Here is a 72089-nt window from a genome sequence, read left to right on the forward strand (position 1 = left end):
TTTAATGGTTAGATTGAACACAAGACTTTAAAAAATCAATAGATTCACTCTGTCTGCTTCTACAATCAAGATCAATAAAATTTATAGTGTTATTTTTCAAAATTCCAATCAATCTTACAAGCAAATATGGAAATTTTGAATTGTTATTTGAACAAAGTTATAAAAAGTGTAAAGTTAATAAAATACTCCCTCTCTTCTCTTTTACTTATTAATATATTAAATTTTGTACGCTCATTAAAAAACAATGTTTGATATACGTATTTTATCATAATATTCAAATTAATTGATGTTTAATATAAGTCTTAAAATAATTTTTGAAATACATAATTAATGTTAAAAGTAAAACATGATTTAATTTTTTTAATATATTAAAAGTAACAAATAAACGTAAAAATCTATTTTTGTAACACAAGATAAGTAAAAGTGCAAGATCATTTGGTTGGAAACAAGTTATCCCAGAATTAATTATCCTGAGATTAGTTATTCTGAAATAAAGTGAGATAACTTATTCCACCATATATATGAGATAACCTATTAATCCGTCACTATGATATAAATAATGGGATATGTTATTCAAACTTGCTAATCAAACAAAATATTAAAATTTTATCTCTAGACTATTTTTTTATTCCAGACTATTTATGTTTATTCATTACCCCAAATATCCAAATTAGGTAAAACTTATGTGCTTCAAATAGCACCTTACTCAACAACAAGACCAATTTTTCAAAGTCTGTTGAGCACTCTTTGATTTGATTGTTGGTCTTTTCTTTTTTCTAGTTAATTATAATCCATCATGATGGATTATAATTAACTATCTAAACTTAAACTTTTATATTATCAATGTACGTAATCCTCTTTGAATTCTCCTTTCCTTGCCCCAAATTAAAAAGAATAACACCAAAAACAAATACTATTGTGTATCTACCTAACCTTCCATCTTCTTTGGTTTGACAAGTGATGGCCCAACTATACTCTCCATAATCAAGATCTCACCAAACCCCTATGCATTTTTTCCTCTTTATTTATTAACCCAACAACCCGTCCTGCCATTTCACTCACCTCACTACAAATTTACAGACAATAATCAACACACTCCCTCTCTTTCCCTCGCTCTTCAAGCCTTTCTATATAGGATCTTGAAGAACCAACAATCAAACTCTGATTAATCTTTCTGTTTTCTTACAAAAAGAATTTGTCTATAAATGGGTAAGGTTTACAATTTAGCTGAGGTCTCCCAGCACAACAATCCCAAGGATTGTTGGCTCATTATTAGTGGCAAGGTATAAATATTATTATCTCATCATCTTTAATTTGTACTGATTAAAACTTTCTTTCTTTTTGATGTTATTTTAAGTGGGTAGCTGCATTTTATGCTTTTTATTGTTAGATCTGTTGAAAGATTCAATCTTTATCACTTATCCGTTGCATTTTTTTTAAAATAAATTATTTATGCTTACTTGTCCCCTGCACTTTTTTGATTTTGGGAAAGAGGGGTGTATGTTGGGTGTGGGGTGGGATAGTCTGTGGCTGATCTCCTCTTGTATGGTGTTATCTTCTTGTTTTGTTGATTGAATATTTGTGGATGAGAAATTGCATTTTTAGAATTTAGTGAGTCCAAAATTTAGCTTATGTTGCTCTGAATCTCTAAAAATGTTGTAGCACCCATGTCAAATCCGACTCTACAAAAATGCATTAACTTTTGGAGGATCCTACACGCACCTGGCGACATTTCTGGGGAGTGAAAACAACATATGTCGTAGGGTGTGTCTAGTATGATCCCAAATTTTGTTTAGCCGCTTGACTCCTTATTCTCTACCTCATTGTCCACTTCCTTCACACCAAACACCTTCTAGAAAATCAGTGATATTCTCACATATTTTCTTGCGTTTGGTAAGTGAATAGAAAATGTTGAAAATTATATTTATTTTAAAAGAACTTTGCTTGATGACAAAGTTTGGTAGATCCACGTGATGGTGGTTGGCCATGATGTGGCCTTCACTTTGACTCGTTTGATCTTTTCTTTTCCATTATTCAAGTTCTGAATGCTGGAAAATTGGTAGAGGGAGGTTGGGAAAACAGGGACAAATTCTTCTTGGAAGTGTATGCACTCACTTCCATCACCTCCTTGTAATTTAGAAAACTGTAGGGATTTCCCCCTGAAGCTCATGCTTATGCTTTAGTTTAGAATTTTATCCTAAAATGGGATAAGCTATGACCCCATTCTAATAAACGAGGTTGTCAGAAATTAATATAAATGATGAACACACCTTGTTAATCTCTTAATCATTAACAAAAAGTCTAATGAGTTTCACCATATATGAAAATTAATTTTTGACGATCTCATTTATTGTTAGGGTAATTCATTTCAGGAAAAAAAAAATCTTTAGTTTGTCTTTTTAGAAAAATGGTTCCTTTACTAGTTTAGAACCTTGGTTTCCAAGGAAAAGAAAATCTTATAATTCCTCTTAATTTAAAAAGCCTTGTATACTAATTAAGTAGCTGGCATCACCTGTTGACTTGGATCATCGCCTCCATTCCCTTTTTGGTTTAGTTTTGGAAGTGATGTCAGTAGCGCTTGCTTTTGGCAATGTACTTATTTCATTGTTAATGTATCAATGAGTACCAATGTGTTGGATTGTGTTGAATAGTTGGCCGCAAATGTATCAAATTCTACCTCCGTTTTCTTTTCCTATTTTTCCCTTTCCAAGTGTCTTTTAACTTTTTCATATGCTGCGTTTTATTTGAACAGGTGTATGATGTGACAAAATTCTTGGACGATCACCCAGGTGGTGATGATGTTTTGTTGTCCGCAACAGGTAAAATAGTAGGACATATTCTTCTAGCAAAGAACAACACACTGTATTTTGGTATTCAATTTTAGTTGTCTTAAATATGTCCCAACATGTGTTTGTGTAAAGTTCAGTCGAACATCACTGAAAATCCAGATGTGCCATCTCCGAAATGCTAGACATCTTTGATACAAATAACTATATAATTTTGTAGAAGACACTGGTGTATTGGACCCTGATACTTTTGTCACATTAAAGTACCTTAATTTTTCCCACTATTATAACAGGTAACGTAATTCTTGAAAAGTAACTCTGCGTTTTGGTATTCAACTTGTTCTGATCTTAAATATGCACAAATGTGTCTCTGTGTGTGTGTAAAGTTGAGTCAAACTTTGCTGACTGCCAGATTGTGCCATCTCTGAAATGCTAGACAAATTTGATTGGTTTATGGGCTCGCGATTGTTCTTTCTGCAGGAAAGGATGCAACCGATGATTTTGAGGATGTCGGACACAGCAGTAGTGCTCGAGCAATGTTGGACGAGTATTATGTTGGAGAAATTGATTCTTCAACCATCCCAACAAGTGTCAAGTACACTCCTCCAAAGCAACCTCATTACAACCAGGACAAAACAACAGAGTTCATCATCAAGATTCTCCAGTTCTTGGTTCCTTTGATTATTTTGGGCGTTGCTGTTGGCCTCCGCTTCTACACCAAACAGTCAGCTTGAAGATTGATTTATAGTGATCTCATAATAAGAGTCAAAATCAGCGAGATGTTAGAAGAGAGAAAAAACAGAAAAGAAAGAGTTTTTTCTTTGTTAGCTTGGCAAACCTTTGTTTAAATTCTGGGAACAGTTATGATATGTTGATTTCTGTGATTGTGAGGATGCATGCCTTTGCTTTTTCTTTATTCCCATTTTAACTATCCTTTTTCTTTTTGCTTTATTAGGATCTTGTCACTTCTTCGATGGGTTAATTTCACAGATGATCATATAACTATAGTTTTTTAGTGTCGTTATCAACAAATGTTTTATCATTTTAAATGTCACAACACCATTACGTTGAAGAATGAAAGTAGCTGGGATATATCGGACACCAAGCAAACACCAAAAAACAATTCTACAACAATTCCAAGGTAAATATATTTAGAGTCCTTTATAATGTTAGGACCTTCATGGAAACTCATATTACATAAAAAAAACGTCAGAACAACCAAAAATAATTGGAAATAGACAGCAAATACATAAAATAATTAACTTTTTTATTCTACTCCTTCCGTCACAATTTATGTGACACTTTTTGAATTTCGAGAGTCAAATTAACACGATTTTTTTCATATACCTTATGAAAATTTTGAATTATCTGGTGCTTTTTACGTAGTTTTCAAATATGTAAATTTAAAGATTTCATATCCAAGTTAATTAATCATTATCAAAATTAAAAGCTTTTGACTCTCGAAATCCGAACGGTGCCACATGAATCAGAATAGAAAGAATATTATTATAGCATAAATGAGTTAAAATAGGTAATTAATACTTGTACAATTCCATGACCCAACAATAATATGCTCGAGCCACAATTTTGAGAGCAGTAAATCCAGCTTGTTTAGCCAAATCTTCAAATTGTTGCTTTGTTCTTTCTTTGCCTCCATCAAGCATAGTCATCATTAACATATCAACACAAAATGAATTTTTAGAAATAAGATTAGTCTCTGGATATTCTGGCTGCATTTGTTCTATTACAACAACTTTACCATCTTTTGGCAAAGCTCTCCAACAATTCTTCAATATTTTCACGCAATATTCATCATCCCAATCATGAAGTATTGCCTAAATTTATTATTACCAAGTCAGAGATTGCTGGACGTACTTGCAGATAGTGGTGGATCCATGAGGCTCAAAATACAAAGAAGTAAATAAATAAGAAGTTAGGGATTCAACGTCTAATAAAGACGTCCATCGAATAAAATATATCATGTTTTTATAAATATACTAATAAAAAGAGATAAAAAATAACAATAAGTATTTGTACCAGTATATATATATATATATATATATATATATATAAATGACAAGAATACTGACCTTCAGAAGGATTAGCTCCCCTTGAGGAACACTCTTCAACATGTCTCCTCCAACATGCTCTATGCCTAATATAGCAAATAAGAGTAGTTGAAGCTTTATTTGATCTTTCTTTATCAATTAAATGCATAGCATTATTTTCTATTTTACAAAAATTGGTACTAGATGACGGCATATTCTCAATTTGATTAATTCTTTAACAAATTAGTATTCACAATTTGTGAGGATCACTTTAGCTGTATAAAAAATTCTTGATTAATAATAACATATTAAGATAAATAACTTACTTCAGAAATTCCTTATGAAATCGCTTATGAATTTCAAAAATGTGATATACAAATAGGAAAAATTACCTAATTACCCTATTTTATTTACCATATTTTCCATTACTCCCATCCATGTCAAAAAATTTCAAAAATCCCTTCTTTTCATCCAAATACATTAATTCAGTAATCCGAATACATAAATTCGAAATTCATGAATTATCTCTATGTTCAATATATCATGCTTTAAATGTTATTTGCTGATACATAAAATCCTAATTAATGTATCCGGATTACTGAATTAATGTATCCGGATTACCATGTTTTTAAGAGATTTCTATAAATTGAAAAAGAATAGAAAAAAATGATAATTAATCCTTTACACTATGTAATTTATGTAAGTTATACATAAAAATAATATGTGATATTATGTGATTTAGTTTATTAGTATTCTAAATCTTAGTTAGTATTCAATATATCCTATTCAAGTAGATAAAGAGATGGTTGAATCAATCTTTTGTTGAAAGTTCAATTTTTTCAGAGAGCAAGACAATATGAATGTTCTATCATATTCCATTAATAGTCCATCAATATACTAAAGGGGTTATACTATATATTTGGTGTGAAAATAGACCTATGTTTCTATTGGCAGCGGATTTCCAGTACATGACCAAGGCAATTGCTATCTTATTACCTCACACAACAATTAAGAATATATATGATGCCTATTCAATCAATATGCTTGGTACTAAAGGAAAAAAAATATGCACAATATATATGGTTTTGGTAGTTACCTTCATAAGTAGGTGCATCTTTGATGACATGGGGTAGGTCAAAATTAATACCCTTGATATTAGGATACTTGGAAATTATAGAAGCTAATGATATTCCAAGTCCACCTCCCACATCTATGACCTCTTTTACTCCTTGGAAGCCATTGTAACACTCAAGAATTCTCTTCATATCAATGCAAGTGACGTTTTGCATAGCTTTGTTGAATACTCCATTAAATCTACTATCTTTTCCATGGTATTCAAATGCATGCACCCCATGGACCTTGTTGAATGGTATCTCACCCTCTAGTATTGCATCTTTCAAATGAAACCTTAACAAAAAGTCAATTTTTTTTTATATCCAATTAATATTAATCTAAGATCACAAATGAAACAAGCTAGGGATTTAACTTATATAATACTCCATTAACATATAATTTTTTTTTACACTATCGGTGTATTTTAACCTGTTATAGTAGGTTGGTTTACGTAAATATCTAATTTTTAGGCTACCATTTAGATTCCGTCCATATTTTTAAAAGTTGGGACTGATAAAGTATTAAATTATCGTGTAACGTTTACAAAATTTTAGACCGTGGTCTAATTACGTTTTTCATATAAGATTTTCAATTTGCTGAAAATCAATCTTTAGATGGTAGTTGTGGACATTGAAATTTTGTGGGACTCTACAAGACGAGTCCAATTTAGTTGAGGTTCTTAGAGACTACTCTACCTAAACCCTAGTTCACGCCTATATATAACATATTTCCTTGAAGAGGCCTCTCAAATATCCCATAAACTCTTGAGATATTCATAAAAAGATCAAGATATGACCGAACTCTTCTTGACAATTAAATAATTCTCGAAGATCCACAAAATCTTCCTTACATGGAGATCAAATTAATTCCAAGGAGGTCCAAATCATCCTACGTTCGAGATACACGCTACTAACAGCCCTCAAATTACAAAGAAAATTCAGAGAGAAGAATCAAGGGAAGAATAAAATTATTTAACTCAATGAACGAAGTATGAAAAAACACGAAATCTTACCAAGAATTAACAGCAATTGGATCAGTAGCCAGTAGTAAAAAATGAGCTATTGATGATCCATCTTTATCTGAGATTAAACTTTGGCTCAATGGAGTCAAATTGTATGATGTGTGAATATTTCCATCATCATCTTTTGTAATGTTGCATGTGAGAAAAGATTGACTAGCAAGAAATCTTAGAATCCTTTCAAGAATAAGTGGGGCATTATTAGGATTTTTTGTGGAAATTTGAGATGCAATTTCATAAGAAGATAGTTTTTGAGTAGTAGATTTTGCTATAATCTCAAATAGGTCAAGTTCAATGGCAGCTCTTAATACCATGTTAAGGAATAAACCACAAGGAAGGTGCATAACTTTCATCATAGAAATTTCCTCTTCATTGGACATAACAACATTATCCATTGATAAAGCCATATTGTCCATTTTTTGAAATAACAATAACTCGAAGGTGTTCGATTTGTTTTTTGAGAGAGAATTTAAGTAATTAGCTTATGAATTTTAAGAAATTTGCTTCATATAATATACTATATAGCTAGAGAGTTTTGAAAGTAGTTACTTTTTTTTTTCATTTTTATTAATTCCATTTCTTTAATGATTATCTGCGGTCGAATATTTTGACAATTCAACTAATGAAGGTATTTAAGGGTTTGTTAGGCAGAATAGATTATAGGAAAATTTTACAAATAATCACTATAATAAATTTAATTAGGCTCTTTAGCAATAGTTTGTATATTTACGGGTTGTAATTATAGTTTAAGTTGTCTCGTTTGTATAATTCGCTAATAATTGAGTTATTTTTATATAAACTCAAAATAATGAATTTATACAAATACAAACATCAGAACTTTAAACAGTTAATATAAATTATATTATACAAAATTACATTATATAAAAGTTATACAAATTATATTATACAAATTTCTAATTATACAAAAGTGTGAATTATACAAATTAGGACCATAATTAATGTTAAATATTAGTGGTGAATTATAAATTAATTAAACTATAGCTATTTTAACTAATTAGCTAGTATATGTTTACTTATTCGTGAATCGTAAATTGCATATTATTAGGTTCGGTCGAACACGTACGCCTCCGTCCAGGAAAAACGTCAAAGAACTGGACCATAATGAAAATAAAAGTATGTGAATTTTCGACATGTTTAAACCTAAAATGGCGTTTTGATTTTAGTTTTATTTATACTTTGAAATATCATGTTTACATTTTTTCTGGAAACTTTTGAAAATTAGTTATAATTTGACTTTTAGCATTTGAACCACTGGTTTCGACTAAATAGTTTTGAAAATTGTTCTTTTATTTTTTGAAATATATCAAATTGTTAGTTGATTGTGAGGAGGAACGTTAACACAGAACACTACTTTGCTGATTAACCTGAGGAATAATAATTTTATTATTATTCAATTTTTTAAAATATTTATAGTGTTGGTATAATACAGTAGTAACCGTTTATTATATTTTTCACCAAAAAACACAAACGTTATTATTTTATTGTGTATAGATATCTTTTTTTAAAAAAAAATCACTTTTTTACTTTTTTTGATATATTTATTTGTTCTATAGGTAAGTTTATACTATAGATTAAAAATTTGAAGTTTTAAAAAGACCGAGTAATATATATATATCTTATACTTCCTTTGTTCACTTTTACTTATCCAATTCAATATTCAAAAAATAAAATTTTATTTTTACTTGTTATTTTTAACATATCAAAAAAAAATATTTTTGTTTTGTTTTACCCGATCAATTACTTATTCTCCAAAGTCCAAATCATTTTCAAGACCTAAATCTATACAACAATTAATATGGATATCAAGATAAAATACTCCTACTAATTATTATTTTTAAAAAAATATATAAATAATATAATGTCCAAAATGAACAAGTAAAACTGAACGGTGAGTATTTATTAGTCAAAGAAGAAGAGCTTTTGATTTAAGTAGGTGTGAGGATTGCCTTTACTTTTTGTTCCCATTTTAACAGTTTATTTTTATTTTTATTTTTAAATGTATCAATATATACCTCTCCTGGTCTTGCTTTATTAGGATCTTATCACTTTCTTGATGGATATAAATTTCCCAAATGGTCAAAGTTTATTTTTAAATATATCAATAATCTACGTCTTTTGATCTTGTTTTAATAGAATATTGTCCTTGATAGATATAAATTATAAATTTCACAAATGATCATGATATACTATAATTTTTAATTTTTTTTGCGCCAAAGTTGCTAAAATTTGTTTTATCACTTAAAAATCACAATACTATTGCATACATTGATGATCAAATAATCACTATAGTCTGAAAGTGTAACTTCACTCTTTTTTTTCATCATCTTTTTTACTTTTCTTAACAACACTGAAGAAAAATAAACAAATGTAAAATAAACAATAGGCTCTTAAAATAAATCAAAGTGAGGGTTAATTATATTCTCGTTATTTCTTTTTATCATAATAATTTATATTACGGGTTCTTTTGATTTATAGAATAGATAAAATTATCTTATAAAATATTTCGTGGAATTACCATCCCTTATTTCTAGTACCAAACAACTCGTAAAGGTTTGGCAAGATTACTGTAGGCTAGAGGATTTGGCAAAACTAGTATAGCAGAAACCTGCACTTTTTTAATTATTTAGTTTTCTTTTATTTCTTGGTAAGCGACTTTTGGAATAGATAAAAAAAGAGAAAATTGAATAAGTGACGTATTTAAATGTTGTTATTACTTATCTTAACAAGATTCTTAAGTTTTCGAGTCCTAACATTAAATTACTAACAACATTTAACATATTTTATTTTAAAAATGTGTAAATAATAAATAAGTTAGTGATGCATTAATGATAATGTATATTTTCCATAAATTTAGGAGTGCATCCATAAATTTCTCTCAGTGTTGAGATGTAAAGAAGGTAGTTAAAGGAGTTAGGAAATTAGTTAGAAGTAAGGGCAGTATAGTCATTTTACCTAATACATAGTTAGAACTAACTAACCAATTAATTAGTTAGTTAAGATAGGGTAATGCTCTATATATGTATAGAGCAACTATGTACAGAAGAGATAATTAGGGCATTTCACATTGAGCCCCAAAATAAAAAAAAATCTTCTCTCTTCTTCATCTCTCTTCTTCGTCTCTTCTTCATCTCTGTTGTTTCTCCATGTATGATTTGTGAATGAGAAGAGCTCAAATAAGCTCATGGTATCAGAGTGTGGTCTCTGTAACGAGTGCACCTAGCTGATTCAAAGACTCGAAGATCAGAGTCAAAGCTGTTAGCTCGTAGGTTGTAGATCTAAGCTCCGTCGAAGCTAAATCTGCAACAAACACTGACTTCCGCAACAAAGAGCTCAAAAACAGGTTGAAGAAATGACAGGTGAAGCCGTAGATTCAGCGCAACGAGTGGGTATACCAAGTTCAGCAAACTCAGCAGGTAACAATGGACAAGGTATTGACTATAATCATCCCCTATTCCTTAGTCCTATAGATGTGAGTGGTATAAGCATCATCTCGTTTCAGTTACAAGGTGTTGAAAACTACACCCTGTGGAATCGGTCGATCAAATTAGCACTGTTAGGTAGAAACAAGTTAGGGCTTATGGATGGAACGTGTAGAAAAGAAATGTATGTTGAAGAACTGTGGGGCCAATGGGAAAGAACAAATGCAATTGTGTTGTCATGGCTTATGAATTCAGTCTCGAAGAGTTTGTTGAGTGGAATCACATTTGCGTCAAATGCTTCAAATGTGTGGACTGATCTGCAAGAGAGGTTCGACAGAGTTGATGGATCAAGATCTTATAGCCTACACAAAGAAATAGCTACATTGCAACAAAGAACAACTTCTGTATCAGCATATTATACAAGGCTGAAAGCATTGTGGGATGAGTTTGAAGTGTTAGTGCCCTCGCCTTGCTGCAATTGTGAGAAATCCAGAGGCTTTGTAGCTCATATGAATAGACAAAAGCTGTATCAATTTCTAATGGGGCTGAATGACACATATCATCAAGCTAGGAGTCAAATTCTCATGATAGATCCCTTACCTACTGTCAATCAAGCGTATGCTATGATAGTAGGAGATGAGAGTCAAAAGGCTGTAGTTACAGGAATCAACAATTTGGGGCTGTATGCATCACCTTCTGATTCAGTAGCTATGTACTCCAGAGTTGGCAACAGTTCAGGTATTAACAATAGGTTCAAGAAAAATGCATCATTAATCTATGATTTTTGTAAGTGTAGGGGCCACACCAAAGAGACCTGCTATAAGGTGGTGGGGGTACCCCCCAGATTTCAAGTCCAAAAGGAAGGTTTAGAGTGCAAACATGGTTCATGTAGATACCAATTGCCATACGAATCACCAGTCAAGTCAGGCTAACTTCTCTTATGGCTTGAACACAAATGTGACTGATGAAGCATTGTGGGGCAGAAATAGCACAGTGCAGAACACTGCAGACAAATCACCAATTCCTACTTCAAACAAGGCAGCTGAGAGAGAGGTCAAACAACTACTCCAAGTTGTACATTCACTAAATATCAATATGAACAAATTCTTATGATGATGAATCAACAGTCTGGTTCAAGGGCCAATGCACCTGATTGCAATAAGGCAAATAATGCAGGTAAGGCCCTATTTGTAACTAAAAAAAGTGAAGTGTGGATTGTGGATACAGGTGCAACAAACCATATGGTGTCTAATCTGGAGATGTTACTAAAGGAGTCTGTACTTCAACTTAACACTCCTAAGGATGTGTGTCTACCAAATGGTGGTACCACTAAAGTAACTCATATTAGTTCTTGTAGTCTACCATCTAGAAGTATGATTACTAATGTGTTTCATATTCCAGAGTTCAAGTATAACTTGATGTCTGTCAGCAAAATAACCAAGGAATTAGGCTGCTCTGTCTCCTTCTTCCTTGATTTCTGTGTTTTCCAGGAACTCTACACTGGGAAGGTGAAGGAAGTTGGTAAAGAAGAAGGGGGCCTATATCTGCTATAGAGCCAATTAACTCAAGGTGTGCAAGTAATCTCAAGGAGTCTGCATATTCTGTTGATGCTGCATATCCAACAGACAAGGAAATAGATATGGAACTGTGGCATAAAAGGCTAGGACATGTGTCTTCAGCTGTACTAGCTAAGATGTTCACTATGAATAAAGTTAGTATGTGTAAGGTGTCTGAATACTTAGTGTGTCCATTTGCAAAACAAACTAGACCTGTATTTCCTTCTAGTATCATCAAAAGTAGTAGTTGCTTTGATTTGGTACATGTTGATGTTTGGGGACCTTATAATACTGCTACATTTGATGGCAACAAGTATTTCCTTACAATAGTTGATGATTTCTCAAGAATGACTTGGGTATTCTTACTTAAACACAAATCAGATGTATGTGTGTCTCTTAAACTTTTCCTGCAGTATACTCAAAATCAGTTTGGCAAGGTGATCAAGGTCTTAAGGTCGGATAATGGTACTGAGTTTGTGAACTCAGTATGTGATAATATGTTCAAATCACTGGGTATCATACATCAAAGGTCCTGTCCATACACTCCTCAACAAAATGGGGTGGCTGAGAGGAAACACAGACACCTACTAGAAGTAACCAGAGCCCTCAGATTTCAAGCAAAAATACCTATCAAATTTTGGGGTCATTGTGTACTAGCTGTTGTTTACCTGGTTAGTAGATTTCCTAGTAGTGTACTTGAGTTCCAATCTCCCTATGAAAGAGTGTATGGCAGAAAACCTGGTTTGTCTCATTTGAGAACCATTGGCTGTCTAGCCCTAGCCAAGAATCCATTGAACATGATAAACTCATGCCAAGATCAAAGTTAGCTGTGCACATGGGCTACTCTGAAGTACAGAAAGGCTATATTTTGTTTGACTTACACAATAACATATTCTTTGTCAGCAGGGATGTTCACTTTAGAGAAACCATATTTCCTTTTGCCAAGGATGATCACTCTGCAACACAACAGTTGTTTATAGATAATCTACAAGGTCTAGGTGAGACAGCTTCCCAGCTTCAACTATTCCCATCCATTAGCTCAGGTCCTGCTCCATCTGTAATACCAGTTGAGGCTGCATATGGCCATCCAGAGGCTGGTGAGCAAGACTGTTTGTCCACCCAACCTCACACTGATGCAAGTGGTCCTGGTATGTCTGGGCAACCTCTTACCAGAAGATCTGCCAGGTCTAAACATCCTCCCATATGGCTGAAGGATTTTGTCTCTCTGAATGCTATCCAGGATGTTCCATATCCACTATCCAACTATGTAAGCTACTCTCATCTGTCTCCTTCTCATTAGTGTTTTATTGCAGCTACATCCACTGTGATAGAACCTACCAGCTATGCTGAAGCAGTCAAAGACCCAAGATGGGTTGAAGCTATGCAGACAGAGATCCAAGCCTTAGAAAGCAAAAACACCTGGGAGGTCACTTCCTTACCTGTTGGGAAGAAGCCTATTGGTTGCATATGGATCTACAAGGTTAAATACAAATCCACAGGTGAAATAGAGAGGTTCAAAGCCAGGCTAGTAGCTAAAGGATACAACCAACAAGAAGGGATTGATTACACAGAAACCTTCTCTCCTGTTGTGAAGATGGTGACTGTTAGGGCTGTCCTTGCCATTGCAGCTTCAAAGCAGTGGCACATCCATCAAATGGATGTCTTCAATGCATTTCTACATGGAGACCTAGAGGATGAAATATATATGCAGCTACCTCAGGGCTTTGTCAGTCAAGGGGAGAAGGTATGTAGACTAACAAAGTCCCTTTATGGACTCAAACAAGCTCCAAGGCAGTGGAACCACAAACTTACTGAGGCCCTTATTTCTCTCAAGTTCAAACAAAGCCAACATGATTACTCCCTATTCATCAACAAGTCAGCAGAAGGTATTGTCATTGTGCTTGTATATGTAGATGACATGTTAGTCACTGGCAGCAGCCTAAAGTTGATAGAAGAGACAAAGAAAGCTCTACAAAGTGCATTCAAGATGAAGGACTTAGGGGAGCTCAAATACTTCTTGGGGATTGAATTTTCAAGGTCCACAACAGGAATACTCATGCATCAGAGGAAGTACACCCTTGATCTGATAGCAGAAGTAGGGATGACTGCAATTAAGCTAGTAGCAACACCAATAGATGCCAATATCAAGCTCACATCAAAACTCTATGATGACCATGTGAACCAAAAGCAAGAAGAGTCACATGATCCTCTAATAGATCAGGCAGCTTATCAAAAACTCATAGGTAAACTGCTGTACCTCAATATGACAAGGCCAGATATAGCCTTCAGTACTCAAACATTAAGCCAGTTCTTGAACCAGCCAAAGAAGTTCCACATGGAGGCAGCCCTAAGAGTAGTCAAGTATTTGAAGAGACAACCTGGACAAGGCATTCTGCTATCCAGTAAATCAGACAACCAAATTACAGCCTTTTGTGATGTAGATTGGGCAGCATGTGCACTCACCAGAAAATCAGTCACAGGTTACTTAATCAAAATGGGAAAATCACTAATATCTTGGAAAGCCAAGAAACAAACCACAGTGTCTAGAAGTTCAGCTGAGGCTGAATATAAAAGCATGGCTTCTACTGTTTCAGAACTTGTGTGGTTGCTGGGAATGTTGAAGGAAGTTGAGGCTGATATGAAAGTTCCAGTGCAGATTTATAGTGATAGCAAAGCTGTCATTTAAATTGCAGCCAATCCAGTTTATCACGAAAGAACAAAACACATAGAGATAGATTGTCATTTCATCAGAGAAAGATTACAACAAGGCATGATCAAGGTTGACTACTTATCAACCCAAGAACAACCAGCTGATATACTGACAAAGGGACTGCCTAGAGCTCAACATGAGCACCTTCTATCCAAGCTAGGAGTCTTGAATATTTTTACACCTCCTAGCTTGAAGGGGAGTATTGAGATGTAAAGAAGGTAGTTAAAGGAGTTAGGAAATTAGTTAGAAGTAAGGGCAGTATAGTCATTTTACCTAATACATAGTTAGAACTAACTAACCAATTAGTTAGTTAGTTAAGATAGGGTAATGCTCTATATATGTATAGAGCAACTATGTACAGAAGAGATAATTAGGGCATTTCACATTGAGCCCCAAAATAAAAAAAAATCTTCTCTCTTCTTCATCTCTCTTCTTCATCTCTTCTTCATCTCTGTTGTTTCTCCATGTCTGATCTGTGAATGAGAAGAGCTCAAATAAGCTCACTCAGTCAGTTTGTGGTTCTTCTATTTATCAGATATACTTTATTTTTCTTCCGTCTTCTCTATTCACCTTTTTTTCTAGTATCTAAATTGATTTTTTTGTGATTTATTGGTGGAAAATGTCAGTATGTTTTCAATAGTGATTCAACATGATAGATGAGAAAGTGCCAGTGTGTTTTCTTCTAGTATCTAGATTTATTTATTTAAAAAAATTAAAATAAAAAACTTTTTTAAAAAGTAAATATATAGAAAATTAAAATAAGGTAATGCTTATGACAGTATTGTATATAGTTGGTATAATGTGAATGAAAACTGCTTGTATGTAATGTTAATAGAAACTGCTTTACTAAATATATAGTATATAATGTAGAGTATGCAATTGGTATTAAGACATGTGTATGTATGCAATGTCAATGAAAACTGCTTCACTAACTTATTCATAAGTGTATGAATTTGACATATAAATTGATAACAAATGATGAACTAAATTTAATCAACTTGAGAAAGGGTTAGAAACCTATAATAATGTAGATTTCACACATTTCATTAAAATCACAAGTAAAGTAATAAGAATGTACTTTTAATACCTAATTCATACTCACATCCATCAACAATAATTTACAGTGACGTATAAAATCAACTTTGTTCATGGAATAGATGAAATTAAGTCTCTCGGTCATGAAATAGATGAAATAAATCAAAGAATGAATCTTTGTTCAAGAATGAAATCTTATTGGAACTGTCCATATCTAGTTCATCCTTTAGAACCATATCACATTCCAGATATGATGAAATAGGATGAATTGAGACGATATTTTGTAATTACGTAATTATCTTGAATATAACCATTTTTATTTTTTCGATCGTCTGGAAGGAAAAAAAAGAGTTTGTTATTTCTTCAATAACTTCTGATCTCTAGTGGACCTCTCAATTGGATTCGAACTCAGATGAAGTTTTGATCAATGAACGGATCTTGTAGGAATATTCCCAAGAAGTTCTTCGATTTTTTTTAAAACGGGTGATTGATCATTTGCTTTTCACGTTTTGTAAATAGCCGAGACATTAAAAAATATCCAAAAAGACATTTCATAAATCGACCTGATTCTAAAAGTAATAAGAATGCATTTTTAATACCTACTTCATATTCACATCTACCATCACTAAATCCAATTTTTATACCTATTTTGCAAACGGATGAACATATTTCAAGTTCATTCATAATTCATTCATCAAAAATTGTCTGCGGAATATATATCACTTAATAAAATTATAAAACATAACATACATGATCTAAAAAATTAATATCATCAAAATATGAAAAAATAATAATTAAACTTTCAATACATTTGGAACAACTTTTCTTTTTTTAGACTTGAAATCCTTCAAATCGTTCTTTACACCTACACTAGACTTTAACTTTTTTTTTGTGAAGTCTCATCCTTCATGAAATTTTTGTCTTTTTTGTGATGTGTTTCTTGAACTAAGTCTGAATTAGAATTGTCTTACGGAGAAGAGGCGACATTCTTGCACTTCCTCTTTTTGTCTGATTGTTTTGTAGCACTAATTTGAATGATAACAATCCGTATTCTTTTTATGGTCCTTCTCCGATATTTGCGTGAGCAAATCAAAGCTCGATCGATCGCTCAAGCCATGATTAATTATGCTCTAATTTGGGACTTTTTTAGAGTGAGATAAAAGGAGATTTTAATTTTTTGTTCATGACTTCAAATTGAAGCAAAAAATCACACAAAAGTTAGAGATTGAAAAATAAATAAAATATCATTGAAATAAGGTTGAAGATACATTACTCAAAGTCATATCATACAAGTATTATCAAAATCTATAAATACGGGAATGGAGATGGCTATGATTTTATTTTTTTTAGAGAAGATTAGGGAGAAAGGTTTGAGATTATAAGAGATGGTTGAAATTTTTACCTTTTTGAAAAACGTATTACTCAACCTCAAAATTATAGTAATATGATTTCTTTAATAACTCCTCCCTAAATTGTAGTAGTTTGATTTACTCTTAACTCCTCCCAAAAAAAAATGCACTCTTTTAACTTTCTCTTACATTCATTAAATACTAAATTAAAAAAAATATTAATATTAATTAATTCAAATCTATTATCACTCGTGATTAGTTTGTTATATTATTAATTAATAAATTTATGAAGTGTAATATATGATCTTAAATAAATATGGAGTTTGATTTTTTCTAAAAAAAACTTTGAAAAGTAAGAAAAATGGGTAGCCCAAGAGGAAGTCATTAATTAATTTTATGGTATTTGGTTACCATCACTAAAAAGATGAAATTGACTTCCCAACAATTATATTGGAGGGTTGTTATGTATTGTGGTGGTTAGTTCGAATATAATATTTATTTTAATTGTTATTTAAATTATACTGTGATGTATCGTTAAATATATTATTATGTAATGATGATAAATTTTATTTTATGTAACGATCCATTTAATGCAAAGCATATTAACCTAGATTCCTGAGAACATGTCTTAATTATATCTAGAGAAGTAGATTGCTCAGCACCACTAGGAGATGAGAAACTATATGTGAAGTTAGAGAGCCTCGTTATCCTCTTCTCTTATATTAGCCTCGTTATCTTCTTCTCTTATATTTTTTCTTTCTCATTTTGTATTTTCTTATAATCTAATAATCATATTTTATCTTTTATCCAATTTTTTTATAGTAGTTCTACTCCATATTCTACTTTTCTGATAAGGTCTACCCCATATTTTACTTTTCTGATAAGTTTATCTTTCAAATTGTTGATGTGTGATATTATGTAAGGATAGAAAATAATAAATCTATTCAAATGTTATATAAATAATACAACACAATACAATATAATATGATATATCCTGAAATTATATGTAACAACCATCAAAGTGTTATAATTGGTTGTATGTAATTAAATTCTTTAAAATAACTCTTAATTTAGATTACTTGCTTTAATTCAAATTGTGGAGCCTTACTCATCGCCGTAGTCATAACTTATATCCTCACTTTTGATCGGAAGTTATTATCCTTCATAATTATCTCAGTTTTTAATTCCATATTATTTTCAATTTTTTAGCACTAAAATGCTTGATAAAAAAGAGATCCAATTTGCTCACATTAATTATTATTAATCTTTAATAATACTTTTCTAAAAAAATATTTTTTTCATGGTGCCTCATGCCTTTGAAACTTGACCATGTTGTTGAATAAAGCAAGTTGATGTATATATCGGACACCAACCAAACACCAAAAAATAATATTAAACAAAGTAACAGAGAAAAAAAAAACAAATCCATGATATATTAGGAGTCCTTTATAATGTTAGGACCTTAATTCAAGGAAAATCATGTTACATAAACAACATTAGAACAATCAAACATAATTGGAAATAGACAGTAAAATCATAAACCAATTAACTTTTTATTCGATAAAGACTTTACTCTTTCTGTCCCAATTTATATGTTATTTTCCAAATTTCAAGAGTCCAATAAATTTTTCTTTTACCTCCATTTTTTCCTTTTTTGGTTTCCAATATATATATATGACAAGAATACTGACTTCAGAAGGATGAACTCCCCTTGAGGAACATTCTTCAACAACACAACCTGTCTCCTCCAACATGCTCTATGCCTAATATAACAAGCAAGAGTAGTTGAAGCTTTATTTGATCTTTCAATATTAATTAATTAAATGCATAGCATTATTTTTATTTTTACAAAAAATGGTACTAGATGATGTCTTATCCTCAATCTAATTATAAATTCTTAACAAATTAAATTAGTATTGACAATTTAGAAGGATTGTTCGAGTTATGTATAAAAAATCGTTGACTATTAATAACATAATAAGTAAAATAACTTTAGAAATTCTGATTTGCTTACTATTCCCGAGTTTCAAAAAGGGAATAAAAATAATTGGGGATTATTATGTGATTTTTTGTGGGAATTTGAGATGCAATTTCATAGGAAGATAATTGTTGCGTATTAGATTTTGCTATAATCTCAAATAGGTCAAGTTCAATGGCAGCTCTTAATACCATGTTAAGGAATAAACCACAAGGAAGGTGCATAACTTTCATCAAAGAAATTTCCTCGTCATTGGTCATAACAACATTATCCATTGATAAAGCCATATTGTCCATTTTTTTGAAATAGCAATCTCTTAGGCGTTCGATCTATATATATATATTTTTTAGAGAGAATTAAAGTAATTAGCTTATGAATTTTTAGATATTTGCTTCATACAATGTGTAGCTAGAGTGTGAAAGTAGTTGCTACTTTTTTTTTCTAATCAATTCCATTCAGTGGCCGAATATTTAGACAATTTAAATAATGAAGTATTTAAGGTTTTGTTAGGCAGAATTTCATTTTCTGGTTTTAAAAATACATTAAAAAAAAATTAAACAAAGATGTTAAATGCAGTACTGTTTGGGGATTTTCCATATCTTCAGTAACCTTTTTCTTTTTTTTCCTCTTAGGGTGATCTGCGAAAAAATAGGATAGTTTTGTGTTGTTATTCAACTTTTATACCTGCTTAAAAAATTTGTGCAAAAGTAATTTCGGTATAATATATTATACACTCAAAAGAATGAAAAGTTAATACTTTCAAAAGTCATGTTGGCCGACAAGTTTTTACTCTATGAACAATTTTCATTTTATTAATTTTTAAATTGTTCAAAAAACATGACTTTAAGTATAATTTCCATTTTACTTATCTATATATTGTTCACAAGTTGTTTCGGATTAACAAAATTAATCTTTATTATTCAATCGTACATAAGTTGTTATGCTGGATTGACAAGATTTAATATTATCTTTATTTTACTAAAATGAATTAAAGCATTTTTAGTGCCCCGATCATCTAATACTAATATTTTGCATCGGAATTTGGATCACTTGGTTGAAGAATATGAAGGCAAATTCAACAGTAAACTGGCCCCAAAGTATTCTAATTAATATTAACTGGTCCAAAACAAATTCGCAACGGATAAATTTTATAATTTAATAGTAAATTTCATTGCTAATTTTATTTAGTAAAGGATTATCAAAAAAATTGTAAGCTACGAATAATTTAGTTACAACTTAGCAACGAAATTTATAATTATTTTTTGTAGTGTTATATCCCCCTAAATAGAACCTAGAAGCTCGCAATTGCTTTGTGACTTTGGGCGTATTGTGAAATACTGCAGGTCTTAATAACAATGAGAGCAATTCTGTAGAAAAATATTACACCTCAAAACTGGGTGCGACGTGATTGGTGAGTAACCTTATCCAACCGTAGGATTAGTTGCACCACTATAGCGTGAGCCATGTCATATGTTGACTATTTGTGTTGTTACTATGACAAAATTTTAGAATAACAACCTAGCAAAACCGTCTTTAGGAATAGTTGCCAAGGAATTAAAGAGGCAATACATATTAGAGGGCACTTGTTGCAGAAAACAGTGGCTTGATTAGCCTGGTGTTGGTTTCATTAGTTTGATTAGGAAGCGCTCGAAATCAGTCTCGCTTCTAGGAAGCATTCTTAAAGGCGATGGATTGCCGAGATAAGCTGAAACTTATATCATGATGTTATTATTAGTTGTTAATCACTGAGAACAGTTGCAGAAGTTATTACACTTCCTCTGCTACTACGGAACCATTGCTCAGCAATCAGTATGCTCAACTTGCTTTAAGCAAACCAAACTCTAATGTGACTAACAAGCAGAAAAATTGATATTTCTGATAACAATACACTACAACATAGACGCAGGACTCTTTTCCCTAATGCCTGAAGCGGAAGCAAATGTGCACTTATCCCGACATTGAATCCTCTTCTCATTTATTTCCATAACTTCACAGAACTGTCATGACTTGCAGAAGCAACCATTCCAGTCACTGGTGACTGTGCTAGAGCAGCGATAATGTTTTCATGTGCTGGAATTGTCATGCTTTTATTCTCAACCATGTTCCACAGCTCCAAAGACTGTAGCATGGATTCACAAAACAAGAATCAGTAAATTTGTGATTTTTGATTCCCAAGATTTGCAAGTGTGTGAGCATTTGGGTAAATTTGCTGAATACCATCTAACAGGAATGATAGAAACAGAGTTGGCAAAGGAGAACAAAAATTTACCCTCATTCCTCCAATCACCAATAGAGCTGAATAGCTAGGATGAAATACACAAGAGTGGAACTGATTTCCATTGGCACTTAGTTCATGGATGCAATCACCAGTGTTCAGTGACCAAACTTTGACAGACTCCTCACTTACTGATGCCAGTAGATCACCATTGAGATCCCAACAAAGGTAGTTCACCACTCCAGAGTGTCCCTGTAAACACAATTATTTTGGGAAATGAGGAATTATGGTTGGAACATACAGAAAATACTAAAGTGCCAGAAACATATATTGTTTTAAGAAACAGTTGATGTAATCCACCACAAAATGGAAGTTAAAGACAAACCTGGAAAGACTGCAGTTGCCTGTCATTTTCGACATCAAAGATTGATACCGCCTTATCTGACGCGGCTGCCAGCAGCTGACCAGTTATGGGCTGGAATCTCACTTGTGCACTGCCTCCTTGCTACAAGTAGAAAGAGGAGACAATTTGAAGATAGTTCAAAGGAAAATTACCACTACAAATTAATAAAAGAACACAATGAATACTAAAGGGCAAACCTTTGACACTCGAGTACATGAGAATGGACTAATATTCCAGTACCGAATCTCATTGTTGCTATCGCAGAAACAAAATAGATCATTCTTTTTCGGATGGAAATCCAGCGACATAACATGAGAAGGATGCCCGGTGTATGAATTCAAACAGTAGTTAGTCTGAAAAAAATAAATTCGGCAAGAGGTTATTTGAGTGTGAATATGTGGTAAAAATAAAGATTGATTTGGTTGAACAATACATGACACTTGGATAATCTAAAAGCACGAACTAGTAGGTGTTATGCCACAAGTGACTAGAGGTAAGGCCTGCTTCAATTGATTAAATAATTATTCAGCAGAAAATGTCTAAACAATTACATTAGCAGCATCCCACAGTCTCACAGACTTGTCAAATGAAGCAGTTGCAAGCTGAGTTGAATTAGGCCTGAACCGGACATCTGTAATCAAGTATTGATGTTCTTCTGGGGTGGTCTCCGTTTGTAAGGTATCCATGTTCCACAGAACAGCCTAATAAATACACAGGAGGAAAGAACATATAAAGACAATTGATTTAATGATAACAAAAGTGCAGCAGAAAATGTTCAGTCACTAGTGAAGTATAAAGGATATTTAATCACTGAAAAGCTCATCCACCATTGGAATGAAATGAAACACTCGATCCATTTGTTGATGAAGTAAAAAGGAACTTCACTAAAGGCATCCAATTTATCTCCATATGCTAAAGATGTTAGATTTTATGGAAGTGCATTCTACCTTCTTGTCATGTCCGGCACTAGCGAGCAGCTTTCCATCTGATGAGAAATGGCAGCAAGTGACTTTATTCCTTGTGCGTATACAACCAACTTCACCAAAGGAGAATCCTGAGACATTCATCCTCTTAGTAAATTTGCAACAAAAATAACAAAGAAAGCATTTATACAAGTCACACTTGCATTATCACCTTTGGAAGACTCAGGTTTGTGTTCAGTAATCGTTTGTTTCAGTGTTCCATAGATATTTCCATCTCCCCCATCATGTGACAAAAATGAATCCACGTTATCTTCCAGGGAACCAATGTCTCCAAACGTCTCCAAGTCATCCTGTATGATAGATAAAGGCATATTGGAGATGCAATATTTCAAATGCAACTTCAAAATTCATAAAAAACTAATTAACTTGAAGTTCTTATTCATCAAAGATACTGGAAGATATACGATAATTAAGTACTTCTTTACAAATATAACATGTTTAGAGTGCAACATACAAAAAATGTGGGTGCAACATTAAGTTTTACCAGCTGATTTGTAGAGGACGCTATACCACCAGTTCCATCTCCTCCGTACATCATCATACTTTTTGACACACTGCCAACATGCTGCAGACTACTGGCACTAGTCATCCCATCACCAGGTGTATGAGTTGATGCTGGTGAGCTTGGTGAAGGGCCAACGGTATTTCCGGTGCCAGTACTATTGGCAGGTCCAGATGATGAATGTTGCTTCCTTTTTCTGCCGTTCTGAATCACAGGAGGAAGATAGGTAAACTTCTCTTCCATTGGCTCTGATAAGTCAGGTAACTTAAATTTTCTAAAAACTAAATAAAAAATTTAGAAACAAGAAAAGGAAAAAAGAGAGAGGCCACATGCAAGATAAAGCATTATATTGTTAGAAGTACTTTTATGGACATGGTTGTTGGTAGATATCAACAAAGCAAAAAAATCAGATGTGACTCTATCTGGTTAAGCCAACCTGTGGCAATTGCTGCTGTTGCTGTTGCTGCTGCTGCTGCTGCAACTGGTCCTGTTGTTGAGAGGAGGATTGTGGAATTTGGGCCATTTTCATCTGTTAAAGACAAGTAATTAGTACACCAGCAGTTTAGAGTAGAACATTCTAGCCGTCGCAACAAAATTGCAAGAGCCTCTTTGAATCTACAGAAAGACACATCATTGTTTAAAAACAGTACATATCATCACACACAAAAAGCCGGTGAGGAACAATTTATGAAGAGCTCTCAAGGACAGCTGCAAGGCTAAGGCATATCAACTGCTCAAGACAGCTGTAATAGTGCCAATTATTCTGAAAGATGTACAATTCATTAGTAAAGCAAGTGCTAATACCTAGCCAAAAGCTAAGGTTTCATTGCATTTTAATTGACATCTAGGCCTCAGTTTTCTGACAATTAGTTTCACTTGCCATCAGCTTTGTGATATATAATCCTGGCACTTCAGTGGCTAAGAGCCAATAAACATTTATTTGTAGAATCCCTTTGTCACAAACTCCCACTAGTCTGCTATGTTTGTTCATCATAACACGGAAAAGGATTATTCGAAAACGGCAAAGGTGAAGGCTTGGTGAACTATATACAAGTTCAAGGTTTAAGAATCCGAAGGCAGTGAAGCACAGACTGCTACTGACTTGTTAAGGGGCTAGTTTGTCTTTTCCTCTTTTATTATTTTTTATTTCTGTGTATGGGTGGGGTGGGTGGGGCTAGCTTGTTCTCCAAAGGTAGATTGAAGTAAATGTATACCAACGCACCAGGAAAGTAAGGACTGTTAATGTCAAGCCACCATACTCTATATTGTGGAAGCAAAGTAATCACAAGTTCCAACTAACACAATATGGCTTCCCAGTAGTGCATTCCTAATATTCCTCACAGATAAGTGGTTCCTCAAAATTCACTCTAAGTGAAAACATCCGAACCGAGAAGCCTCGACAAAGAAAAGAGATAGCAAGGAAAACACTCCTTTCAATTACCTGCTTTATTATTAATAAAGAACTACATATCATCAGGCACTCCCATAATCTGCTCTGCCTATTTAAAAACTGATCTACCTTCCAGACGGGAAAAGAAGAAAAGGAAGCTTTAGAAGCTCTCTCTCTCTTAAAATTTTTAGTCCAGATTAGGAAACTTCCCAACATGATTCAGCTTATGTTACTCTATTTCCTCGTTATTTGAATTGATTGGCTTCAGCGACCTCAATATTTGCATGCATTACCTTCAATGACAAGCTTCAATTGCATTATTTCTCCTCTTTTCTGCTCTAAAAAGAAAAAAACTACAAGCATCTTGAGGAAAACCCTGTTGAAAAAGATCTTTTCACTAAACAACGCATTAAAATTTGGATCTAAGAGGAAAACAATCTCTACGCTCTGGCTGAGACAAATAGTCTTTAAGATTGCATAATGAACAATACATAACATAACTAGACAATGCAGGCACTGTTCTTCATTCTAGGAAAGTAGACCTAACCTTTGGTGAATTTGATTGTACTGGAGAGCATATGGATCCATCATTTCTCGGTGGCTGACCGTCTTTTGCATTGAAGTTACCTCTTGGTAATCCACCATATCCATAGTAAGGGGAATTCAGGTTACCTTGTGCTTGAGCCTGTGCAAGAGCCTGCTGTTGTTGTGATGCCAAAAGATATTGATTTTGGTTCTGTATATTGGGCTTCTGTACTTGCAAACCAATACTTGGCCTCAAATGGTCAATTCCCTGTCAATATCAATGAGCAAGGCAGCCACATTAATATCAAAATTGTACAAATTCAACTTACAAGATGAATGAAAGCAATTAGTAACTTACGGTTAACGGCCAGCCCTTCAATGGTAAACCAGTAACACCTTGATTCAAGCCTAAAGAACCAGGAGAAAATGAAAGGACAAGTTACCCAAGTGGCCGCCAATATAATCATCAACAAAATTGAGATAGAATTACCACACCACACCACACCAATACCCCCCTCCCCCAAAAGTAAAAAAGAACCAAAAGTAATGGAAAAAGAGAAACATGGAACTCCTCAAATTGAAATCCACTAAACAGACCAATGAAAAGATAAAAAGCAGAGAAAAGGACTTCTTACTGATGCCCATAAAGAACATCACTCAAAAATCTAAGAAAAGGACTTATTACTGATGCCCATAAAGAACATCACTCAAAAATCTATCTAACTCAATTCTCAAAAAATAAAAATCCACCTAAACTTGTTGCAAAAAAACAGATGCTTGAGATGCCAGACAATTTACCCAAAGGTGACATTAAAAAGGTACTAAATAAATCACATATCCATGTCCAAGTGCATTTGACAATGCCATCCACGGAAGTCAAAAGATTAACAAACATAACAGCAGACCTCTAAAACATTCCAACAGTAATTACTAGATATATGTCCACTAAATACTAAAGAATCAAAAGTAACAAACGAGAATAGACAAGAAATGTTAGTATGAAAATATGCATGATGCCAGTTGAAGGAGCACGATCAGGAACTGACTCCAGAAATCTACATAACACTAACATGGAAACCATGGACAATCAGCTATGCCAAAATGGGAAGCAATAAGGCAAAAATGTAGGTGCCATGTATTGCATTAGTTATGTTATTTATAATATGATTGAACTTAGAACAGATTGAAGATGGAAATAATCATTTTTGAAGTCCTGAGCCAATCCTCTAAAATTGGAAGTTTTAATCTACTAGAACTTGCAGAACAGGAAAGAGAAAGAGCAATGTCCTTCATGGAAGTAGACGAGAGGAATATCCACTTGTCTGGTGGCCAACAAATGGAAGAATTGAAAGAGTTAAGATTATGGCAAATGAATGCCATACATGGATATGGGAAAATATAAGGAAAAATACACACTTCATAAGGATGTTTGCGCTGCAGAGATACGAATTGAAAGAGTTCATTAAGAGAACTCCATCCTTCCTTTCAAGGATAAAATAAGATAATATTCCAACCTCATTCTATGTGATTACATGTAAAAATAAATGTTCTCGACTAGAGATCATTAGTTGAGTAGGTGGACAAAGGGTGCTAAGCAACCAAGGCGAAAGTACCTGCACCACCAAGTCCTGATTTTGACTGTAGAATAGCTTGCCCATAAATTGATGAAGGATCCATGGGCAAAGATTTCTGAGTACCACTCAAGTTCACTTCCGTTTTAATATCCTACATATTTTCAAAGGATATTGGGCTGAGCTTGGTCCAAGAAGAAATATTAAACTCAACAATAAGTATAAATTGTATGCTGAGATAAAAGTTCAACTAGTTACCGCTGTCATCTGAGGGCGCCCTTGCATTTGCTGCAATGCTGCAGACATGCTCCCCGAATTACCTTGTACCAACTGGCTGAATCAACAGAGAACAAATGCAGGTACAGAAGTTCAGACAAAGAATGCAACAAATCAATAAAGGCTACAAAAGCACGAGACGTGGCAAGAAAATCTTGCAGCACTCATACCGTTGATGATTAGATGCAGTCTTGAGAAGCGCCATCCTATTGGGATCGATAAGAGGTGAAGATGTCTCTGAGTCCAAGGAATGTGGGTGCTTCATTTGTTCCTCGTACATTTTCATGGCCAAAACACTAGCAGATGGTTGCCCCATCATGCCTTCAGAGTTTATAGCACTTATAGGACCACCAAGGGAGGGATTTTGATCCCTTCGCTGTAACTGGGCATTTCGTTGTTGCATGAGTTGCAACTGCTGCATCTGTAGCTGTTGTTGATGCTCCCTTGCTTTCATCTGCTGTGTCTAGAGTTCAAACCAAACAAAAGAACGTGCTTCAGCCTGGTTATAAGTAAAATGCCACAGAGCTTCTTCTATGTTATTTATGGCAAGGAATGGCACATCGCGTAAGTTCAACAAACCTCTATGTACGCTGCTGCAGCTTCAGAATGTTTTTCATTTGTCCGTGCAATGAAAATGTCCCAAAACACGGACCACCATTCAAAAAGAAACCCTCCAGGTGCATCAATGGCTATAAAAGGACAAATCAAATTATGAACACCTCAAATGGAGCAAAAAAATCAAGCTGTGTGTATAAGTTATGAAAAAGGAGAACAAGCATGAACTACCCTGAAGATTGACTAGCAAAACAGCTAGAGATAAGATGATATACATAGAAACAATTAGAATTGAAAGAACTCAACACTTAGAGAATGTGTTAACATCATTACCTACGGGATCTGTAGCAACCTTCCCTTCTGTCATGAAAGCTTTTGCAGAATTATGCAGCTTTCTTTTCAACAAATAGTCATGAATGTAAACATCAAGCCTAGCAAGACAACAAAAATCAAGAGAGGATGAAAATCAATAACATCATAACTGTAAAGAACTAGTACTCTTTATCAAGAAGGAATTTTACTTTTCCCCCTCGACTAGGAAATTTTTGTTTGTTCTTATGACTATTTTTATTAATTTGGTACTTAACCATACAGTCTTTTACTCTTTGGTAGTGAAACATGAATGCTGAACGTTTTTAACTATTTCCTCTTCCATCCTTAACAAAGAAACTGAAAATTTACAATGAGCTGACTAGCAGGAGGAAGTTGCATACATCTTATCTGCTTCCCAATTACTCTGCGCCATGACTTCCACTCAATCACTTCCTGCAGGAAATTCCACGCAGCCAACTACGGTATTCACAGCAATCACAGAGCTACACAATAATAACACAAAAACAGTTGAAACAAATTTATCAATAAAAATACAGGTTAAAAAACACGGAACTGATTCTCATCAAGTAGACATTTTACCAATTCTGAAGATCAAATCCAGCATTGCTGCTCTCTGTAAAAAAAAATGAATAAGGAACCCTAATAAACAAAATCAACCGTAAAAACAAGAGAATTAAACAAAATTGATGAAATAAAAGGTAAGATCTTCATCGACAAGTAATTCTCAACTTCAAAATTACACAGTAACACCAACACATACTCGAATTCACAAATTAACAAATCAGCTCACAAGCTCAGGAAGCTGAAACACAATTAAAAATAAAAATAAAATAAAAATCTCCAGCCAAAAAATTACCTTAAAGAAACAGTAATTCAAGTAGAAAAGCTCCAATTGAAGTCAAGTAATCAGGTTTTCGAAGTAACCTCCGATCAATTACACTTTATCCGAACATTAATCAACGATTAAAACATAAACTTAGATGATACTTATCATAAACAATTCAACACTTTCTTGTCTAAAAAATCATCATTCATAAGCTCGTAAAAGATTCTCTTATCACGAAGAAGAAGAAGAAGAGCTTCAATGAAAGTGAGAAGACAAAAAAAACAAAAAAAAAGGAAACAAACATGGAGTATATCAAAGTGAAGGGGAAAGCCGAAAATAGCAAAACAGGCTGTCAAGTAAGGTACCAAGCCTAAGGTTCGGTTTAGCTTTTTCTTTGTGCTTGACTGGGATGGGTATTAGGTTCGGGAAGATTGGTTCGGTGGTTCGGTTGGAGTAAAAGGGGTAAAGTGGGGACAAGTTTTACGTAAGCAGAAAAGCGGTGCATAGAATGTAACGCGCGTAGAAAGCGCAAGTGAGATTATAATTAAAGAGGTAAGGTCAATATCGGGAAGTAGTTGCAAGTAAATTCTGAACTGTGTGCTATAATAAGCCTATATATATATGTGCTGAGATCCCTACTTGGCTAGTATTTGCTAATTTTAGAAGAAAAAATAACAAAAATAGTCTCTTATAGTCACTTCAACCATATAAGATGCTGTTTTGGCGAGGTGTATAAAAATAGCGATAAATATTGTATTATGATAATATTAATAGTATTATTATTTATTTGGTTTATTGAATTAAAAATAACATATATTATATATAACAATAATAATTTAATGAAATCCCACAATGTGGGGTCTGAGGAGGTAAAGTATAGGCAAACCTAACTTTTATTAAGGTAGGACGGCTGTTTCCAAAAGATTTTTATATGGACAAGCCAAGATCATCTCACTTAGAAGCTGCTTTTCGGATTCTGCGATACATCAAAACTTCACCGGAAAGAGGTTGATTCTTGTCCCTCGACTCAAAAGAAGCATAAAAAAAAATCAGATAAGGCCAAAAAATAACATGTATTGTATAATTAGACATAAATATGATGAAAATAATGCGGAAAAGATCGTAAGTGACAACTATATTTTAAACATGTTAGTATATGCATTCAATTTTTACATTGTTAATACTATATTTTTTTTATTAGCTAAACAAAAATAAAAATAAAAGTATATAATAATATACAAAGTGAATGCGTGTCTTTTCTAATGCATACTACCCAGAGACCCCTTAGTCCTTTAAGTTTGTTTGGTTTCTGACGAATATTTAATAAATATGTCTGATAAATTTGACGGAAAATCGTGAAAGAGAAGGTTTAGCGTGAGAAATCATATTTAGAGGTGTACTTTTATACATAGTTTCTATTTTTATTTTTTTTAAAAAAATCTATTTCTGAAGTCTCCTCTTTCAAGTTACCCGTTACTTTATATCACATTGTTTATAATGAAATTCTACCATATTATTTATTTAAGAATCGATATAAAATTGAGAAATTATGAGTAGTTATTGACATTTGATTAGATTGACGTATAAATGTATAAACACCATAGTGACACTCCTAAGTCCTACCTATGGAAAGCGATAAAGAAAAAGAGAAGAAGAGTTTAGAATTATATCCAAAAAAAGAAAGTTATAAAATTTGATTAAAAAATTATATATTTTTTTCATTTTCAAAACTGATTGCACCATTTAAAATTGTAATTTCAAACTTGAAACAGTATGTGGAAAGGTAAAATTTATGAAACAGTTTCAGAAATATTTATAAATTACATCACAGTAAAAACTTTTTATGTATAAATACCTTTAAATATTGTATACATGTAATATCGGGTTGGTTTGATTTGATTTGACTTTTTTAGTTAAAATTAAATCAATCCAAATCGAATATGATCGAAGTTTTTGTTTTAAATACGAAACCAAGTCAAATCAAATAAGGAGTTTTTTTTTCTAGATTTGACTCGGATTATCGGTTTGACATGATTTTTTTTCGTGCACCCCTAGCCAAAAAGATATACTCTATTTGTACTAATTTATGTGACACCATTCGAAATTTCAGGATTCAAACTTTTTCGATCGAAAATTCAGACATGAAATCTTTATTTTATAAAAAATAAATTTATGTATTTGAATATATAAAAAGTACTATAAGTCACAATATTTGACAATTCAAAAAATATATAAGACATTTTAAAAAATTATGATTAAAAGAAATTATTTGTACTCACGAAATTCAAAAAGGTGCAACATAAATTAAATTGGATAAATAAAAAATAGCAGAAATTGCACTTTAAAGAGTTATACTATATATACACTATAGAAACAAAAAAAAAGATTAGAAACTACAATAAACGTACCTCTACATTTGAGTGTTAGCTAATTTTCTCTCTTTATAGTTTTATCAAATTTAATAAATATAAATTATTAAATATTTAATAAAAATCATACAATATTACTATTGACACCTCAAATTAAAAACTATACATCACTACAATCAGAAACTCATTCTCTTAGAGAATTTTATTGACTTCGCACACAATAGTAAATTTTCACAAAGATAAAGAATTATATTGTTCAGGACATAGATAAAAGAGCTATTTAAACCGACTCTCAAACATAAATTATCATTTTTTTTCTGCTATAGTGAGTGAACAGAAGACACAGATGTAATCATGTAGGACAGAGTTTAGATTATTATGTTTGTTGATAACACGTAGTTGTTAGTAAATAAAAAGAAGAAAAGGTCAGTGTCATGACATGTGTGTAACACAAAACTGTTTGTACATGAAAGCAGCAAACATTTGTCACTTTCAGAACACATTGCATAGATTCGATTATAACACAATATTTTTACGTGCCATGATTACAACATCAAATTTACTTTGGTCAAAGATGCTGAAATGTTTTCAATATATTTGATAAAACATTTTGATGGGGGATTGATGGCTTCAAATGTGTAGTATTACACACTGTCATGTCATTTAATGTGTTTAATAGATATAATTTAACTTCGAGTTCAAATATTCAACAGATATAATTGTTAGGTTAGGGACCATTAATATATTTAGCCTAATTATTAAATATCATGATATGAGATTATAATATGTTTGATCACCTCACCTTTTGTTTTCAATTTATAAACTCTCAAGAAATAATATATTACGCTTATTTCTCATCAAACTCACAGATAAAAAAATGTATTCAAAAATGAATTATATGTATTTCAATATTAAAATATGTTCAAAATTGAGTCATATTATTCCGTATTTAGTGTGATTAACCTTTTTTTAAAAAAAGAAATTCTTCCTCTCTTTTTTAAAAAAAATTGTTTTTAGAACAAGTGTCAACAGATTAGTGGCTAGTACTTTTGTTGCCGGCGCCAGAAGAAAAGAAATTTCATTTTTGCCGGTAATTAATTAATTGATGTACACATTACTTAACACTTCGTTCAAAAATGGGATTGAGGTTATTCAATTAATGATCTGTTAAGGTCAACCTTCTTTTGTTTGGTCTACGAGTTCTTTATGTTTTTTTTTTTATCTATGTATTTTAAATTTATCCCGTAAAATAACAATAACATATTCAAGATTATTTTATATTGGAATTTGAAAAGAATAAAGTATGGACAATCATAATTCATTATGGTGTAAATAGAATTTTGAGTAAGCGGAGTCGGTGTTTATAAATAATGGACAAATAATTGAATGAACTTATAAATTAGATATAGTTTTGTCCCAATGGTTTAGATTAGTTTTAAGTTAGAAGAGTTATTTGGATCAATATTAAGCTATATAGCACATATGTTCTATTTTGCAAAAATATGCTTAGATGACCTCTAACCTCAAAGAACAAAACTAATCATTCAACCAACACACCAAGAGGCATCGAATCTAAAGTGGTGTATATATAGATAGATAGATTTAATAAAATTTTCTGAATAAAGAGTGTGATTGACACTCCTTCGCTCAACATGGGTCCACCCCTATACGCACAATTTACCTCTACCTCGTAGAGGTAGATATGATATGAGAAGGAAAAATTGTAATGGAAATTATGCCAGAATATCTTGTATTTATCCCTATGTAGTTTTATAAGTTACTCTCTCCGTTCTAATTTATTTATAGGTGTTTGCTTGAGAGTGAGAATAATAAAAAAGAAAGAATTTTGAAACTATAAATCCTTATATTAAGCTAAAATGAGAAGTTTAAAGTTAATTATGATATTCCTTTATGACTGAAGACATCAATTCAGAGAGTCATTCATAATATTACTAGGAATATTTTCATGATGATACAAATGAGGAAGCCTGATATGAAATGTCTTAGTAATTGACCAGATATGGTTAAGGAATTGGAAGGTTACAGTCCTAAGATGATGGTAATAAGAGTATTGTGGGATTTCCCACCAGTAGGCTGGCTAAAATACAATACATATGGGGCTTCGAGAGGTAATTCAGGTATAAGCTCCAATTTTGGCTAAGATCCAACCTGCGCTACCAGCTTTTTGACTCAACTGAATTTTTTTTCCTTTTTTAAGCTAATGCCTTTTGTTTGAGGAATGAAAGAGGGGATTTACTGTATACAGATGGATCTACTATTGAAAACACCACTAGCACTGTAGTAGAGACGAAGATAATTCTAGAAGCATGTAAACATAGCAAGCAGGAGCAGCACAATAATATAATCATTCAAACAGACTATATGTTATTGTACAAAATTCTACAAGGAAAATGGTCATGCCCCTGGATAATCATAGATATGGTGACAGAAATCAAAACATGCTTACTGGACAAATAACATACATTCCAGCACATTTTTAGGAAATAAAATTAATGTGACACCCCGGAATTTTTTTCGCTAAGATTCGAACATTTCTTCACATGAGTGTAGACTCGGACCGGAGGACTTGAAATTTTTCACATGAGTTAGGATGAGTTCCTAAGTAATTAAAGAGCGTTAGAGGTGATGTGGGGTCATGAAGGACCCCTAGGACCAAATCAAGCCAAAAGATTCGTCGTGGCTAAGTTTGAGGAGGAGTTCGCATGAGGGGTTGACTTCTAACGACCCTATCTTTTGAAATATGACTATCTGGGTGGCCCACGACCTACCAAATTAAAGGTCGTCGAATCTTCTTTCCAACGCCACCAAGAATGTAAGTTTTGGAGTTCAGAGTCAAAAGATATGACGATCCTAAAATGAACTAGCACAGTAGAGATTTTCAGGCCTGGGTTGCAATTGCTGGAAAACTGGGCTTAGCGCCGCAGTGGCGCGACGCGCCACTATCGCGCCAATAATGTGCCTTAGTAGTTTGGTTCTTGGTGCGGCGCACCACTACGAGGTGTGCAGGTTTTAGGCGTAATCAGCCTGGTGCTGCAAGGGCGCGACGCGCCACTATCGCGTCAGGTGCATTTTTAGCCTATTTTCAGAACTTTTGATGAGGGGTAATTTGGGAACTTACCCAAATTATATATGTATCACCCTAGACCATTTTGGGATCATATTATTGCAGCCTCTCTCTCTCTAAAAAGCCCTAAAATTTTCCCTCTCTTCTTCTTCTTCTTCTTCTCCAAATCCTTCTCCAACAAAGATTGTCTTCAAGAGCTTCAAGAATTCAAGCCTTCCATTGAAGACCTAACATCAAGGTTTCTTCAAAGTCTTCAAACAAGTTATGTAAGGCTAACCTAAAATATGGATTGAGTTCTTCCATATGCCTATAGATGTGTTGGTTAGGAGTTGTGAAAGAGTTGCACCTTCTAGAAAGGTTTTCTTGAAAGTTTTCCCTAAACTATGGAATATTTTTAGATACAAATGGTTGATTGATGATTTTAATGACTTGAGTTACTAAATAGTTATTTTTCATATTATTAACTACGAATGTATCTTTGTATATAGATTTATAGGTATTGACGATATTCTTGAGTTGAGTTTTGTTGAGGGTATGAGTTCATGTTTCATTCACATGAACCCAAGATGAGATTTCTTGTCATAAATGTCTTGAGGATGAGATGGATAGTTGTGTGTATATATGTATTGATTGGAATAAAAAGAATGAATTGGTTAGTCAAGAATATCTCTTTGCTTTTATAAAATGAACATAGGACAAAAATAAGGATTTTGGAGTAGATGTTTGATGATTGATGTGGTGATGATACTTGACAATGATGTGATGATAATGTTTGATGATGATGTAAATGATAATATATGATGTTTTGATGACGATGTGAGTGATGACATGAATGGTGTTTATTAAATATGTGTAGAATGATTGATGAAGAGGTATATTGAGGAGGATGTTATGTGATGAAGTGGATTGGAGTCTAATGTGATTTTGTGGTATGTGATGTGTATAATTTGAGTTGATTGGAGTCTTAGGAATATTTTGAGAATAAATTATCTTTTGAGGAGGAGCTTTAAATAAATTAATTGTGAACCTTTTTGCATAAACCATTTACACGTTATTTTAAGTCTAAGGAATCATTAGTTTCATCTTTGATTTAGAAAGGAGTTTAAGTATGAGTTGAGTATGAGGAGCCTTTAAATGAGTTGAGTATTTTTACATTAAAGTATCTATTTTGAGTTTGAGTCGAGGGATTGAAATTATGTTTTAATGTACATAATATTTTCTGCATTCATCGAGTTGAGATTGTACAAGTTTTAAAGAGAAGAGTTTGATGATTTGAGTTGAGTTTTGAAAAGAGTCCAATGAGACTTGCCATTATGACTCGATTGAGTTGAATTGAGGAGAGAGTTGATGAGTTGGCAAGGTTCTAAATGAAACTAGCCGTGAGGGCTTGTTTGAGATGATTGGATGGAGTCTTATGAGCATAGAGTCATGGGAGGAGTATCGAGCACCGAATTGGGCAAGAGTATAGTCCATACTCAAACCCAATACCTGTGTTGCCAAACGTAGGGGGGATTGAACCGTTAAAGTCGGATGCTTCCCCGAGAGGTTTGTCCTGACATTATAGGACTTGGTTGGATTGGATCCATGATTGGTTGATTCGTTCATACCCTGGCAAGGTATGAACGGACGCGGCAACAACGTCGGTTTGTTGTACTTTCACTGGCTCATAAGTGATGGTTGTCGGTTAAGAGAAACTCCCAAATAGGTCTTGATAGTACTCTGAGTCAGTTGAGTTGAGTGGTTTATGAGTTGGTCCTGTCTAAACTATTTCTTGTTAGACTTAGGACACTTGAGTGAGTTGTTACATATTTATTGAGTTGAGTCCTTTGAGTTGAATTGTAAAACGTTGCATAATTTAATTTGCATATTTACTGAGTTGAGTCCTTTGAGCTAATTGTTGAGTTAAATGTTGAGTTGATTGTATAGGGTCGGATTGGGTTAGATGATATGTGATTGACTTCGAGCTAACAGTATATGATTGAATTGGATTGAATAATTTGATTGAACTGTATTGTGTATGATTGGATTGGACTGTATGGTATATGATTGGTCTTTGTCTAAAAATGTATTATTACTTTAGACTTATGACGCCTTGTTGAGTCTCTCTTATCTTTCTGATTTGAGATATTTGGACCACTGTTATTCTTCCTTGAGGTATGTTTCATTCTACCATATTACATACTCGTACATTCCACGTACTGACGTCCATTTGGACCTGCATCATTTCATGATGCAGATGCAGGTTTAAGAGATCGTCAATAGGAGTATCATTGGGGATCTATTCGCACTCAGCGTATTGGTGAGTCCTCCCCTACATTCGAAGGACACCGCTCATGTAATCTTGCGTCGAGTTAGCCTTTTCATTTTGAGTTGAGGTAGCCATGAACCTGTCATTGGCACCAATTAGATAGTAATGATAGAGGCTTCATAGACTAGATAGTGATGGGTCGATTAAGTACTTCTATCTTTGAGTTATTCTTGTCAAACTATTTTAATGACAATTTTTTTAGTTGATCTGTTGGCCCATGGCCTTTATTCTTTGAGTTAGATTCGTGATTTGAGTTGCTCGCTAAATTATTCTGTATTTTTAAACTTTCCGCTGAATGAATGAATGAACGGAGGTGTGATCAGGCTATGTGGTTCACTTGGGAGCCAGAAATGGTTTCTGAGTGCCGGTTACGTCTAGGATACCCTCCCGGAGCGTGACAATTAACTAACAGACTACTTGATAAATATTGCAGTCGATAAAGGAGGGTGTAACTACACAGATTTCAACAGTTTAAAAGTAGCGAAAAAAAAATTATTAACAGTGATAAATTAAAATGTCCTTATTTGAGAGTAACTCCAGCAAAGAGATAGAGAGGACAAGGAGGCTACAACATTAAGTTTTCACATATACAATATTTACAAAAAAAGGACTCGGCAAAATGAGAGGATCTGGGGTCAGATTGAGACTTCCATTCAACTAGATCCATCAGCAACATGTCATGAGTACAACCCAAGAAACCTGAGAACACAGCTGGAAAAGGAGAAACAGTCAGAAACAAGAAGTAAGGCAGAAAAGCAGAATCGAAAAAGCTTACTCTTGTAAGCTGAATATCTTTCAGTAAAGGCCAAGAAATCCAAGCGCTTGATGACCCAAAGCAAGAGATAACGAGGCGAGAGTTATCCCAAAAAGACAACATTCTTCAGGGGAAGAAAGCGGAAAGTGTGGAGAGGAGACAAAGAAGAAGAAAGGCTCGGAGAAGCCCTACTTAGACAAATATAGCCCCTCTATCCGGAATAGATTAGGCTTGTAGGTTCAAAGTGTTAGGTGTTTTGATTTTGATTGTTTGTTTATTTCTTTCCTAGTCGATAAGGCCATGTAGAGAATGAACTTTGTTTGTGGTGGTGCAATGTAGTATTTTATACTCATTAATTAATAAAAAAAATACCAAAATTTAACCAAAAAAAAATATGACCGGCGGAGCCATATGTGTGTTTGTTGACACCCCTTTAATTTCTTCATATGTTTAATTATTCACATTTTGACATCCTTAGAAAAAAGTCTAATTCAAGCCCAATTTTTGAGTTCTAACAGCATCTGTACATGAAAAATCTTGGCCGTTAGAAATGGCTGAGGTACAGTTAATCTTGTTTCATGTGCCAATTCTATGCAATCTTTTGTAGCTTCAGCTTAACTTTTTTCTCTGCTGCTTGTAGAAATGATACTTGATTGTGGCAGTAGGTTCACAAGTTTTTTTTATGAATATCTACAACTTAAGCCAAGGTTAAAGGGGAAATTGCAAGATAGTCAAATACTACAAAATGCATTTTGAACGCTTAGTCAAAAAGGAAACAAAACGCGTTTTGAACGTGTAGTAAAAAAGAAAGGTGCAATATGTGGATTTTACGCGTTTCTAGTTTCCTATGAATAGAGGGCCTCTTGCCTTTATTTAGATTATCCTAAAAAAAATACAATCCAAAAGAGTAAGAACACAAAAAGAGTTATACACCAAAATAAATATTGTAGTCTTGAGTGTCCTCTATAGTGAGTTGTTCCTTTTACAAGAGAGAAGTGTTAATTATTGTTTTCTCCTTCTATTTGAAAGCAGTGTACTTCTATATTATCATAGTAAAGATCATTCTACTCCGTAGTTTTTCCCCTCTATTTGTTTGAGGGGTTTGCACGTAAAATTCTTGTGTACAATTTATTTTTATTATTTATTATCATATCAAACTTTAGTTGTAGTGCTTCCTCCCCCCAACAGTGGTATCAGAGCCCACAGTTATTCTATCTGTTTTATGCGAAGGTACTATTTATGGATAGTAAATTTTCATGAATAGTAAAATTTGGTGAAAAGTACTATTTATGTGAATAGTAAATTTTGATGACGGTACAGTTTGTCACAATTGTTCATAAAAATATTCAGAAATAATCTAAAAGGGTGTGAAACAAATAACAATGTCGAGTACAATAAAGTTTGATGTTGAAGGCAGGCCCACAGACTTTACTGATGATAGCAAGTGGAACGACATAGACAGCAACATAGTTGCTAATCTATATTTGACACTAGCTGATCAAGTGTTGTCTAGTGTGGCTGAAAAACGGACGGCGAAGGAAATATGGGATACTCTTACGGGATTGTATGAGGTTAAGTATTTGCATAATAAAATCTTCTTAAAAAGAAGATTGTATACTCTTCGAATGACAGAGTCTATGTCGGTTACTGAACACATCAATACTTTGAATACTCTATTTTCGCAACTTACAACAATGGATTATAAAATAAAGGGGAATGAACGTACGGAGCTTCTACTTCAAAGTCTGTCTGACTCGTATGATCAACTCATCATCAACCTGACAAACAATACGGATAGTCTAGTTTTCGATGAAATTGCAGCCGCTGTTTTAGAAGAAGAAAATCGGCACAAAAATAAGGAAGAAAAACAAGCAAATTCGCAGCAAGCTGAAGCTTTGATGATGGTGAGAGAAAGACCAACGGAACGTGGCCCCAGTGGGAGTCACAATTATGGTAGATCTCAATCAAGAAGTAAGAAGAATATCAAGTGTTACAACTTTGAAAAGAAAGGTCACTTCAAGAAAGATTGTCGGTTCAAGAAAAAAAGTGAACACCCTGAGTCATCAAATGCTTAAGAGAATATTGCAAGTACCTCGGATAATGGTAATATTTTATGTAGTGAAGCAATATCAAATAATGAAGGCAAAAAATATTTCACTGATGTCTGGATCATGGACACAAGAGCAACATGGCAAATGACTTCCCAGAAAAAATGGTTCCATCAATATAATCCTATCTCAAGAGGGTCTGTGTTCTGAGAGACGATCATGCTTTGGATGTTATTGGTATTAGGTCCATCAAAATAAAGATGTATGATGATACGATACGCACAATCCAGGAGGCATGACATGTAAAAGACTTGAGGAAGAATCTATTGTCTTTGGGACAATTAGATGATAATAGATGTTCATATAAGACTCATGGTGGAGTCATGAAAATATCAAAAGGAGCATTTGTAGTGATGAAAGCAGAAAAACTTGCTGTAAATCTATATGTGCTTAAAGGTGAAACACACCAAGAAGGAGAAACATCAACTGCGTCAGCAAGTTCATTTAAAGAATCAACGATGATGTGGCATCATAAACTTGGCCATATGTCGGAATGAGGTTTGAAGATTCTTGCTGAGCAAAAACCTTTTTCTAGGGCTCAAAAAGGTTTCACTACCCTTTTGTGAGCATTATGTTACCAGTAAGCAAAATAGACTGAAGTTTAGCAGTTTCATTAGATCTAGTCCACTCTGATGTCTGGCAAGCACCGGTGGAGTTCCTAGGAGGAGAGAAATATTTCGTGTCCTTTATCGACAATTACTCCAGGAGAAGTTGGGTGTATCTAATCAAAAGAAAGGCAGATGTTTTTTCGATTTTCAAAGAGTTCATAGCGAGAGTGGAACTTAAATCTGAGAAAAAGATCAAATGTTTGAGGACAGATAATGGAGGAGAATATACTGGTGATGAATTTGACAAATTCTGTAAACGAGAGGGTATTAAAAGACATTTCATAGTGGCATATACTTCACAACAAAATGGAGTAGCAGAGCAGATGAATAGAACCTTATTTTGTGGATCACTAGGATAAACGTAGTAATTCGCGAAAGGGGCGGACAAGAGCTATATTGGCAACTATAGGATTGGAAAAACCATTCTGGGCAGAAGCAGTCAAAACCGCCTGTTATGTGATCAATCGGTCACCATCAACCGCAATTGATCTGAAAACGTCAATGGAGATGTCTGGAAAACCAGATGATTATTCTCGCTTACATATATTCGGAAGTCCTACTTATGTTATGTACAACACCCAAGAAAAATCGAAGTTGGATCCGAAATTCAGGGAATGCATTTTCTTAGAGTATGCTGATGGAGTCAAGGGGTATCTCTTGTGGGATCCCAATGTTCGCAAGGTGGTAATCAGTAGGGATGTTGTATTTATTAGTCGATACATGACTAATCCTGGTAGAGAGCATTGGAATACTGTTAAGAGGATCCTGAGATATGTCAAGGATACCTCAGATGTTGCAATGTGTTATGGAGGATCAGACTTTACTGTTAAATGTTATGTTGATTCAGATTATGCAGGTAATCTTGATAAAAGCAAGTCCACCACATGTTATGTGTTTACTCTTGCTGGAGGAGCTGTAAGCTGGGTTTCAAAACTGCAATCTATCGTGGCTACATCTACGACGGAAGCAGAATATGTAGCAGCTACACAAGCTAGCAAAGAGATAATATGGATGAAAATGTTACTGGAGGATCTCGGGCACAAACAAGAGAAGGTTGCTCTATTTTGTGACAGTTAGAGCGCTTTGCATCTTGCAAAGAATACGACATTTCATTCAAGGACAAAAACATATACTAGTTCAGTATCACTTTATTCATAAAAAGGTGGAAGAAGGTAGTGTGGATATTTAAAAAATTCACACTAACGACAATATAGCAGATATGTTTACGAAACCGATCAACAGTAACAAGTTTATATGGTATCGATCTTCTGTTGGCCTAGCAGAAACGTAACATTGGAGTAATTGGGTAGAAAGGATGGTGTGAAAACTTAATTGATTCTCAATTAAATCTTCAAGTGGGAGAATGCAAGATAGTCAAATACTACAAAACGCGTTTTGAATGCGCAGTCAAAAAGGGAACAAAATGCATTTTGAACGTGTAGTCAAAAAGGGAGGTGCAATACGCAGATTTTACGCGTTTCTAGTTTCCAATAATAGAGGGTCTCTTGCCCTCATTTAGATTATCCCACAAAAAAAAATACAATCCAAAAAAGTAAGAACACAAAGAGAGTTATACACCAAGATAAATATTGTAGTCTTGAGTGTCCTCTTTAGTGAGTTGTTCCTTTTACAAGAGAGAAATGTTAATTGTTGTTTTCTCATTGTATTTGAGAGCAGTGTAAAAGGGCAGCCCGGTGCACTTAAGCTCCCGCTATGCGCAGGGTCCGGGGAAGGGCCCGACCACAAGGGTCTGTGTACTCCTATATTATCATAGTAAGATCCTTCTACCCCGTGATTTTTTCCTCTACCTGTTTGAGGGTTTCCACGTAAAATTTTTGTGTCCAATTTATTTTTATTATTTATTATCATATCAAACTTTAGTTGTGAATTTGCTGGAATTATGGCAACGGGAACACTAGGTGTGAATAAGGAAGGCTGCTGATTTAGCAACTAAAAGAGTCGTGCAAACATAGGTGGACACATAATTATTGCTGAGATCAAGAAATTTGTTCCTGTAGAAATCTTATATCGTTTCATTTCTGTGAGAATTACTTTCCACTGAGATTGATGTAACGGATTGTAGATCCATAATATAAGCAGCATAAATTCCTGTTGATGACGCTTGAATCACCTATTCAATCAGAGATTTATCCTTCTTTTGGGGAATTAAATACAAGTGTTACTGGTCTAGTATTCTCCTAAAATAATGATTCTGAATAACAAAAAGAACTAAGCAATATGGATATGACGAAAAGTGATGACATTAAAAGATAGAATGTGTGTTCTGAAGTATAATCTTCAGTATAACATCGATCGCTTGTCTAACACATTAGCAACACTAAAGATGAGCAAATGCTAACATGTTGATATGATCAAGACTTTTATTCAAACAAGAAGCATTACTTAATTAATAGCCAGGCTGCTGGAAGCCATAGACAGTGAATCCTCCGTCAACTGCTATAACCTGTCCAGTGACATAAGAAGCAGCAGGAAGACAGAGATAAGCGACGAGGGATGAAACTTCTTCCACTTCTCCTGAACGCCCAAGAGGAGTTCTTGATATTAGGGCATCCAGAAATTCTTTATCCTTGAGCAGCTATGAATATAGAGCCACCAAACTATTAACAGCAGAGGTATTTTTGGATCAAACTATTAAAAAATGACACTTTTGTTCAATTTTACATACATTCCGTTTTCAATTTAAAATAAGCCTAGATCCGTCTTTGCTCTGATGGAAAAAGACTTATATAATCTGAGGCAGAATCAACAAGGAGGAGAATATTACATGTTTCACTAGGGGCGTGTTTATTAACCATGGTGCAACAGCATTAACCCGAATACCATGTTTTCCCCATTCGCAAGCCAGATTTCGTGTAAGCTGAATCATTCCCGCTTAATTTATCAAAGGAAGATGGTATGAGTACTAGGTAAAAACTTACGACTGATGTTTAATCTAAATGACAAGCATGAGTAGAGTACCTTTTGTTGCTCCGTAAATAGAAGTACCGGTGACGTGGACAAGACCAGCAACAGAAGACATGGAAACAATAGTCCCAGCTCCAGATGATTTAAGAAGAGGATGAGCAAGTTGACACATATGGAATGAAGATTCTAAATTTGTAGCCATCATATGTGCATATTCTTCTGCAGTATATTCAGTAGTGGGCTTCCAAATGTTTGTCCCAACATTGTTTATCTACATCAACAAGATAAGGCAATAGTAAATTTGGCAAAAAATACTATACTGTCTGAAAATTAAATGTTGATTTCCAGTGTTGTATCTCTCAATTTCACATTGGAGCAGCTCTTTCAACTTCTGCCTAATTATTCAAGAATCAGAAGTTGTCTGCCCGCCTAGAAGAGTAACTCGAATTGGTCTTTCTATATACAATACAACATCTGTTAAAAACGTCTCAATCCAAGAAAGCTAGGCCGATAGACTGTACAAATTCACATTGACAGGGGCGGATCCAGTGCTTCAGCTCAACCCATGTATAGATTTATATTTGAAAATTTACTCAAATTTACCAAATACTAGATTCGCTTGCCCAGAAGAGCAACTTTGATTGGTTTAATAGAGTATCTATTTACTATGTAACAATCAAGCAGGTTAGAACGATCAGCTATATGAATTCTCACTAACATGAACTGATCCAGTGCTTCGGCTCGACTCATGTATATAATTATATTAAAATTCCACTAAAATTTCACCAAACACTAGATCTACCTGCTTAAAAAAACAACTTTAATTAGTCCTCGATTTTGACCATGAATATAGCATCTACTTGCTACGTCTCAATCCAAGCAAGTTAGGCTACTATCCCCCATCCAATTTTAGGTCAATTCCCCTATACTATCAAAAAATGAGATTCTTCCCGAATTCGAGTTTGCTAACTATATAAATCCTCACTGACAAGGCCATAAGGGCAGATCCAGTACTTTGACTTGACATGTGTAGATTTACATGTAAAATCCCACAAAAATTTCAAGAAACATAGTCTCAATTAATCCAAGCAAGTTATGCTGATTAGCTATATACGAATTCTCACTGACAGTAGTGGTAGGGACAAAGGGGCGGATCTAGTACTTCGACTCGACGAATGAGAAGAAGATGGAATCATGGTACTCACAAGAATGTTGAGTTTCCCATCAAATTCAGAGGAAACTTTTTCCATGAGCTTCACTCTTTGGTCTCTACAAGCTACATCACATGCTGAGCCTTTTACTTGAATGCCTCTGCCTGCCCAGTCTTGCATTGGCTCATTAAGCTCCAATTCTGTCTTGGAACATGTGTACACTTTTGCACCAAGTCCAGCTAGCTCCTCTACAACTGCATGCCTAAGAAAAATAATACTCATTAAAGATTTAAGTTATATACATGAACAAATGACTAATAAAAATTGTAACGAATTTTTACACCATATCGTCGTTGGAAAATTAGATATTTAAATTAAAAAATTTTAGTACCCAATTCCAGAAGTGCCACCAGTGACAAGAGCAGCCAAACCATTAAGTGACCATCTGGAACTTTTGGCAAACGATGCAACTTTAGCCATTTGAGTTCTACTTCGAAGATATAGACTAGGTGTGTATATATTACTTTATAATACATATTAGCGAGAATAATTTATAAAACTTATATAATACAAGTTTTATTCATGGATATTTAATTTATCATATACTTTAATACACTTATAATACATTGTGTCAATTTCTTACCAAACAAGTATAATATATTTTAAAACACTTATAATACATTTATATTGCATGCATAATTCACTTTTAATACATAGTAGGTATATCATAATATTGTTATATATTGCTATAAATGGTAATAAATAAAAAGTATCGCTAAAATCAGTAATTATTTATTAAAAAGTGGTTTTTCTAGTAATTTTTCCTTAAAAAAATCATTATAGGAAAAGAATGTGCTTAGAAAGAAAAGAAAAAATATATTTATTTGAAAAAGAACATTTTTGAGTAATAATAAGGGTATTTTTGGGCCAAACTATTGAAGGCAAAAATATTTTTGGACCAAACTATCAACTAAAAAGATTTTTGTTCATTTCACATAATTTAAGAGCATTTTTGACCCTTTTCCGTAAAAATATTGGAGTTGATGATAAGTATAATTGCTATATTTGATAAAAAGATGTTACCAAGCATTTTTTTTTTCTAGACATGGCTATGATACCGTCATTTTAATAGTACAATACATTTACGCTTAAGAACCTTAAAAGGTGGAACTCGTCAAGTTAATATCTTGAATCAGCCTCTACTCGCTGACCATAACAAAAGGGTAAGTGGTGTAACAAATTTTTATGCCATCATTATAAAAAAAAAAAAAAAAAAAAAATCTTATACCCAATTCCATTAAGTGACAAGAGTGGCCTACCATTAAGTAACACCAACTGGAACTCTTTGCAACTTTCACCATTTGAGTTCTACATTTTTGCTGTGCTATTGTTTGTACATTATGTTTTATATATAAAAAAAGAAGTAGTACTTCACTTATTGAGTAACGTACTGTTTTATTTTTTTTCCATTAAAGTTGTTAAACAGTATAAAGTAGTACTAATAATATATATTTATGATTTTCAATTTCTTGCAAACTCCCAAGTGCAATTTGGATTTATTTTTTAATATTGGATTGATCTTTTTGAAGTTAAAGTTTTAAATTTTAAAAAAGTGATGTTATCAGTTTTTCAAGTGAATATTTTTGTTTTTAAAAGTTTTGGAGATTATGCTGGATTACTTCGTATTTATCCAAAATGTAGTTTTAAAAGTTATTCTCTCGGTCTCAATTTATAGGTAGGTGATTGATCGAGCGTGAGAATAATAAAGAAAACTTGTGATTTGATCAATAAATCGTCTTACTAAGATAAAGTGAGAAGTTCAAAGTCAAATTATTTCAAAATAAGAAAGCATGATATAAGAAAAACATGTTAGGTACATCTAATGATCTACTAGTCATTTTTTATTGACGGAAATTGAAGATGCTTTCTAACAAGATGCTACTATAATCTTGAGCAGAGGGCTAAAAGTTTTGGGTTTTGTTGAAATTTTCAACATTGCAACTTGGGAAGATTGAATTTTGTGTTTCAACAAGGTGATGGTGTTCGTTATAAAATATAATAGAGAATTACACGTTTTAATGCTTAAGCATGATGCTGCAGTCTCTAGTGTATTCGTTTTTTTGTTGGTGGAGAGCAAGTTTAGCTCTATATTGTATCCTCCATTGATATCTGACTCGATTATGAATTTCCAGGGCAACTTTCAAGCCTGAGTTTTGAGTTCTAACGCCATCTCTATGCTAAGAAACCTTTTAATTGGTCTCTATGCACCGATGATGTTGTCTTAGAGGGCATGCTTGGTTCAAGGTGCAAGAGGAAATCAGTCAATCACCTGTGAATTTGCTGCAATTATGGCAATGGAAACACTAATTGTGAGTAAGGCTGATGCTTTGGCGACTAAAGAGTCATGTAAGGATATGTGGACACATAATTAGTGCTGAGATCAAAAAGTTTGTTCCTGTTGAAATATTTTATGGTTTCATTTCTGGTGAGAAACGGATTGTAGATGCATAAGCTCAATACATTCTTGTTGATGACGCGCGCTTGAATCAGCTATTCAATCAGAGATTTATCCTTCTTTTGGGGAATTATACACAAGTGTTACTGGTATAGTATTCTCGTAAAATAATGATTCTGAATCACGATGACGAATAACGAAAAGAAATGAGCAATATGGATACAATGAAAATGATAAAAATCGACATTAAAAGATAAAAGTGTGTTCTGAAGCTTAATCTTCAGTAAAATATCGCTTGTCTAACACATTAGCTACACTAAAGATGAAAAATGCTAACATGTCAAAATGATCAAGACTTCTATTCATGATGGTTTCAACTGCAACTTGGAGCTAATACCATTTCAAACAACAAATAGTATTAATTAATAGCCAGGCTGTTGGAAGCCATAGGCGGTGAATCCTCCGTCAACTGCTATAACCTGGCCAGTGACGTAGGAAGCAGCAGGAAGACAGAGATAAGCGACGAGGGATGAAACTTCTTCCACTTCTCCTGAACGCCCTAGAGGAGTTCTTGATATTAAGGCATCCGAAAATTCTTTATCTTTGAGCAACTGTGAATATGGAGCCACCAAATTCATCAATGATCCAATATATATTACTCTACTGATAAATTAGATGGTAACAGTTTAAGACAAATTTGTGAATCTGTATTCTGAGCATTACTCTGTTAACAAATCAAAGTACATTTGACTCAAGTAGATGCATATACAAGATTTAAAGTCAGTGAGGGTATTTCTGGACCAAACTATTAACGGAGGACATATTTGTTCAATTTTGAATACTTTAACGACATTTTTGACCCTTTTCCCTTTTCAATTTGAAACGAGCCTAGATTCGTCTTTGCACTGATGGAGTTATCAGACTCGTATATAATCTGATGCAGAATGAACAGGGAAGAGAATATTACATGTTTCACGAGGGGCGTGTTTGTGTACCATGGTGCAACAGCATTAACCCGAATACCATCTTTTCCCCATTCACAAGCCAAATTTCGTGTAAGCTGAATCATTCCCGCTTAATTTATCAAAGGAAGATGTTATGAGTACTAGGTAAAAACTTACTCGCTAATGATGTTTAATCTAAATGACAAGCATGAGTAGAGTACCTTTTGTTGCTCCGTAAATAGAAGTACCGGTGACGTGGACAAGACCAGCAACAGAGGAGGTGAAAACAATACTTGCAGCTCCAGATGATTTAAGAAGAGGATGAGCAAGTTGACTGAAATGGAATGAAGATTCTAAATTTGTAGCCATCATATGGGCATAATCTTCGGCATTATAATCGATAGAATGCTTCCAAATATTTGTTCCAACATTGTTTATCTACATCAACATGATAAGGCAATAGTAAATTTGGTCAAAATTTTTAAAAATTATAGTCTGAAAATTAAAAATGTTGATTTCTGTAAAGGAAAAATTTCCAGTGTTGGATCTCTTAATTTACATTGGAGCAACTCTTTCAACTTCCGCCCAATTATTCAATAATCGGGAGTTGTCTGCCCAGAGCAACTCGGATTAGTCTTATTATTGATTTTGACCATTGAATCTCTCTATGAATACAACATCTATTAAAACAGTCTATATCCAAGCAAGTTAGGCTGCTAGACTGTACAAATCCACATTGACAGGGGGGGATCCAGTGCTTAGTCTCGTCTCATGTATAGATTTATATTAGAAAATTTACTAAAATTTCAACAAATACTAGATCCGCCTGCCCAGAAGAGCAACTCAGATTGGTTTAACATATCATCTGCCCACCTAGAAGAGAAACTTTAATTTGTCCTTTTTATTGATTGTAACCATTAAATCTCTTTATAAATAAATCATATACTTGCTACGTCTCAATCCAAACAAGTTAGATTGATCAGCTATACGAATTCTCACTGACAAGGCCACAAGGGGTAGATCCAGTACAATATTGACTTGACGCATGTGTAAATTTGTATCTAAAAACCCACTAAAATTTCAAGAAGTATTCCATCTGAAACCATACTTGTTATAAGTACAATAAATTCAGTGTAAAGAACATATATTAAAAAGTAACCCATAGTCTCAGCTATCCAAGTAAGTTAGGTTGATCAGCTATACGAATCCTCACTAACAATAGTGACAACTGACAAGGCCATAGGGGTGGATCTAGTGCTTTGATTCGACTCGTGTATTGTTATAAGGGTATTTTAACAAGAAGATGGAATTATGTTACTCACAAGAATGTTGAGTTTTCCATCAAAAGCAGAAGAAACTTTTTCCATGACCTCAACTCTTTGGTCTCTACAAGTTACATCACATACTGAACCTTTTACTTGAATGCCTCTGTCTGCCCAGTCTTGCATTGGTTCATTAAGCTCCGATACTGTCCTGGAACATGTGTACACTTTCGCACCAAGTCCAGCTAGCTCCTCTACAACTGCATGCCTAAGAAAAATAATACTACTTATTAAAGATTTAAGTTACATACACGAACAAATGATTAATAAAATTGTAACGAATTTTTATACCATATCGTCGTTGTGAAATTAGATATTTAAATTAAAAAAAAATTAGTACCCAATTCCAGAAGTGCCACCAGTGACAAGAGCAGCTAAACCATTAAGTGACCATCTGGAACTTTTGGCAAAAGCTGCACCTTTAGCCATTTGAGTTCTACTTTAATTTCTTGCTGTGCGATTGCTTTGAAGATGCTGTATATATAGATATATAGATAAATAGTTGCTCTAAAACATGTTAAACGTTTGAAGTAGTAATTTTAAAAAAAGTTAAAAGTGAGGCCCCTAGTTATATTTTTTTATAATAATATATAGTAGTACTTGTTAAGCAGTGGACGTCCATTTCTTTGTGTGGATCCACCACTTTTATCAGCACGATGCTCAACTTGTCTTCCTTTGTATCACTATAAATATGGCCATTATTTGCCATTATGAAGGAGAGAAGATATACTGCAATTCCTCTCCTTTTCTCCTCTGTTCTTCCTTTGTTATTCCTTTCTCTGTTATTTCTTGTGTCTTATTTTGTTGAAGCTAGTATAATTTTATAACACGTTATCAGCACGAGGCTCCAACTATTTTTAGAAGGTAACAAAAAGTGGTAAGAGTTTTATTTAAATTTATTTTCATAAAATGACAAATATTTCAAAACTTGAATTTACTGCTCTTGATATCTCTGGAAAAGGCTACTCATCATGGGCACTTCATGCCAAAATTCATTTAGAATCAATGGGTCTGGCAGACACCATAAAAGATGACAATATGGCATCCAATCAAGACTGTGCTAAAGCCATGATATTTCTCCGTCACCATCTTGACGAGGGGCTAAAATTACAATATCTCACATTAAAAGACCCCCTTAAATTGTGGAAAAATTTAAAAGAAAGATATGACCACTTGAAGTTGGTCATGCTTCCACAAGCTCGTCATGATTGGCTAAATCTGAGATTAATGGATTTCAAAAATATAACTGAATATAATTCTGCTCTGTTTAGAATTATAGCTCAGTTAAATTTATGCGGAGAAGAGATCACTGAGCAGGATAAACTGGAAAAAACATACTCCACATTTTCACCCGCGAATATGCTCCTGCAGCAACAATATCGGGAAAAAGAATTTAAAAAATATTCTGAATTACTTTCTCACCTTCCGATTGCTGAACGCCACAATGAACTATTAATGAAAAATCATGATAGTCGGCCCGTTGATTCTTTGGCCCTCCCTGAAGTGAATCAGACAAATTATAACCAACGAGAAAGAGGCCATGGCCCCAGTCGTGGTCGTGATCGTGGTCAAAGAAGAAATTTTAATCATGATACTCGGCTGGCACCGAGAAATAATCAGCATTATAAAAGGCAGGGTAAAAAGCCAAAAGCTTTACCGAAGAAAAATTCAGAAAGTGTATGTCATAGATGTGGAGGTGTAGGGCACTGGTCGCGGACTTGCCGGTCATCAAAACATTTGGTTCAACTATATCAGGCATCTTTGAAAAGGGTAGAAAATAACCCAGAGACAAATTTTATCTCTGAAGATAATATTGAGCCCATGCATTTGGATGTAGCTGATTTCTTTAATTTTTCAGACGAAAATATGAATATTGACAAGACTAATAATATGTAAATATTTTTTTTATCTATATTAAATATGATGTTTGTATTTTCCTAGTCAATGTAAATAAATAAAATTTATGTAATATACCATGTGTTAATACTTATTTTATTTCTTATTGAAGAAAATATAGAAATGCCTCAAATCCTGTTTGGATCAATGATAAATCAAGAGGATATTTGTGTAATTGATAGTGGAACAACTCATGCTATTTTTAAAGACGAGAAATATTTTTTCAATTTGCTTAGAAGAAAAGCTAATGTTACTACAATATCTGGTAATTCAAAAATGATTGAAGGCTCTGGAAGCTATAATTCTGCCTAAGGGGACAAAAATTGTTATAGAAGATGCACTATTTTCTTCTAAATCCCCAAGAAACTTGTTAAGTTTTAAAGATATCCGCAGAAATGGATATCATGTTGAGACACTAAATGAAGTGAATATTGAATATCTTGGTATAACCAAGAGTGTCTCAGGCCAGAAATATATGTTGGAAAAATTATCAACTTTTTCCTCTGGCCTATATTATGCAAAAATCAGTGCAATTAAAGCACATATGGTCGTAAACCAGAAGTTTACTGATCTAAATAAATTTATGTTATGGCATGATCGAATAGGTCATCCTGGATCAATAATGATGAGACGAATTCTTGAAAATTCAACTGGACATCCGTTAAAGAACCAGAAGATTCTTACAAATGATAAATTTTCATGTGCTACTTGTTATCAAGGCAAATTAATTGCCAGACCATCGACCCTGAAGGTTGGCATCGAATCTCCTGACTTTTTAGAGCGTATACATGGAGATATATGTGGACCTATTCATCCACCTAGTGGATTGTTTAGATATTTTATGGTCCTAATAGATGCATCATCTAGATGGTCTCATGTGTGTTTATTATCATCTCGCAACCTGGCGTTTGCGAAGTTGTTAGCACAAATAATAAGATTGAGAGCGCAATTCCCAGATTATCCAATTAAGACCATTTGCCTTGATAATGCTGGAGAATTTACATCCCAAGCTTTTAATGATTATTGCTTATCAATTGGGATAAAAATTAAACATCATGTTGCTCATGTTCATACTCAAAATGGCCTTGCAGAGTCATTTATAAAGCGCCTACAATTGATAGCAAGACCTCTACTAATGAAAATAAAATTGTCAATTACTGTTTGGGGTCATGTTATCTTACATGCAACAACACTTGTACGTTTCAGACCGATACATTATAATAAATATTCTTCGTCACAATTAGTATTTGGTAATGAGCCAAATATAGCCCATCTACGAATTTTTGGTTGTGCAGTATATGTGCCTGTAGCACCACCACAACGTACAAAGATGGAGCCTCAACGAAGGTTGGGCATATATGTTGGGTTTGACTCACTTTCCATAATTCGATACCTTAAACCGTTGACTGAAGACTTATTCACTGCTCGATTTGCAGATTCTCCGTTTGATGAAATAATTTTCTCGCAATTTTGATCCACGTATCCGCACATGTGAGCAGGAGGTCCAGAAGATCATCCACTTACAGAAAATAGCAAATAAATTGCCAGATGCATTTACTGATTTGAAAAGGATAACTAAGTCACATATCCCTGCAGTGAATGTGCCTATCCAAATTGATGTCCCAAAAGGACCATCTACTAGTATCATAGCTTCTGAATCCCAAACACGCCTGAAGCGTGGTAGACCATTGGGATCAAAGGATAAAAATTCTAGAAAGAGAAGTGTGAGAAATAATAAAAATGATACTACATAAGAACCTCCTAAAGAAGGTCAAAATTTGAGTAATCCTGATATTCCTGAAGAAATCAGTGAGCCCGAGACTCAAGTGAATGAAGAACTTTCAATAAGTCTATCGGTGATGAGATAAATCTAGATCGATCGAAAATTACGGTGGATAATGTTTTTGCATATAATATTGCAATTAACCTCATACAAGATAGTGAAAGTCTTGAGCCTAAATCCGTCAAAGAATGTCAATGTAGATGTGATTGGCCAGAATGACAAAAGACAATTCAATCAGAATTAGACTCACTTGTTAAATGTGAGGTGTTTGGACCAGTAGTCCAAACCCCTGAAGGTGTAAAATCAGTTAGTTACAAATGGATTTTTGTGCAAAAACGAAATGAGAAAAATGAAATTGTAAGATACAAGGCACGTCTTGTTGCACAAGGATTCTCTCAAAGACCCGGAGTCAACTATGAAGAAATATATTCACCTGTTATGGATGGAATAACTTTTCGATATCTCATTAGTTTTGTTGTACATAAAATTTTTGATATACATCTAATGGATGTTGTTACAGCTTACCTTTATGGTTCACTTGATAATGACATTTACATAAAAATCCTAGAAGGATTAAAATTGCCTGAAGCATGTAAAAAGTCTCGGAAAATATATACTCAATAAAATTGCAAAAATCATTATATGGTCTAAAACAATCAGGACATATGCGGTATAATCGCCTCACTGAGTACTTAATAAATGAAGCTATATAAATGATGTCATTTGTCCATGTGTTTTTATAAAGAAAATGGAATCAGAGTTTGTTATACTCGCCGTTTATGTTGATGACATAAATCTCATTGGAACCCCTGAAGAGGTCCAAAAGACGATTGAATATCTAAAGAAAGAATTTGAGATGAAAGACTTTGAAAAGATAAAACTTTGTCTAAGTCTGCAAATTGAACATTTAGCAGACGGGGTCTTTGTCCATCAATCTACCTACACTGAGAAAATCTTAAAACGATTTAACATGGACAAAGTACATCCATTAAGTATGATTTTTCGGTCACTTGAACTGGACAAAGATCCATTTCCACCTCCAGAAGAGAATGAGGAACTTCTTGGTCCTAAAGTACCATATCTCGGTGCTATTGGTGCACTTATGTATCTTGCTAACGCAATCTGATATAACATTTTCTGTTAATTTGCTGGCAAGGTATAGTTTATCCCTAACGTGAAGACATTGGAACGGTATCAAACATATTTTGCGATACCTAAAAGGTACCATTGATATGGGTTTGTTTTGTACTAACAAATATTGTGCAAACCTTATTGGTTATGCAGATGGAGGTTATTTATCAGACCCATATAAAGCTCGATCTCAAACAGGCTATCTATTTACATACGGAGGAACTTCTATATCATGGCGATCTACAAAGCAGTCTATTGTTGCTACTTTTTCAAATCATGCTGAAATAATAACAATTCATGAAGCAAGTAAAGAATGTGTGTGGTTGAGATAGATGATACATTTCATCAAAGAAAGATGCGTCCTGAAAAATGATGTCAAAGTACCCATAGTTATATTCGAAGACAATGCTGCGTGCATAACTCAATTAAAAGGTGGCTTCATAAAAGGAGACAGAACGAAACATATTTCACCAAAATTATTCTTCACACATGATCTCCAAAAGAATGGTGATATTGATGTACAACAAGTTAGTTCGAGTGATAATCTTACATATTTATTCACAAAGGCATTACCAACATCAACTTTTGAGAAGCTAAGATATAAGATTGGAATGCATCGTCTCCACAATATCAAATGAAGTTTTCATCAGGGGGAAGTGAAATACGTGTTGTACTCTTTTTCCCTTAATCAGGGTTTTATTCCACTGGATTTTCCTGGTAAGGTTTTTAATGAGGCCGCACTCAGAACGTATTATCAGATGTATGTACTCTTTTTCCTTCATTAGGCTTTTTTCCACTAGGTTTTTTCTAGTAAGATTTTAACAAGGCACAACATTTATGGGTGTTCAGGATAACTATGTATATTGTTTCTTGTAAAGTTTTTAATGAGGCACATTACACGTGGATAGTGTTATGAAAGGACAAAGGACAAAATGTAGTGGATGTTCCACTTTGTGGGACCCACTTAAAAATAAAATATTGTACTATCCCTTAACCTCTTAATTCATCAGGCTATAAATAGCCTTATCCAGCTTGTGATTAAACACACTGATCTTCTCAACTCTCTTCTCTCTTACTGTCTTTCTTCTCTCGTACTCTCTTCTTCTTATTTTTCTAAGTTAGTTTATTTTATAACAATGAATTTATTAAATTATTAATATATATATATACACACATTATATTCCATCCAAACTTTGACCTCTCGTGGTGGTGAGTTTGGTCCGGACCCTTATCTTGTGTATTATTTAAACAAAAGAATATAAGAGGGGATCAAACCTTACCTCTAGTTTCAAGAGCATGCATAGGGGAGGAAGAGCAATAAACTTCAATTTAAAGGTAGCTTAAATAGACAAAAAAAAAAAGAAGCTATTATTTACGTGAAATGGCTTGAATCCTTTAAAATTCAATTACATAATGTACATTCAATTTCTAGAAGACTAAGCAACATCCCCTTAAATCATAACAAAAGTGAATGACCAGGGAGTCTTTCTCTAGGTTATTGATCAATGTTATTAATTAGAATTACTTGGCATAACCGTTTAAATGATTTGATTACATAAAAATACTTTAATTTTAATTTTTTATTTATCTTTAATAAGATGATTTATAAGTTATAATAATACAATTTTGTTTTCAATCGAGCATCGCCACATAAATTAAAGCAGAAGAACTAATACTTATACAACACACACCATTAGAGAATAATAGAAAATAAATATTACTTTTGAGATATGAAGTAATTATAGTCTTAAGACCACTCTATATACACAAACTCACTTACAAGTCGAATAATTATGACATTAAATCAACAATATTATTTTAATTTGCACAAAATTTTACATACTCCATTGTAGAAGATTATGGTAATCTTTCATTTTGGGTTCTTGAATTCGAACCCCATTCAATGGCTTCGGCAACTGCTCTCTCTCGTTCTGTAATTTTTTCTTCTTCATGACTTTCTTCATTAACAGACGACGACGATGAAACAGGCAATGGGGGAGAAACTAGTGACCCGAATCCCTTACCCGATTCGGCCCAAAGGAAAGTGAGAGCAGTGACCACATCACTGATCGATGGACGAACGGTTGGATCTTCTTGCAGACACATGGCAGCAATAGCTACCGCTTGATTGAAACTTCTTTTTGGAAAATCCCCTTTAAATAATGGATCTGCCAATTCTGTATATCTACTTGTGTATTTGAAAATTGGTTCCGCCTGAAAAAAATATAGTAATGAATTTAAGTTTATAAGGTAACGATATAACAAAAACATTTATAGAATTACGTAAAGTGTAAGGTAATTATTAAAGTATATGGATAACAAAAACGATCTCTATATTGTATGTGTATATATGTTAAATCCGATTAGAATAGTCAGTTAGGCGTAAAATTAATGAAAGAGTCAATAATTTTTATATTACCTCGATGTAATTTAATCGACTATGATAGATTATTATCATGTTTACTAAGTAACTGTATCACGTTTTTTATAAAGAGATATCTATTCTAATAGGTCAACTTAACATATAGGTTTAAAAATTATAAATTATTAGTGAATTTTACAATCTAAGATAAGAGAATTAAAATGCATAAAAGAAACTATATAGGAACCACATATAGCAAAGAGTATTTTTACTTATTTTTTTGCATATATATAGTACAATAATAACGATATTCAGTGTAATTTCATAAGTGGAGTTAGAGAAGAATAGAATGTGCGCACACCTTATTTTTATCTTTGCAGGTAGAGAAATTATTTCCCATAAATCCTCGACTCAAAAAAAGTATAGACAAAACATGATAGAAAGAAAAATAACGATAATAAAATAGCAAAACCGCTAGGCAGAGTTCAATTGAATCCCCTTAATTATTTAAAATATTATACTATGCAAATAGTGTAATATTGTTTTTTTTCTTCTAATTATATGTAAACTATTAAATCCTTTTGATACGAGGGAGGATTCTAGAATAGTGTAGAAAACATGGTTCAATAATTGCTTTAGATCACAAGTTCATGTATCAAACATGATATTTTAGTATTTTCTTGAATCTTTAACATAAATTTCTGATTTCGCCATTTGACTATTGAAAATTCAAAAAATAGAGGAAGAGAGAAATGTTTGACTTACCCAAGCCACTAAAATCTGTTCATGCCCATTTTTTGTAGGATCAACAGCTCTTTTTCCAGTAATTAGCTCCAACAAAACAACACCAAAGCTATAAACATCTGATTTAACAGAAAGTTGTCCTGTTCTTTGATACTCTGGAGCACAATAACCATAAGTTCCCATAACTCTAGAAGACACATGGGAATTATCACCCATTGGTCCAAGTTTTGCTAATCCAAAATCTGATAATTTTGCATTGTAATCTTTATCAAGCAAAATATTTGAGGACTTCAAGTCTCTATATATGACTGGTGGATTTGCTTTATGATGCAAATATTCTAGACCCTTTGCTGCATTTGATGCTATTTTCATCCTTGTGAACCAATCTAATGGAGTTCTATCTGGTGCAACATCTAAAAAAAAAAGAATTCAACGTGATTAGTTTGATATATTTTCCGTGTCGACAGAGACAAAGTCAGAATTTTTACTAAATGAATTCAAAATATAAAAAATAAACACTCGAAGATGCCAACGAGATCCAACTTGTAGTATCACAACTAAAGATCATTATTTTCTCACTAAAAAACGACCGATGGCTATTCCCACATATATTTTGATTAAATAGGTGAGAAAAAAAAATAGTAATGTACATACGGAAAAATTTAAACTTTTTCACTATTTCAGTGAGAATCTGTTTCCTACCATACATTTTTTCCAGTGAGCTGGTTTAATGGAAAATGAGTAGAAAAATCATGTCTGAACTCTGTTCAACGAATCTTCAAAGAAACTTCGTACCTCCTATTAGGGTGAAGTGCGCATATAGGGAAGTGGGCCCTCGGCTATTAAAAAAATGATTTTGATCTATCGGTGAAAATGCAATTATAGATGAAAAATTAAATATCTTTAGTATGAGGCAGGGGTATCATGCTCTATTGTATACATGGACGGAGCTAGGGTACCAAAAGGAATTCATCTGAACTCTTTTTGTCGAAAATAATATACAAGGTCAAGAAATACTTTTTAATGTAGTATTATATAAGAGATCGATGTTGAAATCCGATGGTTTCTTTTTATGTTTCTGATCTGATTGTACAAATACTTTTTACGAGTGCATAAAACTTAAACTCATACGCACCAAATAAATGATCTTCGAGGGCTCCCTGTTGCATATATTCATAAACTAGAAGTCTCTGTTCTCCATCAGCACAATAACCAATGAGGTTGACAAGATTATCGTGGTGAAGAAGGCTCAACATCAAAACCTCTACAAGAAATTCTCTGTTTCCTTGTAATCCATTACGGTCAAGCTGCTTCACTGCTATAACCTGAACAACAAAAATGTTATTCGTGCAGATGCAGATTCAAAATTTTAAATTTATGATTCTGAATTCTAGAGTTGAACAATGACTGAGTCCGGAATAAATTATTTATACATGTACAAATAGCAAAACTAACCCGTAAGAATTCGTTCCATTAATTAACTCAATTCATCTTGATCCAATCAACTACATTACATCTAAAAGTTAGAACCGATTTGGGGTAAGTATGTAGTCCAAATTGACCAAATAAGAAATATTTGAATAAATTATGTTGTTTGATATGTTATATATAATTATAATAAAGAAAAAAAATAAAGTTCTATTAGTTCTGTTGGGTAATAAAATAAATTAGGTAAGAAAACAAACAATGAAATTAAAACTTGATTCAACCCATTTCAGGCCAACCAACGGTTAAACTAATCAAACAACAAACTTATTTTTTCATTCAACTCATTTTGACTCGAATAAATTCAATCCAAACCGCTCATTTACCATCACTAATTGTGAAAGTAATAGCTCGGACTAACAACTTTTCAGCCATGGAACTGAAAAATTGCCATTGTCAATTTGTCATGGAATTTCAAATTCCATAGGTAAAACTTCATGATAATAAGTCTCAAAATTTCACGTGTGAAATTTAAAACTCCACGACATAACAATGACTATTTTTCTATTACATAGATTGAAAAGTGACCATTTAATTTGTGTAACAAAATTTTCTTAAATTTGATGTTTGAATTACCTGTCCAGTTCTATCAAGGTGACCTTTGTAAACTCGTCCAAATCCACCTTCACCTATAAGACATTCTTGGCGGAAATTCTTGGTGGCAGTTGCAAGTTCTCTAAAAGTGAAAGTTTGAGCTGCAATATTCTTGTTTTCTTCATCCTTCTTATAATTACCAACCTTTTGGTTTATTATGTTTTCTGAGAAATGTAAATTTTCATTTATTAGAAAAAGAAAAAAAATGTGTCCAAAATAAAACGATCAATCCATATTGAAGATTTACGTAAACAATCAACTAATAATTTGAAATTAAGGCGCAATTGATTGATCATGCAATAAATGAGGGTACCATGAATTCAGTTGAACTCAATATTTTTAATATAACTCTAATTAGATAAATATATGTGAAAATTCATTAAGATTTGAATAAATATTAAACTTTTACAACGGGTGGATGATTAAAAAAACATAGATGAAAAAAAAGGGTGATAAGAACATATAGATTGAACGATTAAATTTAAATTTGAATTTCAATAAATACATAAATTTCAAAATTAATATAGGTTAGTGCCAAAAACATATATGGATGGAAATGAAAAAAAAGTTGATAAGGACATATAGATTGAACGATCTAATTTAAACTTTGAATTTTCAATAAACATTACTAAATTTTGAACCCATAAATTTCAAACTTATAATGACTTCTTGCTATGAACGTACATAGACTAAAAAAGGTAACATAAACGTATAGATTGAACGATCAAATTCAAATCCTGAATTCGTGTCTGTTTACCTGGATGTGTTCGTTGCGGAGGTTGAGAATGTGGCTTATGTTGCGTCTTTGTCTTAGAGAAAGGCTGTGCTTGATCTGGCGAGAGATTTTCTCTATGAGGATGAACAGAAGTTGATGTTTCTTTTCTTTTCTTTTTATTATTATTAGATGTTTTATTCTCATGAAACGAAAAACATGAAAAACAATTCATGTCTTTTATTCTAAAAATTGAACAACAAAAAAAACAAGCAAATTCTCCAATCTTGATGCTATTTGCTGTTTTTTTTTTTCAAAAAAAAAAAGGTTGCTTGCTATAAAAGACTCAATTTTATAAGCATCTAACCTTTCAAAAAATTTCTCAAGAAAATGTGAAAGAAAAATACGGGTCTTGTTTATGAATATGCAGTGACCCAAGAATGCAATTAATGGAAAATGGTCTCTATAAATATGTATATAATTAGGAATCTGTCTGGCTAATTAATTAAAATTTGAATGAATTGTTTTTTTTTTCATTTTTCTAAATGAGCCATGTTTGTTTAGCTGGAGACAGAGAGAGGATAGGTGATGGAAGCATTATTTTATTTTTTTAATGAAATTTTCCGTAGAAAATGGAGATATAATGGAAAAGGAGGATTTGGAGGAATGTTTGGTAAAGATGTGTGTGAGAGAGAGACGTGAGAACGAAGAATTTTTTTATAAGCAGTGTCGATGATAATTACATTTATCTAGTAGTAACTTTTTTGTGTGTGTGTAAAGTAGAACGATCGATTTTTCTAATTTATTCAAATTAAAAGTTATACATATTTAGAAACATATACAAAAGTAATACACCATAAATCAAAAATCATATGCTTCAATATATACTTTTAAAAGTTTAAATAAAGACAGATTATTCATATTATCGTTCTTTCTGTTTTTCTGGTGAAAAATGAATGAGTGATACATTTGTAGGTTTCATCTAGATTAGCTGGAACCTAATACTCAAGGGCCGATTTAGAGTGTTGATTACAAATTCAATAAAACCTAGTAGCTTTATTCAAGCTCAATATTTATTTTAAATATTTGTTGAATATGTATATACAAAAGTGGATTTATAATTTAAAGTTATGGTTCCTACATCAACCTCCAGTTAATACTATAACAATATTTAGGTATATATATATATATATGGTTTCAGAAAAAATTACTGATTTACGTGAACAAGAACTCGGACTTCTAGATCCACTCTCATGTATATATTATTAACTCAGAATGCAACAATTTAGAAAGATTCAAATTTGAAATTCATAAGCTTCAAATTACAGCTCTTCCATACTGTTAATGCTGACCAACTTAAAGGAAATTAAAAAAGAAAACAAATATATTGTCAAAATTACATGAACTGGTATATTCGAAAGAGCGTTTTTTTAGTACATATGAGAGGTGCTTGACACGTTTATAGCTTAACATACTATATAGTACATAACATTAGTGAAATATCTGATATAATAGAGAGTCAAACTATTTTTATACTTAATTGTGGGTACAAGATTTATACTTAGTGGATTTCATATTTAAGATTTTTAGTATTGAACGGCATTGTATTATTAAATTTATGGTTCATATCTATCATTTATTATAATTTCAATATTTTTTAAATTTAAATTTATGTTCTATGTCAAAAATCTTGGTTCATATGCCCCTAATTATGGGAGATCAGACACGAGGGTATGCTATCGAAAAAAGAAGTTGTGACCCATAATTAGTGACGGAGTGAGAAATTCTCGTGTTTGAATAGAAGTTTACAATAACACAAATTATTTTTTCATAACAACTTCAAAGGAAATTGCTAAATATAATTATCTACAATTTAAATAGAAAAAAATATAACCCAATAAAAATCACATATATTTTATTTTCAAATATCTTATAAATAAAAATAAAGATCTCTTATATGAATTTGACATAAAACTAAAAAAAAAAGAGATTGTCATGGATCACAAACCAATATATCATCCTAAAAGATAGATTAACATGTTATATCCCATTGTTAACAATTTTATATTAATAGTGAAAGAAATATATACGTTATTAATGCACAAAACTTAGTCTAAATAAGGTACATTGATAAATTATCTTTATCGAGATTGAGGGTCCTATATATGTAGACAATTATTAGATAATGCTTCCATAGTACCCCCGAAATTAATGCAGCAATTTACGCTGGAAGCTGTTGTTAGTGCTTTAACATTCAGCAGCCAAAAGTATTACACCTAGTGGACGACCAAAAAACAATAACAGAATTTCACATTACCAATGGCCTTTTTTTGTTAGAAATGAAGTTACAACAGGCAAGAGGCAAGATAGCAGTGATTTTCGTGGCAAATAAGACGAAAAAAAGTAATATTGAGATAGTTCAGATATGTGAAGAGGAGGTTCGAGGATACGTCAGTGATGAGGTATGAGAGGTTGTTTATGATGAATATGAGGAAATGTAGAGGTAAAACGAAGAAGTATAAAGGAGAGATGATTAGATAGAATATGTCACAACTTCGCTTAACAGAGAATATACCTTAGATAAGAAAGTATAGACTATAAAGATCGAGAATTAGAATATAAGGTTAGTAGGTATCTAAGTGTTGTCACAGTTTGTGTGGGAGAGACCAAGGCTAGCCTCTTTCTCTCCTCTTCTTTTTAGTACTAATACATTTTTTAGTTATCACGTAAATTTTATTCTCCAATATATATTACTATATGCAACTTGAATTCAATACTCCTACTTAAAAGTGTTATTTTCTTATTCATCTTAACACAGCCTTCACGATGCTTAAAATTAAGGCAAAGCCGATAGTCTACAAGACTAGAACTATTTAGAGGGTGTTTGACTTAGCTTAGTTTTCAGCTTAGTGTTTGGATATTTTAAAAATAACTTTAAAAAAGTTGAAAGTTAAAAGTAGATGTCTCCCTACTTTTCACTTTTTAACATAAAAGTTAATGAAGTTTGACTACTTTTAAAAAGTTGTTTTTTTTTAAGTTAAGTCAAATGGCCCTTACTTCACCCAACCGTTACTAGATCTGTTGTAAATACAACTTTTATTATAGTTTCCATTATTACCCTTTTGATTATTATCAAACTATTCTATTACTCCCTTCATTCAGATTTACTTGTTAAATTTTTACTATCCTTTTGATTATTATCAAACTATTCTATTACTCCCTTCATTCAGATTTACTTGTTAAATTTTTACTTGACAGACCTATTAAGAAAACAATAATTAATAAAATGAAGTTTACTATTTTACCCTCATTACATTTTTTAAAGACATTAACTCAATGTAAATAAATTGAGGGTATAATAAAAAAAATATACTTTCTTGATTTGTCAAAAAAATAATACTCCCTGCATTTAAAAAAGAATGGTCTACTTTGACTTAACACAGATTTTAAGAAAATAAAAGACTTTCAATCTTGTGGTCTTAAATTAAAGTTATGTCAAATGTACCAATATGCCCTTTAATCATATGACCTTAAATATACCACGTGGAAAGTTAAAATTAAAATATTGCCAAAAAAAAATGTGTCACTCTTTTTGAAACAAACCAAAAAGAAAAGTATGTCATTCTTTTTAAAACGGAGGGAGTAAGTAAAAGTAGAAATCAAATTAGAAAATATTTGACAAATAAAAGTGAAGGGTAAATACGAAAGAAGGTGCCAACAATTTTTTTTGAACTTTAAAAAATTCATTTATTTTGAAATATGAAAAAACCCCTACAATCACTTAATATGGACGGAAGGGAGTAATATACTATTGGAATTAAAATAGGGAAACTAATGAAGTTTTGATGATTATCAAATCATAGCCTCATGATGCTTTTGGGAGATCTGCTTTCTTGGGATATGTGCGTTAAAGAGAACAAAATAGAAAAGTCCAAAGCAATTCAAATCATATTTCATTCAAAAGCAAAAGTGTCCTCTTCTCCTATTCACCCACGATTCCAGATACAATTTTACATCAAATGATAATAGTATTCAATAATTATAACAAAATGATAAATTAATGTAGAAAATATAAATTAATTTAATCGATAAAAATATACAAAATCTCCTCTATTGCTTTTCTAATATAAGAACTCTACATGAAACACCATAAAATTAAGTAACATCACATCGTTTACGAAAGATTTCCAGTAATTTGTTGTCTTTTCACTATACTAAAAAAATAAATATAAAGGAACAACTTCATTAAAGATTGATACATGCATATTTACAACAAAGAACATACCTAGTTTTCGAGCGAGTGAGGTCTGGGGAATATAATGTGTATGCAGCCTTATTTCTAACTTGTGAAGATAACTGGTTGTTTCCGATAGACCAAAGTAAGTTCAAAAGACTAAACAACAGTGACAACAACAATTAACAAAACAAATGTAGTGACAAACTTCTCATTAGTGAAGAAGATACAAGTAGCACTAATGGCTTCCACAATTGGTGATGAAACAACAATAAATAATGGCTTCCTTTTGCTAATCATCTTCTCCATCCTAACGTAGAGGCGGATATACTATGTGTGTTCTATTGAACTTATTGTTTTCGACTTTGAACTATGTATGATATGCATATGGGAAAAAAAGCTTAATACAAAATGTATACATATAATAAGATTAATTCATTCTGAAACTGGTGACTCTAGATCTTGGAATCTGAATGAAACTGCTGACTCTAGATCCTGAACACGCCGAGAACGTACTAACTTACCGGTTTGATGATGGATTTGGCCCGCTAGGAACTGCATGCTCACTAGCTTCAAACTGTCTATGAGTATCACGAGGAGAAGAAGACGACGTACGAAAATTTCTAGGGATCTTTCCCGAATTAAAGTTGATTGTAGTAGTAGATAAAGAGGAATGATCTGACTTATCATCATCATCAGAAGTAGAAGAGTGAACAACAATGAGGAAGAGGAAGAAAAGGGTCAAGAAGAAAATGAAAGAGTGAGAGCTAAAAGTGGAGATTTTAGATTTTCTCAATGTTGCCATGCAATACTAATTCAATTAAAAAAATCACCTCCCAAGATGGCTGAGAGAAAGAAAGACAAGACAGAAAGAGTGGAAAAAGAGTGGGGAAGTTTCAGCTTGGAGAAATATAGTAATTAAAGTGAATGGAAGTTGGAAAAAGGAGAAATTTTGAAATTCAAATGCACATTGGCTTAAAAAATTTTAAAAACAAAAGAACCTACTCAAAATGGGAGTATATATGAAAGGTGCTAGACTAGGCCAAGATTGACTTTGGTGTACCTGTTTTTAGTGAGCATTTAGACCTTTTATTAACCAGAGTGATTACCCTAATCAATCTGCTATTAACTTCTACGCGCTAGCACAGTAAAAAGAAATAGATCAGTGTACTTTAACAAGTTATTTGACTCAATTTCTGGATTGCTAATCCTGCTTATTATCTTTTAGAAGCAAGCAATGTAGTCTGTCCAAGATACACCAACGCACACCACTCCCACTGATCTATCTTGATGTGGAGGAGCCCGGTGAAAGACTTTGGTCTTGTCACTATTATTGAGTTGTCCTACATTGGTCGGATGTGAAATATTAGTTATGTTTAAAGTTTATTTCTTATCATGGCATCAATGTCCCAAGTGGCAAGCAGGTGGGGTTGAGTTAGTCCTAATATTTATGCCACGTGGGACAAATCTTTCAATAGAGAAAACTTTCCACATCACACGTTTGTAACAAATTTTTGCCAATTCAAACTAGAAAGAAGAGAAGAAAATAAGCAAACCAAACAGCTGTATCTCATGTTCAAATATTGATAATTAGTGCCTAAAATAGGGAAAGAAATTAAACAAACCCATCATGTTTTCCATGACAAGGATTTAGGACCCAGAAGTCAGAAGAAAAGACCATTTACAAGATTATTAATAATAGAGGATTGTGAAGACGCACTAAAATATATAAGGAATAATTATCAACAGTTTAACACACAGCTTCTCATCTAACCTGTAGATATGCAATGTTAATCTGGATATTATTGGCATTATTTTAGTGTCCCACCCAACCCCATATCTCTCTAAATATATTTGATTAGTAGTAGGATTAGGTAGGTAATTTTGGGTTCATGGCAGTTTATTTTCCTTATGTTTTGAACGTTTTTAGAGAGTTTATTCTCTATCCTATTTCAATTAAGTGTAGCTGTTAGATGGGAAAATAAATTAGTATATTATAAAAATTATTGTGGCAAAATATTTTAGAAAAAATAGGAGGAGAATAGAGAAGCAAAAGATTAAATAACTTCACAATTCAAGAAGTAGAAAATATGAAGATGAGAGAGGAAGATTGAGTTGTTTTTCTTGTTCATTCTATTACAATGCCAAAACATGACATTTATAGGAATGAAAAGAACAATGTGAAAATGATGTCTACAAGGTGGGCAATCCATTGTCATAAGGCGGACAATCCACCTTCATGCAATCCACTTTCATAAGATGGACAATCCACCTTCATAACATAGTACTATATTTAGGGCCTTTGCATAAAACCATAAAGTAAAATAATAATGGTACCTGTTGAATCAATATAAAGCTTCAGCACCTAGTTTTTGCTTTTTTCTTTTCTTTGTGGTGGCCGAGAGGGACATGGGGCCAATAATGCAGAAATGAATGTATACATTGGTTCCTATTTCTTCTTTCAACTAACCATTTGGCATTCGATGACCTACTTAATGACTCGACTAATTCGGATTAGTGATGGATAGGCCTACTATGAGGGACGAGGTAAAAGCTCTCCCTACTGAAAGGTTCTCCATCCTATCCAGACTCTATTTTCTAATTTTCTGGATTTGTTAAGAGTATCTTGATTCACACAAGTTTCTCTCTCGTTTAGTTCCAAGTTCAATCGTCAAAAACATGAAGCAACAAACATCTCAGGAGAAATTGGTAAAAGTAACATCTGCCTTTGCTTTTTTTGTACTGACAACTCTTGCATGCCTGTAAGACTTAGTACAGCCTTTTCCATTCATGGATGAGGTGAGCTAACTAAGCATGCATCATAAAGTTCCATCAGCTTTCATCTTCCATTCAAAGGCAGAAGATTTATCATGTGGTCCTTACTCCACAAAAATGATAACAAGTGATGTTCGGGCCAGCTTGTAAGCATCCTGACTAGTTACACAGAACGACTGTTATTTCCTACCAGCACAAGTATCGGGTAGTTTTGTCCACCAATATTTGGACAGATGGTAAAAAATCACTACTATTTGCCTCCGGTGGGATTTAGCCGAAGACCTCATAATTCTCAACCTACTTCATCGAACACTAGGTTACATCCGTGAGAAAAAAATGATTCTTTTTATCTAGAGCATAATATTGTTCCAATGATTAGTCTCTAATTTCAAGAAAAAGCAAAAACAAAGACCAACTGCTACCCCCATGGCCCCATCAGGGACAATTTGAAACTAATTATTTTACCATCTGTTCTCAACTGTATAACCCTAATAATTAGGTCTCCTAAGGAAAATGAAAGTTCAAAGTGGGAAAAGATTACTTTATGCAAAGTGAAACACTATGAAATAATGTGAAGTAATTAGTCTATAAGAAGTTTCTTAGAGGATTGACCTGTAAAGGTGGTAGGGCACAACACAAAGATTATCCTCTGAAATTACTTTTGCTTTTCTACCCACTCTTATTATCTACCCTAGTCTTGTCCTTGTCTCCAATGTTTGAATGCATTAGTTTCCATAATACTTCAGTGATTTGTGCAAAGTTGCAAACGTGGTAATAATTTGGTAGTTTTATTGTCTGGAGATTCTTTAGGGGATCTACACCAAAGAGTTCAAAAAATAGAGTGCAACTTCGAGCTTGACAAACATGGTAGACAAGAAAACTTAATATCTTTGAAAAATGAAAAACTTGAGTGAAATTTGACACAAAGCGGAAAAGTAGTAACCAGAGATGCTACTGAAATCAAAATTTGATATATAGCGGAAGCTTACAAACTAGTACCTAAAGTGTGTGATCAAACTGAGGTTATGGAATTCCAAAAGCTTTGTTTTGCTTTATTTATTTTTATTTGCTATATATAATGGTTCTCAGACAACTAAATAAGTTGGGTAAATTGATCTTGAATGAGTATAAATTTAACTCTGCAGGTGAGAGATGGAACAGTTTAGGACTTCCCTTCAACTATTAGTTTCTACTATTGAGAACAGAACTGAAGAATCCAAGATACAAATCTAATTCCAAATGCTTCAAATAGGCCTAAAAAGAATTTGATAATGTTAAGTAATACTGTATTCTTTGTCAATACATGTTAAAGATAATGCAAAATAATTTTTTATTTTAGTTTTTTGTAGCAAACAAAAAAAGGAGACTAGCCAGTGCCTAGTTCTTCCACTGCAGGGATTGTCTTATCCCGGTGTAAATAAGCCCCAACGATCTCCCTATCATAGAAACCAGAAAAATGAGATTGCATCACTCACCTTAGCGGTAACAGTTCTCAGCAATGGCATTGCAATATCAGCCAACTCAAGGAAAAGACTGTAGTAGTATCTCCTGTAAAGGTTAAGGAAAACACAGTTTATAAGTTAATTTCCTTTGGCCTTTCTAATGCCTGCACAGGCAAAGAAATGTGGACCTACAGAGAATTGGAACATATTCATCTTCTCTTGAATGTCCAGAATTGCAGAATGTAACTCCCAAGTACAGCAATTACACAGTTTCTCTTCCTACTGTCGAAATAATCAGAATCAAATTAATTTTGGGGTCTGGGTTTGATTACTATTAAATATTAGTGAATCAAGAACCGGAACAAAAGCTTAATTCTTCTAACAGTTAAACTTATATTCTTTAAAATGTTAAAAGTAAATGTTCTGTTCTAACATCCAATATCAAGTAGCCGAGCAACGAACTAGAATACCATAAATCGTTATCACTAAGAATCTTGTAAATAGCTATGAAGATCCAGAGGGCTTCACAGTGGGGAAAAAACAATCAATGCATGATATGAAGGAGATATGAGTGGTGAAGGCGCTTAGCACCCAGTCAAAGCCCTCAGTTCTTTGGTCCGCTTAACAGGCACAGGTATTTGGTCTATCACAACAACATTCAATTGACGTGACACTGGTCTAGAACTTATTACACTAAGCCTATTCCACCAATTAATAGTTTGATCCTTCTTCTTGCTAGATACCTCAACAAGTTGGCATTGAATTGTGCACAAGTCGAACCAATCTTCATACATGGAGACAATTGCTTCCATGTTCTGATGCAACCACTGATTGAGAGCAACCTGTTAAAATATTCTAAAATGTGACATCAATCTCAGCATCTTTACAGTATAAATAGTGAAAGCCTTTTGCTTTATCCACTGCTGATGGGGTTTGACTCCAATACATTTGTTATTCTTACAAAACTGTGCTATTAAAAGCAAAAAGTGAAAGAAATCATAAGGTCCATGCAACTTGAAGCGAAAAGCAAGAATTGAAGCACACAATTGTAGAAATTATAAAATACAAAACATATATGAATTAGTGCTATAATAATCAAATTACAATTAAAATAACTTATTTTAACATCCAATATAGAATAATGTTGATATTAATACGACTTCTCAAAATTGAGATTCAAAGAACGAACTGCCTTTTGTTTGGATCACTTTGCGAGTCATTGTTTCAAGTGCACACTTCGTTGAAGCGATGGCTTCACCTATAAAATGGTAACCCCTCACTTTGCATCTCTTCACCGCTTAAGCCAAGAAGCGATGACTACTAGCAACATCTTTACAAAAAATATTCTTTTGAGTATTCCTCAAATCAAGTGGAAGTCCATGACATCCTTTCACAAAGGAAAGAGAGTTGCCCATAGAGAGAAAGGTAGCCATCTCAGCTAACAATACCACTATGGATGCTCAACACTCAAGGTACGGAGGCAAGAACAGATGGACATGACTTGTCAAATTTACCGTTAAAACTTATTATGATCCCTAATACCCACGTCCACTTTAGAGTGATCTTGTGCAATAAGTGAAGTGCAACTCAACATGTAAGTTTGAAGTTTATACTCTCATTTCTAAGAATTATGCATACTTTCACTTTTTCATTCAGATTCTACAAGCTGAGCATTCCAGTATATCAACTTGTCTAACCAAAGAGGCCTATTGACAAAATAGTGCAACTTCAACTTATATGCATAAAAATGAAAAATAAACACCGAAAAAGACAAATGCCTGTAAATATCTACTTGCCAGCTCAATTAAAACAATGTTAGGCAAGAATGTCTCAAAAAGAGCAAATCTGACTGCGTGAAGACAATTTTTCTATCATGCAGAGAGAATTTATCCATAGCATGAAGCATTAACTTACACATGAATACAACAACCAAATACATAGTGCCCCAAACAAAATTATTACCTCATTGCGTAACTTCTGAAGTGCTCAGGTTGACATCGTACACAAACGCAAATCAAGGTTGTTCATTTCATTTGACATATTACTATCAACAGAAACAAGGCCCAAATACATACTCGCAATCCCATCTGCCAACATAATCACCAAATCTTCCAGTATAGAGATACCATGTTTCATAAACAAGCTGTTATCATAAAGGCCATCCTTCCTGTCAAATCCAGCATTTAAAGCACAATAAGGCATCTTTTTGGACAATTTTCTTTTCTCAGTCAGGACAAGCTCGAAACTCTAAAGGGACATCTAGCCAAACCAATTAAGAGAAAAATGTAACACAGTAACATATTAGAAGTTCAACTTCTGTTTCTGTGGAGCTACAGTTTACCGCCATTAAGAAGATGTCCATTTGAAAAACAATTCAAAGTTTGCTCATAGTACAATCAGCGTAGTTAAGGCGTGCTTTAGTGCGCGTAAGTCCTAAAGCTAGATATAGTGCAAGATAGGCACTTCCGTTCCCAATACAGACATCAAGATGCTAAGCACCGACAGACTCTACCTTGAAGAAGATGGCACAATACAAAAATTTAGTTGGGAAAGTGATATATTAACTGTTACAAAAATGTTAGCAATACGTACATTTATGATATGGAATTGAAATCGTAAATCTATAATAAAAAAACTAGCCACGATATTTGAATTAAAACTTAATCTACATCTTTGCATCTGAATCAAAAACTTAACGAATCCACAAAATTTCACTTTTATTCACATGACTAGAAGAAGTTATATTACCTGACAAAACCAAATCTAAGAACACATATCAGTTCTGCATACAGATCCTCCTTCCCTGACTTTTTGATATTCATCAGGACATTACCATGTCCATCAAACTTATCAATCACTATGGAGAGACGTTCCTGACAATATAATTAGAAGAAGGATATCTAAATAAGTCACAGACATGTAACGGCATGTTTTCTTTCCCTACTTTACAAGAATAGGATATATTTTTCAAGCCATACCTTGTTGGTTTTGTCATTTTTCAGAAGCAGTTCCTCTTCCAGCCAAGTTACACCTAAAGGCCGACATGATTTCTTAGTGAGATCATTATAAATGGCCAAGAAATTTTCCTTGCTTAAGGTAGCAGCATTCACAGAAATACAATCAACCTGTAGAAGTTGCAAAACCATAATTTAGGACAACAAAACCACCTGCTTTTGTAAACAAAAAGAAATGGAAAATAGTTAAGTGAATAATCATGATTACTACTCCCCACTCAAAATAAAAAATACACACTCTCTATGTCTAATTTATGTGACACCCTTTTCTTTTTACTTTGGGATACTTTGTCCCAAATGTCATAGCATGTTTAAGACCAAAAGTTTCAAGAGTCTTTCTTGCTTAAACTCCATGCTCAGTCAAACACATTCACATAAAATGGCAAGGACGGAGCAAATTTAAATATAGGATGAAGTATCATGTACCAGTGCTTCCATTACCTCACAAAAATTAGTATGGACCACCGAAAAGAAATGACTAAAATATATTACTTTAGAAAAGCCCACTTCCTGAACACAACCTTATAAGAATGCAAAGATATGCACCAAATGCATCAATGAAATGGTAGTTAACATTTTCCTTTATCCTCTATAAGTTTCATTAGCAATTACATTTAAACAGCCTTCATTACCTAAGGTGTGATCAAACAGAGAAGTCTTCCAATTTAAAAAGTCACCAAGTTGTTCTATTCAAATTCACAAGGTAACTGAAATGATGCCCAAAGTAACCTCAGCCTTGAACCCTTGGCAAGAGCACATAAGTTTGAAGGTTGTCTTCCATAGTTTTGTTCAAATTCAATAGGTATAGCACCAAAGTCCAACTCTTCTTTTATAGAAGACAGAGAACTCAGGAGTTTCCCTTTCACTACATCCCAGGAAAATTTTGCATTAATTTAATTGTCATTTCTCCTACCACTGCAATTAAACGAAAAATTCAGCAATAAAAAACAATAGGTGAATCAAACCAAGTCAAAGACTTCTAGACACCTAAAGTCAGCTAATATACTACTTGCATCAGTAAAAGGCTACCATTCTTACCTACCAGAAAAGGAAGTCCCATCAGGGTCCATGTTTTTGATTTGGATCTTTTCTCAAATATTTGAAGGTATTTACATCAGCCAGATATGTTAGAAATATACTAGTCACTAGAAGCATTTGATCAATGGCAGGAACCAATTCAAAAGTCATTGCCTCATCAGCATCAACAAGAGAACCAACTGAAAAAACCCTCTTGCAACTCTGCATGTTTGGTCTTCTCTCCAGTTTTTTTAAGTAA

The 72089-nt window shown here is 33.3% G+C and overlaps 6 protein-coding genes and 1 pseudogene across 6 annotated transcripts; 1 reads left to right on the forward strand and 6 right to left on the reverse strand.

Annotated features, from left to right (window-relative positions):
• Nucleotides 1-888: 888 nt before the first annotated feature.
• On the forward strand, nt 889-3670 carry LOC129900633 (cytochrome b5-like). The gene is made up of 3 exons (XM_055975648.1): nt 889-1283; nt 2753-2819; nt 3267-3670. The coding sequence occupies exons 1-3, from the start codon at nt 1206-1208 to the stop codon at nt 3518-3520; spliced, it is 399 nt and encodes a 132-aa protein (XP_055831623.1). The 5' UTR covers nt 889-1205; the 3' UTR covers nt 3521-3670.
• A 250-nt stretch (nt 3671-3920) lies between these two features.
• LOC129900634 (myricetin 3-O-methyltransferase 3) lies at nt 3921-7430 on the reverse strand. The gene is made up of 4 exons (XM_055975649.1): nt 6960-7430; nt 5931-6241; nt 4877-4941; nt 3921-4621 (listed from the first exon to the last, which is right to left on the reverse strand). Exons 1-4 carry the CDS (start codon nt 7379-7381, stop codon nt 4322-4324), a joined length of 1098 nt encoding a protein of 365 aa, XP_055831624.1. The 5' UTR covers nt 7382-7430; the 3' UTR covers nt 3921-4321.
• Nucleotides 7431-20734: 13304 nt separating this feature from the next.
• On the reverse strand, nt 20735-28867 carry LOC129899199 (transcriptional corepressor LEUNIG_HOMOLOG-like). Its single transcript, XM_055974063.1, has 19 exons — nt 28643-28867; nt 28366-28399; nt 28167-28268; nt 27787-27884; nt 27478-27587; nt 27069-27361; nt 26881-26956; nt 26665-26776; nt 25410-25459; nt 25074-25319; nt 23573-23665; nt 23119-23340; nt 22786-22924; nt 22599-22705; nt 22203-22352; nt 21849-22004; nt 21634-21753; nt 21303-21500; nt 20735-21152 (listed from the first exon to the last, which is right to left on the reverse strand). Exons 3-19 carry the CDS (start codon nt 28196-28198, stop codon nt 21009-21011), a joined length of 2346 nt encoding a protein of 781 aa, XP_055830038.1. The 5' UTR covers nt 28199-28268; nt 28366-28399; nt 28643-28867; the 3' UTR covers nt 20735-21008.
• A 13222-nt stretch (nt 28868-42089) lies between these two features.
• LOC129900842 (tropinone reductase homolog At5g06060-like) lies at nt 42090-44400 on the reverse strand. Its single transcript, XM_055975920.1, has 5 exons — nt 44312-44400; nt 43975-44182; nt 42824-43040; nt 42630-42736; nt 42090-42440 (listed from the first exon to the last, which is right to left on the reverse strand). Exons 1-5 carry the CDS (start codon nt 44398-44400, stop codon nt 42252-42254), a joined length of 810 nt encoding a protein of 269 aa, XP_055831895.1. The 3' UTR covers nt 42090-42251.
• A 2167-nt stretch (nt 44401-46567) lies between these two features.
• On the reverse strand, nt 46568-49113 carry LOC129900844 (tropinone reductase homolog At5g06060-like). The gene is made up of 5 exons (XM_055975922.1): nt 48982-49113; nt 48642-48849; nt 47541-47757; nt 47343-47449; nt 46568-46986 (listed from the first exon to the last, which is right to left on the reverse strand). The coding sequence occupies exons 1-5, from the start codon at nt 49068-49070 to the stop codon at nt 46798-46800; spliced, it is 810 nt and encodes a 269-aa protein (XP_055831897.1). The 5' UTR covers nt 49071-49113; the 3' UTR covers nt 46568-46797.
• A 6097-nt stretch (nt 49114-55210) lies between these two features.
• Nucleotides 55211-59786, reverse strand: LOC129900843 (probable serine/threonine-protein kinase PBL26). The gene is made up of 5 exons (XM_055975921.1): nt 59394-59786; nt 58619-58800; nt 57693-57882; nt 56579-56970; nt 55211-55665 (listed from the first exon to the last, which is right to left on the reverse strand). Exons 1-5 carry the CDS (start codon nt 59581-59583, stop codon nt 55309-55311), a joined length of 1311 nt encoding a protein of 436 aa, XP_055831896.1. The 5' UTR covers nt 59584-59786; the 3' UTR covers nt 55211-55308.
• Nucleotides 59787-68116: 8330 nt separating this feature from the next.
• LOC129901339 (uncharacterized) overlaps nt 68117-72089 on the reverse strand; it is a 5534-nt pseudogene continuing 1561 nt past the window's right edge.

This window comes from Solanum dulcamara, chromosome 8, assembly GCF_947179165.1.
Source record: "Solanum dulcamara chromosome 8, daSolDulc1.2, whole genome shotgun sequence".
Taxonomy (NCBI): Eukaryota; Viridiplantae; Streptophyta; class Magnoliopsida; order Solanales; family Solanaceae; genus Solanum; species Solanum dulcamara.

What these genes read in the sequence shown, in the direction of transcription:
- LOC129900844 (XM_055975922.1), bottom strand. Translation starts at nt 49,070, where the DNA reads ATGGCTAAAGGTGCAGCTTTTGCCAAAAGTTCCAGATGGTCACTTAAT. An exon ending in ATGGAAAACTCAACATTCTT is followed by an intron (nt 47,758 to 48,641) that starts GTGAGTAACATA and finishes ATGTTGATGTAG; the next exon opens with ATAAACAATGTTGGAACAAA. An exon ending in ACACGCCCCTCGTGAAACAT is followed by an intron (nt 46,987 to 47,342) that starts GTAATATTCTCT and finishes CCATATTCACAG; the next exon opens with TTGCTCAAAGATAAAGAATT.
- LOC129900842 (XM_055975920.1), bottom strand. Translation starts at nt 44,400, where the DNA reads ATGGCTAAAGTTGCATCGTTTGCCAAAAGTTCCAGATGGTCACTTAAT. An exon ending in TATTTACGGAGCAACAAAAG is followed by an intron (nt 42,737 to 42,823) that starts GTACTCTACTCA and finishes TGATAAATTAAG; the next exon opens with CGGGAATGATTCAGCTTACA. An exon ending in ACACGCCCCTAGTGAAACAT is followed by an intron (nt 42,441 to 42,629) that starts GTAATATTCTCC and finishes CTATATTCATAG; the next exon opens with CTGCTCAAGGATAAAGAATT.
- LOC129900843 (XM_055975921.1), bottom strand. Translation starts at nt 59,583, where the DNA reads ATGAATTGTTTTTCATGTTTTTCGTTTCATGAGAATAAAACATCTAAT. An exon ending in CCTCGAAGATCATTTATTTG is followed by an intron (nt 56,971 to 57,692) that starts GTGCGTATGAGT and finishes TTTTTTTTTTAG; the next exon opens with ATGTTGCACCAGATAGAACT. An exon ending in AACAGATTTTAGTGGCTTGG is followed by an intron (nt 55,666 to 56,578) that starts GTAAGTCAAACA and finishes TATTTTTTTCAG; the next exon opens with GCGGAACCAATTTTCAAATA.
- LOC129900633 (XM_055975648.1), top strand. Translation starts at nt 1,206, where the DNA reads ATGGGTAAGGTTTACAATTTAGCTGAGGTCTCCCAGCACAACAATCCC. An exon ending in GGCTCATTATTAGTGGCAAG is followed by an intron (nt 1,284 to 2,752) that starts GTATAAATATTA and finishes TTATTTGAACAG; the next exon opens with GTGTATGATGTGACAAAATT. An exon ending in TGTTTTGTTGTCCGCAACAG is followed by an intron (nt 2,820 to 3,266) that starts GTAAAATAGTAG and finishes TTCTTTCTGCAG; the next exon opens with GAAAGGATGCAACCGATGAT.
- LOC129899199 (XM_055974063.1), bottom strand. Translation starts at nt 28,198, where the DNA reads ATGGCGCAGAGTAATTGGGAAGCAGATAAGAT. An exon ending in AATTGGGAAGCAGATAAGAT is followed by an intron (nt 27,885 to 28,166) that starts GTATGCAACTTC and finishes TTGTCTTGCTAG; the next exon opens with GCTTGATGTTTACATTCATG. An exon ending in TGAAGGGCTGGCCGTTAACC is followed by an intron (nt 25,320 to 25,409) that starts GTAAGTTACTAA and finishes TGATATTGACAG; the next exon opens with GGAATTGACCATTTGAGGCC.
- LOC129900634 (XM_055975649.1), bottom strand. Translation starts at nt 7,381, where the DNA reads ATGGACAATATGGCTTTATCAATGGATAATGTTGTTATGTCCAATGAA. An exon ending in CCAATTGCTGTTAATTCTTG is followed by an intron (nt 6,242 to 6,959) that starts GTAAGATTTCGT and finishes CTTTTTGTTAAG; the next exon opens with GTTTCATTTGAAAGATGCAA. An exon ending in AGATGCACCTACTTATGAAG is followed by an intron (nt 4,942 to 5,930) that starts GTAACTACCAAA and finishes TTGCTATATTAG; the next exon opens with GCATAGAGCATGTTGGAGGA.